Genomic DNA, 72,089 nt, shown 5'->3' with positions numbered 1-72,089 from the left:
GCTTCTATTGCAATTCAAATTGGTGCATGTCTGTAACTATATTCTCTGCAAATAAAAATAAAAATACCTGGAAAAACTCAGCAGGTCTGGCAGCAATCTGCGGAGAGGAACACAGTTAACGTTTCGAGTCCGTATGACGAAGTAAAAATAGAAGAGAGGTGAAATATAAGCTGGTTTAAATGGGGGGTGGGACAAGCAGAGCTGGATAGAGGGCCATGATAGGTGGAGATAACCAAAAGATGTCATAGACAAAAGGACAAAGAGGTGTTGAAGGTGGTGATATTATCTAAGGAATGTGCTAATTAAGGGTAGAAAGCAGGGCAAGCAAGGTACAGATAGCCCTAGTGGGGGTGGGGTGAAGGAATTGAAATAGGCTAAAAGGTAGAGATAAAACAATGAATGGAAATACATTTAAAAATAATGGAAATAGGTCGGAAAAGAAAAATCTATATAAATTATTGGAAAAAAAGGGGGAGGGGGTCGGAAAGGTGGTGGGGATGGAGTAGAGAGTTCATGATCTAAAATTGTTGAACTCAATATTCAGTCCAGAAGGCTGTAAAGTGCCTAGTCGGAAGATGAGGTGCTGTTTCTCCAGTTTGCGTGGAGCTTCACTGGAGCAATGCAGCAGGCCAAGGACAGACATGTGGGCATGAGAGCAGGGTGGAGTGTTGAAATGGCAAGCGACAGGGAGGTCTGGGTCATGCTTGCGGACAGACCAAAGGTGTTCACGGACTCGAAATGTTAACTGTGTTCCTCTCCGCAGATGCTGCCAGACCTGCTGAGTTTTTCCAGGTATTTTTATTTTTATTTTTGTTTTGGATTTCCAGCATCCGCAGTTTTTTCCTTTTATTCTCTGCAAATAATGTAGACACATACCCTGGACCACTAAACCAGCTGATTGCTAATAAAAAATATGACTTGTGGCGTTTGACGCCTGCAACTTGACAGTTTAATAATTTTGCAGATAAGGTATGCAAAATCTCCATTCCAGAGTACTTGTAGTCCCGAGTATCCCCAGTACCTTATGGACTGAGTTGATGCAGAATCAATGCCATTTTATTGCTGTCACCAGAAATCATTTTTAAATAAAAAATATGGGGACTTAGTTTTCTCATCTGGTGTTAAACCCATCTGTGTGAGAGTGTATTAATAAAAAACCTTGGCTCAGCTAATTACATAATTAGTCACAGATCCAGGTGCAGACAGGGGCAAGAACACATGGGGATCTGAAAACCTGCATTAGAGTTGGACATAACTCTAGGTTAGGGCTGACATAAAATCAGCAGGCCTGTGTTGTAGGGTGGCCAAGTTGTACTATTAGTAAAAGAGTTAAAATGCAGACACTTCTTAATTGGAAACATTAAGTTTATTTACAATATACTCAGCAGCTACTACATGTGTGCTTTCAACTCCAACTCTATCCCTACACTCTCAGCTGAGGTAACCCACGCTACACTCCTATCAGTTACTAAAAATCATGTGATCTTTCCTAACAAGTATTATTCTTAAAGGTTCTTAAAGGTGGAGGCAATGGCGTAGTGGTATTGTCTCTGGACCAGTAATCCAGAAACCCAGGGTAGTGCTCTGGGGACGTGGGTTTGAATCCTACCACAGCAGATGGTGGAATTTGAATCCAGTAAATATCTGGAATTAAAAAGTCTAATGATGGCTGTAAAACCATTGCTGATTGTCATAAAAACCCATCTGGTTCACTAATGTCCATTAGGGAAGGAAATCTGCCATCCTTACCAGGTCCGGCTGACCTGTGACTCTTAAATGCCCTCTGAGCAATTGAAATTGGGGATGGGCAATAAATGCTGACTGAATAAATACAACCATAATTACTACTTTCCTCCCCTTTAACTCAGCTATACATATTATATTTACAAGTACATATTTTTCAAGACAACAATATTTACACTGGGTAAGGAATTTACAAGTTCAGTCTATCAGGTGGTTTCCTAGTATATGTGGAATGTCGCTTGTTTGGAACAACTTCAGATTCTTTGTCAGGAACCTCCTTTTCCAGAGTTGCCTGAATATCAGGTGCTTCAGTGGGCACTTGCAGTTCTATATCCTCAAGTCTTATAGGAACATCAGACATGTCTGTATTGCGTTGAATATCGTCAACAGGAAACGCAGACCTGGTCATGGTCGCTAGTGGAACCAAATCTTGATGATTTGCCTCCCTCTTCCTTAAATGGTCCACATGTTTACAGGTGATCCAGTCTTCCACCTCCACATGGTAAGATAGAGATCCAATCGCTGCACTTATTTCACCCATCACTTTGGTCCTTCTCTGAACTTCTTCTCTGAAGCTTTTCACGTATACCGGCTCTCCCACAGTAAATTGCCTCTTGCGACTATGCCAGTCGTGTCTAGTTTTCTGGCTTCCCTGACTCCTTTTCACCTCCCCCTATAAATTCAGCATTATTAAGCTTAATCTCGTCCTGAGACAGCGTTTCAACAATAACTCCGAAGGTGTGACAGCTGTTGTTGGGTGAGGGGTAGTCCTGTAGTGAAAAAGAAAGTGTGTTAGCTTGTTTGGCAAGGACTCGCCAGTTAGCTTTTTCATGCCTATCTTGAATGTTTGAAACACACTTTCAGCCAGCCCATTTGAGGAAGGGTGGTAAGGTGCAGTATTTACATGAGTGATACCATTGAGGCTGATAAACCGGTGAAACTCAACACTCGTAAATGCCATGCCGTTATCGGAAATGACTACTTCTGGTAGTCCATGAATGGCAAAACTCTGACGTAGTTTCTCAATTGTAGCACCTGACATTAGTGACTTCACCTCATATACATCCAACCATTTTGAATGGCCATTGACAATGAACAGAATCATTGTTCCCAGGAGAAGTCCAACATAATCAATGTGTAACCACACCCAGGATCTACCTGGCCACTCCCATGGGTGTAATGGAGCTGTCACTGGCAATTTTTGCAATTGCTGACATTGCCCATAATGACATTGCCCACAATGCTTTACCATACTCTCGATTTTGCCAACCATCCATGGCCACCAAAAGAACTGTGTTCTATGGTCTTCATTCGGGAAATTCCTGCATGGGCACTGTGTAATTCAATTAAAAGTGGCTCCCTTCCCTTTGGAAGAACTATTACTCATACACCCTGCAATAAGATGCCATCCTGACTGGTTATTTCATGTCTTCTGTTGAAGTACGGCTCCATTTCATCAAATACGGGCTCCTGTGACCAATCATATAGCACTTGTTCTCATACTTGAGATAGGACTGGGTCCCGATTTGTCCAGTCACTGATCTGTTGAGCACATACCAACAAGGAATCTAAGAAATTTAACAGTACAACAAGCTCCTATGGAACTGGGACATGCTCATCATTTTCTTGTAAAGGCAAACGACCAAGGGCATCAGTGGTTGCAATTTGATTACCAAACCTATGTAAATGTATTCGTATGCTGCCAGAATTAAGGCGCTATTAGTATTTCTGTATCTTCTTTCTAGTGCAGACTTTAATCTTGGCCTTCTTTTTGACTTCACTATTGGCCACACTTCTCTCAGGTGCAAGCTCAACTTGTCTGAGCTCAATGGCTGAGTCTCCCAAAATTTCATTATCTGTCTGCTTCTTGGAAAATTCTGTGGCTTTTGCTTCCAAACCCTCTTTGGCTTCGTTTAGCTGATTTTTCAGGTGTTCTGTCTCTTTTTTGTATTTGTTTGCTGCCTCCTGGAAAATTGAACATTGTTGTGTCTTCTCTGCCAACTCATTCTTCAGTTTGTTCAGAGAAGTGCTGAACTCTTTCTGTTCTTCACCATAATTTTCCTGGGGTACAAACTTTGACGAGGGAACTTTATAGTGTGTGAAGGCCTTTCAGTAGGTTTTCTTTTTCCCTGCGAAGGTTATTCACCTCACCTCGAACTCTGTCATCAAGCAGGGTCTCTTTGAGTTCCTTCTGCTGTACTTCCAGGTTTTGGCTTAAGACAGCCTGTATTTCTTCAGGTTGTTGAGTCCTTACAGATTCCTTTTCCAAAACAGGAGCACTTCCTGCTTCCTTTTGGAATCTCAGTGGCCAATCAAAGTTGATTTCCCTTAGCCGATTTCACCCTAGAAGGCTTGGTCCTCTGCCTCTCAATATCAACATTGGTAGCTTTGATGATTGGTTTCCATAATGGACAGTTACCTTGCTTGTGCCTTTTACTTGAATGTCTTCACTCATGTATATGTTTTTAACTTGGTAGCTGTTTTTCTAAACTTAATTGATGTTCACAATTATTCAAATGTCTGAAGGTATGTTCCCCAATTACTGTAGTGGAAGCTCCTGTGTCTACTTCCATTTTAACAGGTTTTCCATTTACTCTCATTGTGACAAATATTGGTTCTGTTTTTCCAACTTTCAGATTAAACGATGAGTAAATGTCTGAATTTGTTGTTTCAGGCTCTTCTGCATTATAGATTTCATTGGGCTTCTTCTTTTGTTTATAAGCCAGTTTGAATCTTTCCTTGCACTGCCTCATTATATATCCATTTCTATGACAATAGTAGCATGCAATTTTTTTAAACTGCCAATCGCTAAAAGACTGATTGTTTCCACCTCTATTAAAATTCTTCTTCGATTTTGCTGCTAAGTTACATTTCATTATTCTTCAGCTAGCAGGGTCTGTTTCCCGCTTCACAGCAGTCTCACTTTTTCACGCCTCTTTCGCTTGAGTTTTCCCGCCTGAAGGACGGCGCCATTTTGCGAACCCTATATTGCTTGTGAATCTCTCACTACACTTTCCATAGCCAATGCTATCTCTAGCGCCTTCTTAAAAACCAGATTTACTTCGAACAATAATCTTTTCTGAATAGTGCCCTCTTTCACATCACACACTAAACGATCTCTGAGCATGTCGTTCAGAGTCATACCGAACTCGCAATGTTCCATTAGCTGTTTCAAATTTGCCACGTAGCATGCAATTGTCTCACCCGGGGCTCTGTTTTGCAAATTAAACCTAAACCTCTGTATAGTGACCGAGGGCTTTGGTTGAAAGTGACCCTTCATGAGGTCCACCAATTCATCAAAATCCTTCTAATCTGGGGCACTGGGTGCCATTAAACTTTGAATCAAACCATAGGTTTTGCTCCCCCAAGTACTCAAGAGGATTGCTCACCTCTTCTCTTCCCCGTAATCTTGTTCGCTTGAAAAAAAGAACATGAGGTATTCTATATACTGAGACTGATTGTCTATGACTAGTTCAAAAGGATAAATTCTCCCAAATTGTGGCATTTTGAGAGAGGATAACTTCTTCAAATCTAACGGAACTTGCTACTTACTGTCATTAGGCGAAGTACAGTGCAGTTTTCTTTTTAACTTTATTTCTTCTGTTCAATCTTGTTTTATCCTTCATCACCAGTTTGTTGTAGGGTGACCGAGTTGTACTGTTAGTAATAGAGTTGAACTGCAGACACTTCTTACGTGGAAACATTAAGTTTATTTGCAATATACTCAGCAGCTACTATGCATGTGCTTTCAACTCTAACTCTATGTCTACACTGTCTGCTGAGGTAACCCGTGCTACTCTCCTGAAGGTACATTACACACTAAATAAAATCATAATTACTACAGCCTGATAGCCTGATGAAAGTGCTGGACATGTGTCTGCCCAAGACCTCTAGCTCTGGCGTGTCAACATTTGCAGTGCAGGATGTAAATGCATTGGAAGCTGTTCAGAGAAGGTTTACCAGGTTAATACCTGGAATGGGTAGATTGTCTTATGAGGAAAGGTTGGACAGGCTAGGCGTGTATCCACTGGAGTTTAGAACAGTAAGAGGCAACTTGATTGAAACATAAGATCCTGAGGGGTCTTGACAGGGTGGATGTGGAGAGGATATTTCCTCTTGTGGGAGAATCTAGAACTAGGGGCCACTGTTTAAAAATAAGGGGTCGCCCATTTAAAACAAAGGTGAGGTGAAATTTTTTCACTCAGAGGGTCGTGAGTCTTTGGAACTGTCTTCCTGAAAAGGTGGTGGAAGTGGAGCCTTTGAATATTTTTAAGTCAGAGGTGGATAGATTCTTGGTAAGCAAGGGGTGACAAGTTATTGGGGGTAGGTAGGATGCAGATTTCAGGTTACTATCAGATTAGCCATGATCTTATTAAATAGTGGAGCAGGCTCAAGGGGCTGAACAGCTTACACCTGCTCCTTGTTCGTATGTTCGTATGTAATGCCAGGAGTGGTCTGCACCGCTAAGAGCACATCTCAGGTACCATGACCCACCTACCATCCCATTTGTTTCTCTGCAGCTTACACATTGGTGGATCCCCATTAGGAAACTCACAGATCCCAATACTGTGGCAAGGAAAATAAGTCAGCTGGCATAAAGGCTCATGGGAAACAATGTACCAGGGAAGTGAAAAAAGAAAAACAGGCCATTAGGAAGTTTTATTTTGTGGTCCTTTTAATTTACTTACTTGTGTTACTCATTTCCTGGCAACCCTAGATGCCCAGTTAAAATGGGGCGTCATTTTCTTTGGAAAGTGAAGAAAAAGATACAAGTGATCTCAAGATCATTTAAATATTCTAACAAATCTACCACCTGCTTCAAAGGAGAGTTTTTAAGGCCTCTAGGGCCTGCTACCCATATTTGGTCATTGAACTGCCCTGGAAACAGATGCCATTTGGACACCATGAGGAAAAATACTGACCCCACAATACCCTTCTAGTTTTTGTGGCATTTTACCCTTTAGGATATATTTTCCTGCACTTTTTTTAAAGTAGTTTGATCACTGATTCTTTCTTTGTAAATTTTTATAATGGCCCAGTTGGCCATCTTGACTCCTTTTGAACAGCAGGCCATGGATCTGGAGAGGCACCATGTGCCCAGGTCCACTGGTGGCGGTGAGGCTGAGGTGCCATGGGGAGGTATGTTTGCCCAGCACTGAGGTCACCATGCGTGTCCCAACAGCCATGGCACTGCTGAATGCTCAGTGATTGAAGTTAGCAACATGGGTTGACCATTGATGATGGAAGGATGAGCGCATAATGATCCGGGGGACAGGGATGCACATTGACATTGTCTGCACTGTAACTAATCAAATGTCCTTGTTCTTCCTTTCAGCATCACCGGAGCAGGGCCGGGAGGAGGAGGCAGAGGGGCCACCTCTGACACCTGGGGGCACAGAATATATCGACTCACCAGCGTCACACCATCTCAGCCAGGCAGGCACCAGTGCAGATACTAGCACCTCAGTGGGAATTAGATCGTCGGCTAGTGTCCTGGGGCACGGCAGTGAGGGCACTTTACACTCGTTTGAGGTGCGGGCAGAGACAGAGAGTGCCCAGGGCGCCAGTAGTCGGATGAATGCTGTGGACCAGGTACATGCTCAGTCAGCGGCTGATGATGGGCCTCTGGAGTCGTCCATGAGGCAGCAAATGCTGGAAGTCCAGCAGGGTGTGCGGGAGGATCTGGCGGAGATACATGAGGCAATGCGTGGCACGGTGCCTGTGCTGGAGGAGTCCACGCAGAGCATCACCGATGCAATGACCCTCATAGCCGAGCGCCATGCTTCCTCCATGGAGAGAGTGGTGACTCTTATGGAGAGACTCCTCCAGGAAAACAATCAGGGCTTCCTGGGGATGCGCTCGGACCTGCAAGCCCTCACAGCGGCATGGACCTCAGCTGGTCAGTGCCTGTGTGGGAGATGGTTTGGGCACCAAGTATCCCAGCTCGATGCCCATCCATCTACGGTGAGCAGGGAGGTCGAAGCAACCTCACGTCGGCGCAGCAGCTGCCTGTCGTCTCTGCAGGGTCCTCTCAGGGCGCTCCGGATGAGGGCAGCAGCTCCTCTGCCCCTCTGCCAGTGACCGTGGCATCCAATGAGGCTGCGGCGACTGGGGGGATGCCAGCTGTGGAACTGGCCTCTCCGTCCCAGGCGGGGCCATCAAATGCTCCACGGGCCAGAGAATGGCCGCCAAGGTCATCGAGGCCAACAGGACAGCATAGTGAGCAGGCTGTCTCAGATGCCAGTGCCATTGAGCTGTATTTACAAGGGCCTTAGTTAATGTTCCTATCCAGGCAGATTTAGCACTCAGGTATCGAGTATGGAGCCTGAGGCACAAGCTTTTGTTGGTGGTCCATCTATGGCATGCTAGCTGAAGGTTCTTTCGATTAAAGCCTCCCGGGTGTCCCTGCCTCCCTGGACTATGCCTGGGTCAGCATCTACCCCCTCAGCATTTCCCAGTGCGTGCTCATCCTCGGACTCACTGCTGGACTCACCGTGTGCAGCTGCAGCAACTGCGTCTACATCTTCTTCTTCCACTCCGTCCCCCCTTTCCAGCGCAAGATTGTGGAGAGTGCAGCATTCAACCACTATCAGCGACTCACAATCTGGGCGCCCCTTGAACAGTCCAGGCAACGGAAGCACATCTTAAGAAGACCAATGGTTCTCTCCACCTTGTGATGCCGTGGCTCCTATTGTACCGCTGCTCAGCCTCTGTTCTTGGATGGCAGAGAGGTGACATAAGCCACCTTCTGAGGGGTTAGCCCTTGTCACCCAGCAGCCATCCATCCAGCTGGGTTGGAGCACTGAAGAGCCTCAGCACCTGGGAGTGTCTGAGGGTGTAGGCGTCGTGGGAGCTGCCTAGGTACCTTGCACAGACTTGCAGAATCAGCATCAGAATCACACACTATCTGCACGTTCATGGAGTGGAAGCCCTTCTTTTGACAAAGGCACCAGGCTCATCTGCTGGTGCCTTGATGGCCAGATGTGTACAGTCTATTTCACCCTGGATGCGGGGGAAGCCAGCAATGGCCACGAAGCTTCTGTCTCGCTCTGTCTGGCTGGCCTCGTCCCAATGGAAGTGGATGAAGGTCAATGCACGCCTGAACAGTGCGTCTGTCACCTGCTTGACACAAGTGTGGACAGCTGATTGGGAGACACCGCAAAGATCGCCCACTGACCCCTGGAAAGAGCCAGAGGCATAGAAGTTGAGGACAGCTGTGACCTTTAGCACCACTGGCATGGGGTATCCGCCCACATAGTTGGCGCAGATCTCAGGGCCAATCATCTGACAGATAGAGGTGACTGCCTCCCTTGAGAGATGGAACCTCCATCGGCACTGCACCTCAGACATATTGAGGTAGCTGCTTCGCCGCCTGTAAACCCTGGCAGCAGGGTAGTGGCGTCTTCTGCGGCCCCTTCCGCCTTGAACTTCCTGTTGGCCCTGCACCCCTTGTACCTGCACCTCTCCTCCCAAAGGTGGCTCCCCTGGAGGCTGAATGTGGACTCCTGGCCTCCTCCCCCTTCTGGCCCTCCCTCCCTCCTCAGAGGAGGTGCCTCCAGTGGAGAGCACAACTCCCACTCCCAGGCTAAGGGAAGGCTTCCTGAAACCTGCAAGCCCCAAATATAATCTTTACTGTAGAGTCCTGGCCTGAAGGCCTTTACTCCTGTCCAAGCAGCTGGTATGAGTTTTGAAGTATTCCTGCTCACACAGGCAAGTATCAGTGACTTTCACAATTAAATATCTAACAGATACCATTCGCGACCCCACTCACCCCTCTTATCCTGCCCGTGTATGAGGTTTATACAAATGTCTCCTACCCGCCTGCCCGTTGCGCCCGTGCAACGTCCTGAAGATCGCACGGGCCCTAAAAAGTAGCAGACAATTGCTGCCTCAAAGGCCTTAACTACATGATTAATAAATGGCGGGCACTCATCCAAGAACATCGCACGCCCGCCCACCCAAATATCGCAATGGCGCGCGGTGATGTCGGGACACTCGCCTGACATCACCGTGCATCATTTTACGTGTTGGCATGCGGGGCCTGCCCCCACACACCAACGGGAAAATTCTGGCCATTGATTTAAGGTATTGGAATGCTCTGACTGAAAAAATGGTGGAAGCAGATTCAATTGTAACTTTCAAAAGGGAGATGGATATGCTTAAAAAGGAAAAATGGCAGGTTTATAGGGAAAGAGCAGGGAGTGGAACTAATTGGATACTCTTTCAAAGACATTGTGGCAAAGGCACAATTGTCCAATGTCCTCCTGCTGTGCTGTATGGCCTATGATTCATCCAGCATGAGGAGCAAACACATTTCAGTTTTGACTCAGGATAAAATATGAAAAGCCTGTTTTACTGGCCTGGCCATAGAGTTTCCAGTGGATTTTGTCATGGAGAAACTGCTGATGAACAGAATAATGTGGAGAGAAAAAACATGGCAATACACGAGAGAGCGTGTGAAGCTGGGGTCAGTTACTGTGTAGAAGGATATCTAGAAAAAGTTTCACAACATGGAAAACGCATTAAGCTATGCAGAGAAAAATAAGCATTTGTAATGGATCAATCATGGAAATGAAGGGAAGTACTATTAACAATAAATCAACATAACAAAGTGAAATTATCCTGTTTTGATATGGAGATGAAGAACATGAAATGCATTTTGGCTGCGCTGAACCTGACAAAGTCTAAACGCAGGGACCACAGCAAATTGGAGGTTAACTCCCGTGATTTCCCTCTGGGTGCCTGAAATTAGCCTCTAACAAAGAAGCTGAGGAAAGTGATAACATTTGACTGCATCTAAGAATATGATGTGGGTAGTTAACTGTCCCTGCAGTTTGCCATGGGCCAGATGGCACACTTTAGTCACAGCCTTCTGCTGAGCTTAAATCTCAATCTACTCTGATCCACCATCATACCCTGGTAGCTTTAGATTCAATACCTGGGTTAGTTTCCTCTGCATGTTGCCTATCTCCTGGCCTCTATGAGCTCTTGGGCTGATCTTGTATCCTGCACTGAGATAGAAGACAACCCATGTCTGTCACTGCAATGGTAATATATGAAATTTTGCCCTTGCTTCAGTTGACTGAAGTTCTGACTTTCCACTTATTTCCTCCTTGTCTCATGCAATTCTACTGATCAACCTTTAGCACAATTGGCTGTCCTTTATGAACATTTTTTCCCACTAATTTTTGTGAACAGACTTAAAGATGGGAGCATAACGCCATGTGCCTATACAAACTAACAAAATGTTCATCCTGCCAGACTTGCTCCCAGTGTGCATCTACTCCTACATTAAAATTCATGTTCGAAGGTAAGTATGTCTGTTTGTTTTTACAGTAAATGGTGATTCATTGCTTTCTTATTATACACTTCCTGCAACTAAGCTTATTAGCAGATCATATATCTTATAATTTAATACATTGATTTTGTTCATCTTCAGGGAAGGCACTGCAACAGCTTTAATCTGATTAAAAAGTTTCATTTTTATGATAAGCACACAAATATAGTTTTTACATCAACAATGTATGACAACTAGTTGCAAGTTCGCAATGCCAAATAACATCATTTATTTATCCATACTATTATTTCTGAATTTTTTTTTATAAGTTAAAATTGTTGATTGTCTTTGAAAAAATAACACTGTAATGTTTAAACAATCACACCACCTTCCCAGGAATGACTACCTGACCCAGGACTGTTTTGAAATGAACCAATTTGGACTCATTTGCAAGACATGGATTTAGCTCAATCTGCACCTATATGAACCTGGGTGTTTTCTGCCCCCGGGAAATAGTATGGGGCAGAAGAATATGCACTGGCTTTAGTGAAATAGGAGTAAATCTGGTGCTGCAAGATTTTGAGGGTGAAATTTCTGGGTGAAAGCCATTTCTGCCAATGTTAAACACATTTTCCTTTTGCTGAAAACTTCATGCTTGGGTGGGAGGGGCCAATTCCTCCACACCAATTCAGCCCAAATTCTACAAAACTGATATTGGTCTCATTTATGAGTAAGTAAACGAACAGAACCAGCTTGTGAACAGAGCTGTTGGGTGAAAGTGATCCATGTAGAAGTGTTAACCATCTAGAATCAGGATTATAACATGGTTCCAGCTCAGAAGGAGGCCATTTGGCCCATTGAGTCTATGCTGGTTCTCAGTAAGAGCAAATCAGCTCGTACCACTCCTCAGTCCTTCCAGGAACCTTTTTTTGACAAACCCTGCAATTTTTTTCTCTTCAGGTGCTTATGCAATTCCATTTTGAATGCCATGATTAAATCTGTTACATTTCCTTCCAATTCTTGCTGCCTTTTGGGACTTATCTACAACCTCGCTCCTTCAATGAACTGGAAGAGACAGTCAATGCCTCAGCCTTGTTGCTGTGCAACGTGTACCCAGGTGCTGGGTCATGGAGTGCAAAGTGAAGGAGGTTTTTTTTTATTCATTCTTGGGACGTGGGCTTCGCTGGCTGGGCCAGCATTTATTGCCCATACCTAGTTGCCCTTGAGAAGGTGGTGGTGAGCTACCTTCTTGAACCGCTGCAGTCCATGTGGTGTAGGTACATCCACAGTGCTGTTAGGAAGGGAGTTCCAGGATTTTGACCCAGTGACAGTGAAGGAATAACGATATATTTCCAAGTCAGGATGGTGTGTGACTTGGAGGGGAGCTACCAGGTAATGGTGTTCCCATCTCTCTGCTGCCCTTGTCCTTCTAGATGGTAGTGGTCATGGGTTTGGAAGGCATTGTCTAAGGAGCCTTGAAGATGACAGTGGGGCTGCATATAAGTAAGGATTTATTAGAATGTTTCTAAAAGGTAGTAAGGGTCATAAGAAACATTTATATATAAGTGTGCTCCAAGCCTGCCTTGCACATATTTCTTTGTACTTTGCCTGTGGTCTATTGGATCCTTCATTGTGCATTGCCCAGTCAGCAGCCTCTTCCACATCCTCATCATCAGAGAAGGCATTGCACTAAATGATATCCTCATTTTTCAACACCTCCCCTGCCCCCTGGTCTGGTTACAGCAGACCACCAGGATACATGAGGCCTTCGCTGGGGTATATGGAAGGGCTCCAATGGATTGATCAGGGCACCTGAATAGCATATTCAGAAGCCCAGTGGCCTTCTCAATGGTCGATGAGGTTGTTCTGTGGCTAGTGTTGCATATCTCCTCTGCATCTGTATGTGAGTTCCCCACAGGTGTAAGTAGCCATGTCTTCAGTCAATTGTCCTTGTCACCCAGTATCCATCCCTGAAAATATGCATAAGACCAGAAAAGCTCTGGTACCTGGGACTACTAAAGTACAAAGATTTTGTGGCCTCTTGCCAGAAACTGTGCACACAGCTGAGGGATTGATCGATCTGCATTAGTCACAGACCAGTTATACATTGATGGACTGGAAGCCTTTCCTGTTTATGAAGGCTGCTGGCTGTTCTATAGGAACCTTGATGGCAATCGATGACACCTTGAAACCAGGGGAATCCAGCGATGGCAACTAACCCAGTGACCCTCTCTGTTTGACTGTTTGGATCACTTTAGTGGTGTACATAGTCACTTGCCTTCTTGAAAAGGGAATTTGCCAACTCCTTGATGTACTGATGCATTGTAGACTACAAGATCCCACACATAACTCCAGTAGGTCCTTGGAAAGATCCATAGGCACATAAGTTAAGAGCCACGATGATGTTCAGTGCCACAGGTGTTGATTCCCACCCACCCACATAGTTCTCAGCTCATCCTGCAGTATGGCACATAGATTACTGACGGCCTCTTTGGAGAGTCACGGTCTTTGCTGATACTGTTGCTCAGATATCTGGAGGTAATTGAGTTACAGCCAGTATATCCTCCCTGAGGGTAGCCTCCTCTTTGCACATCAACACAAATCATGTGCCCTCTGCTCCCTTCTCTGGCATAGTCACCATGAAACTGATATTCAGGCATTCATAATGAGGCCATCTGGCAGACAGATGTCTGGCCATCTGCTCAGCCTACTTTGTTGATACAGTTGTGAGATTGAATCTCATTTTGAATGCCTGGCTGAGCTCCAATACTCACTAACGGATTTAGACCTGTAGACAATCTTTACACAGCTGCAAAAAAGTACTGCTAACTGTTTTATTGACAGTCTTATGAGCTAGTAATACATTTATTTTTCTTTGAAGTGGTTTGATTGCCTATTTGCTTATTTGAACAAGATTAAGTGTCGGTAAGTGCATTAAAGCTTTTTTGAATGGGAGCATGATTATTTGTATTTGATTGAGAGTTTATGAGCTTGTAAGAGGGACAATTTTTTTAAAGGGAATTTTGAATGGCAGAATGTTATTTTTTGTTTCATGAGCATTTCAGGACTTGGCAGTGTTATTATATGGCTCATTGGTTGTGCATCTAGTGGATACTGGAAGAGTGTTTCAAAGTCTCAGCATGTGTCATTAAATCAATGTGGAACTCACACCACAGGTTCCCCTATGTATATTCATATCTGATTTGCCATACGGCAGAATGCAAAAATGGATTTTATCCACTGGATAAAGCATTCTAATGGATCTGAACGCTTTCACAGTGCTGGTCAATTTAATGGTCTGCTGCTGGGTGCTCTCCTCCAGGCAATTAAACTGCCCCCTGAAATTAAAGGCTGATTAGAAAATACCAGTCAGCCTCCTTTACTGCTCGTAATGAGCCTAATTGATTGCCCACATCTAAAGGATGGACAGTCTTGTCAGTCTCTGAACATTCCTGCCAGAAAATGACTGGGACAGGGAAACCAGCATCCTGCAAGCATCTATATTTTCAGAGCCTGTCCCTTACTGTTTCTGAACAGGACACAGCCTGAAAATCCTGCCCCAGGAGTCAACACATAATCCAGGCTGTTACCTCACTTAAAAGTCCTAGTGCAAAGAGCAACTGTCTTCACCACACTCCTGTACTGCAGTGAGACCTGGACTGTGTATCAGCGATGTATAAGAGTACTAGAGAAATTCCATCAGCAATGCCTCTGCTGCATCCTCCAGATTCAATAGAGGGCCATTGAACAAATGCTATTGTCCTTCTTGAAGCCAACTCCACAAGAATTCAAGCAAAACTCCCACAAAATCAACTTCGATAGACTGGACACTGTATGCGGATGGCTGAAAAGCATTTCCCCCACTAGGTCCTGTTTTTCTCAACTCTCACATGGCCAGCGTTCAAGGAGAGGACAAAGAAAATGATTCAAAACATTCTGAACCTCTCCTTGAAACACAGCAGCATTGACATTAATGACTGAGAGGGGCTTGCTTCTAATCGTTCAAAATGACAACAACTTGTCCATTAGACTGCTCCATGCTTTGAATGATAATGTCTTAACAGTAAGGCAAAGCAGCAGCAGAGAAGCAAATCCTGCATTCAAGATTCCACTCCCTCATGGGACATCCTGCCCTATGTGCTTTGTTACGGACAGGAGGGGGTCAGCTCAAACAGCATTGTTTTCCTCTTACTGCCTGCCCATAAACAGAAGGTGTTTTGAATTAGTTTGTTTTAAAGAGAAGAAGTGATGTATTTTTTCCTAACCCCTTGGGTTTTGTGTGAATCAATTTTACTTTCAATTTTACTAATAATCCACAGCAAACTTGAGTTAGGATTAACTCAGAAAATTAGTTTATTTCACACATTCAAAATTTGTGAAAGGAATGTCCACAATGTCCCACTCCGCATTCACACAGCAAAGGGGGATAGCGAAAAGGAGGTTTACAGTACAAAGACCACAGAAAAACGGAATACTGGTTCATGTGAGTTCCAGAGTCCCAAAGTCAGAATCCAATAAAGAATTCTTTCACGTAGGTGTTTCGAGTTCGTCTGGCTGGAGACCAGTGGTGTAAGATTCACTTTTCAGGTAGACTTGATGTCTCAAGATGAAGTAGGAACGCAGAGTTTAAATCGGTTCAGTAGATGATGGTATGATATCTTCCAGCAGAGTCAGGTTAGTTGGGCTGGTTTCCCTGTCTGGACAGAGCAGGCTTCTTTGTGGCTTGTCAGTCAGATAGGAAAACAGTGAAACTGGGTGTGCAGCTCAGAAAGGTAATATTACACAGTTTAAAAGGCCAGAGTCTAAGGTCATGTGACCCTCCTTCTCTGCAATGTCTTCAAAAAGAGATTTTTATCCAACATCTGGAATTGACTTTGGGCAGAATTTTCCCAAATCCGCACTAAGTGCAGTAGCAGGTGGGCAAAATGGCATCCTACCAGCCGACGGCGATGGCAGGTTTTCACGCTGTATTGTCCCAAACTCTCCACATTATTTATGCATTCTCGAGAAACACGCCATTTTCATGGCGGGTAGGCTCTCATTTACCCTCCTGCCATCACCCCGCCATTGCATCATGCCGGCCACCATGTTTAAAAGGCAGCAGCCAGCACACCGCTCATCGCCACCAGCTCATCACCACTGCCTGGGAGACATGGCCAGCAAAGGAAAAAAGACCGCAGCCCCCTGGTTTAATGACGGGTCCCTCGAGCAACTGCTGGATGCCGTGGAGTCTCGCTGGAATGTCCTGTACCCCGGCTCTGGCTGGAGGATGGGCAGCAACGTGATCAATCTGACTTGGGAGGCGGATGCAGTGATGGTCAGCGCCAATGCCCTTCAGAAGAGGGCAGACAGCAACCCAGTGCCGCAAGAAGATAAATGAGCTTCTCCGTTCCGCCAGGGTAAGTCACTCTTTTCATCACTCTCAACTCACCACACTCACAAACCCATAAACCCATCACACATCCACAGGGCCCTCACTCACTGCCAGTTCAAGGGACATCACCATTCACTCTCTCACACTCACTGTCATTGTCCTCAGCCGGTCCAAGGGACCACTCACCAATCGCACAGGCCAAGCACATTTATCATCTGGCTCGGCAGGGGTCCTGCTTACACTTTCTCCATCTCTATCCATGTGGGACAAGTTGGCACACAAGAGAGAGAGGTCTCAGACCGGTGGTGGAATGCCAGAATTCAACATCCTCACGGACTTTGAAAACAAAGCCATCCAGCTGACTGGTGAGGATCTGGACCGGTCCTGTGCTGACGGTGAGGTCGGCGCTGCTCTACCAAGTGAGGATCCAGCAGTGCGACATCCATCAGACAACCATGCTGTGAGTGATGTGTCCTGTTTCACAGGCCACTGCCATGCACTAATTATCTCCCCTTGCTTTCGCAGGCACATCTGCCAAGCAGCCAAGAGGCTCATTGACTCAGGGCCTCCAATCAAGCCCTGAAGAAACCTCCGAAGGGGAACCTGAAGGCACCCTCCTCGAAGTCCTGTCACAGCGCTCACCCACACCCTCCACCAGCGCAGAGACACACACCTCGGTGGGACCTAGCTTTAGAGTAGCCTCGGGATCACAACCTGGTGAGCACATCGCACTGTCTGACCCACAGCAGGTGGCGGCAGGGACTTCCCAGGCCCCGGCACTTGGAGCGCTGCTGGAGGCCAGAAATTTGCAGAGTCCAAGTCAGATGATGAGCCTCTGGACTCGCTCATGTCACAGTTGCTGGAGCTGCAAAGGCAAGCTAGGGAACATCAGGAAGGGATACCTGCTGCACTCCTCAGATTGCAAGGCACGATGGAGGAGTCCGTCAGCCTTCAGGCTGAGGTGATAGTTCCGGCATTGCAATGCACCGATGTCAACACAGGCAGGATGGTGGCTGCCATGGACCCCTTGGTCCAAGAGGTCGCCCCTCCATTGCTGCGTGGGCTCAACTCCATCGTTGACACCATACCTAGCCTACAACAGCGTGTATGCAAAAGGGATGAGGTGCAGCTCGGTCTCACTCCATCTACTCCTTCCCCTCAAGGAGTCAGCCAGGGACCCTCAGGCACTCATAGGGAGGAGCATCAGCAGGTGCACATTCCAGGACCATCCACTCAGGTGACTCCGGGAGTGACTGGCCCATCCAAATCCCCTCTTCCTGTGACCTCAGCAGCTCCAGCTTCACAGGCCAAGGAGGGTACCACTGCCACATAACAGGTCCCCAAAGGCAAGCTGGGGCCCTCCAAGTCTCGGCCCTTAGAGGACGCCTGCCAATGTCATCACAGACAGGGCGTCAAAGTCAGCAGCTGCCTCCACCTCCACTGTGCATGTCCAGGGAGCACCAAGACATAGAGACAGGGCTAGGAAAGGTAAGGAGAATTAATTGCTCAGCCTGTGCACGGGTGTTAATCAATTGTACATACTGTTCACTATTATCAATAGTGATAATCTCTCAAGAATGTCTCCCTGCCTGTGGCTCCTTGTTCTGATGAGCAGTGTTCTTGTCACTCAGATGTGAAACCTTTCTGCACAAGATAAAGGCAGGTGTCTCAGTCCAGGGCCTCTTCCCTGTGCTTTGTGTGGCCTTCAGACCAAAGTGATGGTCCAGCCTCACACTCACTGGAAACATTACTGATGCCTGCACCTCAGCGGTGCTGGTCATTGCTGCCAGAATGTAGTGGGCAGGCACCACAGAGTCCTCTCATTCTCTCGATGTGCTCTCGGCACCTTTAAGAAAGGGCTGGCTCCCATCACACCAGCATCTGCAACCAGCGATGCTGTGCACCAGCTCCTGAAGAGCTCAGGTGCTGCGGACAAAGCATCAGATGCTTCTAAAGTTTCGTGGCTGCGTCTCCATGATACGATCTTGATCACAGAGCGCAAGCGAGCTGCCCTTGGCCAGACAGGAGTCAGACATTCTCAGAGGCTATGTGAAGATTTATGGAGTGTCCTCACTGCATGTTGTCATCATGTTCCACAAATCTGGCAGCTATGCGGGCCTCCCGAGTGCGCCTGTCTCGTCTAGCCAGTGCGAGGGCTTCACCCCCATCATCATCGCCTCCAAGGACCTCCTCACCCTCATCCCCATCAGCGTCCTCCTCATCGAAGGAGATATACAGCTCCCCCATCTCCTCCTCAGCCAGCTCATCTCCCCATTGGAACACCAGGTTGTAAAGGGCGCAGCAGACAATGACAATATGTGACACCCTCTGGGGACTGTGTTGCAGGGCTCCACCAGACCTGTCCAGGCACATGAACCTCATCTTCAGCATCCCGATGGTCTGCTCCACCAAGTTGTGAGCTGCAGCATAAGCCTCATTATAATGTCGCTGTGCTGCAGTCTGAGGCCGCCGTATGGGTTTCATCAGTCACGGCCTCTGCAGGCAGGCCTTGTTCCCGAGGAGCCAACCCTGCAGCTTCTGTGGATTGGTGAGTGGTCCAATGGGCATGCTGAGGACAATGAAGGTATGTGTGAGAGAGTGAATGGTGATGGTAGTTTTCAGGAAAAAAGACAGATACCAAGTTTCTGATTCATTGGTAACATGGCTTTGGAAGTTGCTATGACTTTTTTAAAGATGGAAGATTTATCCCTGACTGGTTTACAAAAAGCAACCAATGCTAAGCTAAGGGAATTGGCAGATAAGTTGAAGTTAGAATTACCCGAACAGGTGAGGGAAACAGACATAGTTGAGGTAATAGTGCAGCATTTGAAATTGGAAGGGATACAAGAGAGACCACATTCTCCAGGGGGTGAATCAATTGAGTTAGCTAGGATTTGGTTGCAAATGAAGCAGCTTGAACATGAAAAAGAGATGGAGAAACTTAAATTTGAACAGGAAACGGCAGAAAGAGAAAGAACATTTTAGCAGCTAGAAACAGTTACAGGGATTACACAATAAATGAGAGATCTTGGTGTACAAGTACACAGGTCCCTGAAGGCAGCAGTTCAAGTAGCCAAGGTTTTAAAGAAGGCATACGGAATGCTCTCCTTCATTGGCAGAGGTATAGAATATAAAAGTAAGGGTATAATGTTGGAATTGTATAAAACACTGGTGAGGCCACAGCTGGCGTATTGTGTGCAGTTCTGGTCACCACACTACAGAAAGGACGTAATAGCTCTGGAGAGAGTGCAGAGGAGATTTACAAGAATGTTGCCAGGGTTAGAAAAGTGTAACTACGAGGAGAGATTGGATAGGTTGGGGTTATTTTCCCTGGAACAAAGAAGGCTGAGAGGTGACTTGATTGAGGTGTACAGAATTATGAGGGGAATAGATAGAGTGGACAGGATAAAATTGTTTCCCTTGGTGGAGAATTCTAGAACCAGGGGACATAAATTCAAGATAAGTGGCAGAAGGTGTAGGGGGGACATGAGGAAGAACTTTTTACGCAGAGGGTAGTGGGTGTCTGGAATTCACTGCCCAAGTTGGTGGTAGAGGCAGAAACTCTAAACTCTTTTAAAAAGTACCTGGATCTGTACCTAAAGTGCTGTAAGCTGCAGGGCTATGGGCCGGGTGCAGGAAGGTGGGACTAGAAAGGGCACCTGGGTGTCCTCGGACTGGCATGGACAAGTTGGGCCAAATGGCCTCCTTCTGTGCTGTAAATTTTCTATGGTTCTATGGTTCTAACTGGAATCTCAGGCAAGAGAGAAGGGATGAGAATGGGAATACCAGCTTAAAAGGCTGGAATTTAAAACAGGCACCAGATGTTGTGGATCATTTTGTAGACGGAAGAATTTATTCCAACCCAGAGTCCAGTGGGGAGATATTTAAATTTTTACATGCCCTTCCAAAGTTTAATAACGTAGCTAAGCAAATGAAGTGGCAAAAAGAAAACTGGACATTGATCCTACAAAGTAGGTTAGTGGGCAGAGCTCATGATGTTTATGCATCACTTTCGGAAGAGGTGCCTATGGATTATGATGCAGTAAAGAAGGTTGTTCTTAACGCATATGAATAGGTCCCTGAAGCATACAAGCAAAAATTTTGAAATGTAAGGAAATAGTCTGGGCAGACTTACATTGAATTTGAGATGGTAAAGCAAACTACTTTGATCGTTGGATAAAGGCACTAAAGGTAGGGGCCACATATGAGACCCTTAGGGAAATAACTCTCCTGCAGGAATTTAAAAATTCACTTCTTCCTGTAATAAGAACTCATGTAGAGAACCAGAAGGTTTCACCAGCCAGACAGGCAGCGGAGATGCCTGATGATTACGATCTTGCCCATAAAACCAAACCCTTTTTCCCATCAACCCACTACAAACCTGAGAAGGATGGAAAGTGGAAGGGTGAAAGGAAGACAAGTAGCCAGGGAAGAGAAGGGACAACTGGAAATGTGCTGAAACCTCCTCCTCAGGCCAGAAAGGAAAGTCCTGAGTGATGTACAAAGGCCTAAGCGTTTCCATTGTAACAAGGGGAGGGGGACAAATTTGGGCAAATTGCTGGAAATCCATGGGGCTTATTGGGGTTCATAAGGATGATTCAGGAAAAAGCCTTGACTGAAAATCCAGCTGATCAAATTATAATATTTACTGCAGCTGTGAGTCCGAGAGTGAACACTGCTGTGGATGCAGGTGAGGTGAGCAGGATATCTGAAAGCTACAGGGAATTCTTGTCAAAAGGGATAGTAACTCCTAATTCCTCAAGTGAAGCAGGTAAGCATATCGTTATGCTTAGGGATACAGGAGCTACCTGAACTCTTTTATTGGGGAAAGGCCTAACTTTTCTGCCAGAGAGTTCACTAAATGCCAAGGGGCAGGATTTTCCCCTCATTGGGCGGGCAAAGCGGGTGGGCCGGGGAGCGGCCGCGAGATGGACCGCCGCCCACGATCGGGCCCCGACTGTGATTTCACGTTGGCTGGCCAATTAACAGCCAGCCAGCGTGAAAGGTGCGCTGAAATGCTCAGTGCTGTCGGGGTGAAGGCGGGAGGAGCGCAAGCGCTGAAGTCTGCACATGCGCAGGGGAGCACACACTGAAAGCCCCCTGAAGGCACAGAGATGCCTCGGGGAGCTGAAGAATTTTAGATAAAAAAAATAAAAATTTTACAAATTATATAAACGTCCCCACATGTGACTCAATCACAGGAAGAGGGACATGTAAAAACTGATGTTAAAAATTAAAAAAAAATTTTTTTATTAACCATTAGAAGCCTCATCCCACCCATGGATGAGGTTTTGTCAAAAATGCAAAAGCCAACTGGCCTATTCGCCTGCCCGCCAACCGAACAGTTGAGCGGGCAGCGAAAAATACAAACTAATTAATTGCTTAAGGACCTTATTAGGCCTCCTAATTGTCGGCAGGCCGGTGCCACCTCTCATGCATGCCCTCCTACCAAAAGATCGCTAGAGTGCGCAATGACGTTGGGACGCTCGCCCGACATCATCATGCACTATTTCATTCCAGTCCGGATCGGGAATGTGCCTGCCCACAGGATAAAAATTTCTGCCCAAAGTTTTTGTGAATGGTATTGGTAGGGAGTATATTCCTGTACCTTTGTATCGGGTGCACCTGGAGTGTGGAATGGAGTAATGTCTGGAATGGTAACAGTAGGAGCTGTACGTAATTTGCCTGTAGACGGGGTTGACTTATTCCTTGGAAATGATTTGGCCGGAGTGAAAGTAGTAGCTTCTCCAGTAGTTATGGAAAGACCAAGTGAAGTCAAGGACTCAGAGCAGTTGCAGGAAAAGATCCCAGGAATTTTTCCTTCTTGTGTAGTGAACCGAGCAATTGCTAAACAAGTTCCATCATCAGAGGTAAAATTGGCACCACAAACAGATATTTGCTATCTGAAACTTTCTTTGGGGATTTGGACAATGCAAAGGAAATGTTCAGTAAGTCGTCTCTGATTGAGGCTCAGCAAGCCGATCCAGAGTTAAGTAAAGTGGCACAATCAGCTCAAATGGAAGTTGAAGCAGAAAGTGTTCTGGAATGCTACTATATTAAAAGTGGGATTCTGATGAGGAAGTGGAGACCTCCTCACAGACCTGCAGATGAAGAGTGGATGGTGGTTCATCAGGTAATGGTACCACCCAAATATTATCAGGAAGTATTAAAGATAGCTCATGAGATTCCTATGGCAAGACATGTAGGGATCCAAAAGACCCAAATACGTATAAGTCTGGCCAAGTTTTCACAAGGAGATGGTGCAGTTTTGTAAACATGTCATATGTGCCAGATGGTGGGGAAACCACAACCTACAATCAAACTGGCGCCCGTAATTCCCATACCAGTTCTAGGAGGACCTTTCAGTAGAATGTTAGTAGACTGCTTGGGACCGTTACCAAAAATGAAAGTGGGACACCAGTATATCCTTACTATTATGGAATGACAACTCGATTTTCAGAGGCCATCCCTTTAAGAACAGCTAAGGTCATGGTAGAGAAGTTAGCCCTTTTTTTTTTACAAGATATGGATTACCGATGGAGATCCAGTCAGATCAAGGTTTCAATTTTATGTCTAAAATCTTTCAAAACATAATGAGTAGCTTCAGTATAAAACAGTTAAAGCACATCATTCACAGACACAGCGAGCTCAAACTCTCAAAACAATGATTAAAGCATAATGTCATGAATATTCCCATGATTGGGACAAAGGACTGGACTTTCTTTTATTTGCTACCTGAGATTCACCAAAGGAATCTACCAGTTTTAGTTCTTTTGAATTAATCTATGGGCATGAGATAAGAGGTCATGGGTTTACTGAAAGAAGCCTGGTTAGTTTTTTTATGCTGGGAATAACAGTATCAAAGGGTAACAATTGGCCAGTTTTGAGGGTGAGTTAGATATCTAAACTGTTGTTACAACCTGTGGAGAAGTGGGGCTAGAATTTACTGTGCACTCTCCCATCACGGTCCATAACAATTAATTTATCAGATGCATTAGCATTGAAATTCGAAGGAACTGGTTAAGGCTTTGTACACTAGTATTCCAGAGAAGAATTTGAGGACAATACTCTTTCTATCTATTCCCTGCCGACTTGTCAGTTCCAATGCAACTAACAGAACAGCTCTGCAGTTTCTAATAAGAATATTTTTGACTTGGGTGAGGATTCTGAAATAATGCAATGGCTGTTTGATGATTGTAATAATTAAAGACCTGAGGTTAGATCTTTCTGGGTATGTGCACAGGGGTACTGAATCCCTGCGAGGAAACAGGAACATGTTCAGATCAGCCCAATTTTCTAATATTTGTCCTGATTTGGCAATCCAGGTAAATATTTCCATTGATTGTCATGAAAATGAGAGAAATAAAGGTTTTGCTTTCAATAATGCATCAGACTGGAAGTTCAGCTCAGTCATTTCACCAGCTGAAGAAATTAAATCACGTGGTGTTCTATTTGAACCATTCATATTTTATCACTGCTGAAACAAATGCAGTGACAGCCCAGCTGCATACTGAATGTGAAAGTTGCATTTTCACAAGTAGTGAGGAGTTTCTGCAAAAGAAACCATATTTAGAATTTCAAAAGCCATTCAGAGGTAACATCAGGAGCGCTTCACATAAATGACTATGGAAACTCGGGACACTTTTCCTCAAGAAATTGTTGCGACTAGGTCTATTGAAAATTTCAAAATTGAGCTTAAGGGTATGAAAGAATATGGAAGCAAAGCGGTTAGATGTCGGTAGTGGCGAAAATTCTAGCATCCATTATAAAAGATTTAATGGCTGAGCACGTGGAAAACAGTGGCAGAATCGGACAGAGTCAGTATGGATTTACGTAAGAGAAATCATGCTTGACAAATCTACTGGAATTTTTCGAGCATGTAACTAGTAGAGTTGATGAGGGGGAGCCAGTGGATGTGGTTTATTTGGACTTTCAGAAGGCTTTTGACAAAGTCCCACATAAGAGATTAGCATGTAAAATTAAAGCGCATGGGATTAGGGGTAGTGTATTGAGATGGTTAGAAAACTGGTTGGCAGACAGGAAACAAAGAGTAGGAATAAACAGGTCTTTTTCCAAATGGCAGGCAGTGACTAGTGGGGTACTGCAGGGATCAGTGCTGGGACCCCAGCTATTCATAATATATATTAATGATTTAGATGAGGAAATTAAATGTAATATCTCCAAATTTGCAGATGACACAAAGCTGGGTGGGAGGGTGAGCTGTGAGGAGGATGCAGAGATGCTTCAGTGTGATTTGGACAAGTTGAGTGAGTGGGAAAATGCATGGCAGGTGCAGTATGTTGTGGATAAATGTGAGGTTATCCATTTTGGTAGCAAAAACAGGAAGGCAGATTATTATTTGAATGGCTATAAATTGAGAGAGGGGAATATGCAACGAGACCTGGGTGTCCTCGTACACTAGTTGCTGAAGGTAACCATGCAGGTGCAGCAGGCAGTAAAGAAGGCAAATGGTTTGTTGGCCGTCATAGCCAGAGGATTCGAGTACAGGAACAGGGATGTCTTGCTGCAATTATACAGGGCCTTAGGGAGACCACACCTGGAATATTGTGTGCAGTTTTGGTCTCTTTATCTGAGGAAGGATGTACTTGCTATAGAGGGAGTGCAGCGAAGGTTTACCCGACTGATTCCTGGGATGGTGGGACTGACATATGAGGAGAGATTGAGTCGATTAGGATTATATTTGATGGAGTTCAGAAGAATGAGGGGGGATCTCATAGAAACCTATAAAATTCTAACAAGTCTAGACAGGGTAGATGCAGGAAGGATGTTCCCGATGGTGGGGGAGTCCAGAACCAGGGGTCACAGCCTGAGGATATGGGGTAGACCATTTAGGCTGAGATGAGGAGAAATTTATTCACCCAGTGAGTGGTGAACCTTTGGAATTCGCTACCACAGAAAGCAGTTGAGAGCAAAACATTGCATGCTTTCAAGAAGGAGTTAGAGATAGCTCTTGGGGCGAAAGGGATCAAAGGATATGGGGAGAAAGTGGGAGCAGGCTATTGAGTTGGATGATCAGCCATGATCATAATGAATGGCGGAGCAGGCTCGAAGGGCTGAATGGCCTACTCCTGCTCCTAGTTTCTATGTTTCTATGTTAAGGTACAGATCAGCCATAATCTAATTAAATGGTGAAATAGGCTCCAGCTGCTGAATGGCATATTCCAGTTCCTGTGTTGCTGTGAAAGATGTTCTTTTCCATTCTTACTTCAACTTTTGATGCGCATCATATAGAATAGTCATTTCTTGGCTGAACTTACAGATGAGAAAACACAAATAGTTAAAAGGCCTACCGTCAGTTCAACATTATGACCAGGATTTTCCGTGCCTGCCAGTGTCGGGCGTGTTTGGTGGTGTGAGTGGACAATATGGTGTGATAGATTTCACAACACGTGAAAGCTGTTTACAATCGTCTGCTCAGCCCGCTGATGGTGGGCCGCATTTCCCGCTATCAGACGTTGGGAACCCCATTGTAATACATCTGCATATCATTATTAGTCCAGTTCGCTGGAATCGTCTCCACCTGCCCCACCTCCTCCTCGTGCTGGATTATTCATCCACATCAGCAGGAAAACACACCGACGTGTTTCACAACAGCACATAAGCAATGTGCACCTGGCAGGCTGCACTTCACTCAGGACTTCAAGGTCTGTTTACCTACCTTGCTTCGGTCAGCACTCACAGTCATCAGCACCAGGCTTCACAGACAGCACCACATCACTTTTAAGGAGGTTCACGGCAGGTCTCTACCTACCAGATCAGCCATATGTGGGTAACTTTTCAATGGCTGCTGGGCTAGGGCTTGCTTGGGGAAGGGGAAGAAGTGGCCTCAGGCAAGGGAAGAGGCTGCAGGATGAGGCCTGTACTGGGGAAGGAGGGTAACCCAGATTTTGTGTGGGGAACATGTTGATCTGTGCAAATGGCCTCAAGATGGTGAGGGCTGATAAGGCAGCCTCCAGAGGGGATGAGGCCAGATGGACATGTGAGGGTGTATGTGAGAATGGGTGATGATGTCCCTTGAGCTGGCAGTGAGTGAAATGCCAGTGAATGTGTGATGGGCTTAAGAGTGTGAATTTAGAGTGATGAGATTGTTGTCCTTGGCTGCACAGATGAGATCATTCATCCTCTACCTGCATTGGATGGCCAACCTCTTCTGTGCAGCATTGGTGCTGATCACCACTGCCACCACCTCCCAAGCCTGGTTGGTCACTTTGCTCTCCACCCTGCGGCCAGAGCAGAGGTAGAGGACATTGCGGCAGGCTTCAACGGCCTTGATGCATCACTAAACCCAGAGGCTGAAGTCTTTTTGCCTTTTCTGGACATCTTCCTTGTAGTGGTCCTGAGTTGGAAGCACTGAGATGTGAGCATGCAATGGACTTTAAATATGGCATCTGGCGTGATAAAGCAATGAAGTGATGGCATGGCGGGTGAATGAGAGCCGGCCCACTATTGAAACAACGTGTTTCCCGGGAATGCATAACTAACGCGGCAGGTTTGGGACGATACGGCATGAAAGCTGCCATTGCGGCCACTACCGCACTGAGTGCAAACCTGGGACAATTCCACCCAATAACAGGTGTTGATAAAGTAAACAGGGAAAAAATATTCTGACCGGTTGGTGATTCAATAAATAGAGGGCATAAGTTTAAGATCATTATCAAAATAATGAAGGGAGAGGTTAGTTTTTTTTTATACAGATGGTTGTTAAAACATAGAATGCCCTGGCAGAAACAATGCTGGGAGCAGAATCAGTAAAGGCTTTTAAAAGATAACTGGTGAAATATTTGAGAAAGAAAAACATGAAAAAGATTTTGGGGAAATGGCAGAGGAGTGGGACTAAGCGGTCAGCTTTTTCAGGGAGCGACAACAGATGCGATAGTTAAGTGGCCTCCTTCTGTGCTGTAAAGTTCTACAGGCTGGAATTTATGGCCCACCTCCACCAAGCGTGTTTTTGGTGGGTGGGGCATTTAGAATATGTTGGATGGCTAGCCCACAACCTCCCCGCCTACCCCCAACCCAGTCCCCATAATATGGGGGTGAGGAGGCAGTCCCCATAATACGGAGCGGAGGGGAGAGGAGGGAAGGAACTCACCATTTTGCCCACCCTTAGGCATAATGAGGGCCTTAAGTCAATAATTATTGCCCTCTTAAGACTCTAAATCTGCCTCTACTGCCATCATACATTGGGCGGTGGCAGGCTGAGAAGAGTGGGAGGCCGTCTTTCAAACAAATTTTGGTTAAAAAGCAGGGAGGAAGCGGGGATACATGTGTGCATTGGAGGCACTCCCCCAAGATGTTACCTCCTCTCTTTATGACTCCCCACCTGGCCTCCAAAACCTCAAACCCCCACCTCCCTCACCGCCAACTACCCCCCATCCACCACCCCCACCCCTCCAGGGTGCCAGATCCCTCCCCGCCTAAAAAACCCAGGACTTCTACCTGGCTCCAATAGTTCAGTGCTCATCCTCAATCTTTGTGGCGCTGCTTTGCAGTTCCAGCTGCGCCCATGACTGAGCTCTTGCACTTGTTGGGACGGCCTGAACTGCCAACCATTCTGACTGGCCGGCAGTTCTCGGCAGCAGGAGTTCCTCCCACGGATGGGCAGAAGTCCGACCCTCAGCTTCCTTAGGCCGACCCTGGCATGTTACTGCTGTGGGGTGGCCTTTGTTAAAGTCGGTCAGTTTGGAACCGACTTTTATCGTGGTATGAGCAATATGCGCCCCCACCACCCCCACTCCCCCCAAACCCCCCTCCACCCCCAACCCCAAAGTGCCTGTGAAATCCAGCCCTATGGGTTCTGTATAATTTGACTTTCCTTTAAAGGATAATTTGTCATTTCAGGGATTTTAAATTCGAGTTAGGTGAGATTAGAAAACTGAGTTCATTTATTTGCAGAACAGCAATTTAATTCCTGCATTAAAGAGAAGGTAGAAGTTCTTTTTATTTTTCCATCCACTATCCATCACTCAGTTTGAACTGGTTAAATTGAGTAGGATATTAATTTCAGATTATGTCACTTCAATTCCCCTCTATGATTACTTTAAAATACTATATGGCTGAATTTTTGTTTTGAATAGGAGCTCTTCAAGTGAACATGGGCCATGCTTGGAGTTCCCACACATTGATTTTTGTGTGCTTCGATTCCCCTCATAGTGAGTTCCTGAATTCAGTTAAAACATCAGTAAGAGATGCTCAGGAGAAGCCCGGCAGCTCCTCACTGACAGAGGGGTAAAATTAGATAGGCAAGTCACTGCAGGTCATTCATTTGCAAGCCTTTTAACGGATAACCTACTTCCGTCCTCTCTTTCATCCATGATGTTAACATGAAAGAGCAAAGGAGAATTTATCGGCTAGATTTTACAAGCCCTCTAGGGATGAGCTGGGAGGCAGGTGCATGTAAAATGTGTGCCTGTTGGCTTCCTGCTGCCTTGGCATTGTACCAGCAGTGGGGAGGGTGGAATACGGCCCATCCGTCCGGAAGCCAATTGAGCCACTTAAGTGGCCAATTATAAGGGCCTCTTCCCACGACTGCTGGCATACCAATGACGGCTGGGCCCTCCACTATGTTGGGAGACCACCTGATGAACCCTGGCTGCCTCCCTGTGGGCTTGGTGAGAGAAGACCTCATCCTCGAGCAACCTGTTGCCCATGGAGTGGTTCTGCCAGCAGCAATTGTTTCCTCCATGGCAACCATCCCCCTGCCCTTACCAACTGCCTCTCTGTGATTGGGGGCTGCCTGACTTATCCTGTCATCCCCAGGCCCCACTTATCAGGTTGGGAGGATAGCGTGCTCTTGGCATGGAATGTTGTCATACCATGGCGTGCTCATCTTCCAGGCACAGTCCCAGCAGTGTCAGCTGCTCCCAATGGTGCTGCTGAGACTGCCGGCCCTCTGATTAGCCGACAGCTTCTGGAGGCGGGTGACTGTCCTTTTAAGGACAGCAGCCCTGACAACAACTAATTTGTTGACTGATATCTGAAAAATGAGGCTGGGCCCCACAAATGGTCGAGGAAGTGTTGCCCCCGGCTTTCCCCACATTGGTCAGGATCACCGCTGTGACAATAAAATTCAGCCCTACGTTTTATACTCATGTGATTTTTCACAAAAAATAATGAAACATGAAACTATATCCCAAAAAGGAGAAATATAGCGGCCATGGAATTAATTTGCACCAATATTTGGGGGCCGCGATTCATGGTGTGCCAGGAGACCCTCAAGGACCATCCTCAGGAAGGAGCGAGAACAGACAGCTAGGAAGGTTGAATCCCAGAGTCCGACCCAAGAAATCTAATGACCTCATATGAGTGGTCAACCTCAGTGAATGCATCTTCAAATGTCATCTCCCACCAACTACAATAACCGTCTCACACGCTGCTCACGTATCCCATCATTCACCCAGCATCAGTCCCTGGCACTCGGGACTCCCGCCGAACATCCAGATCCTCCACTTCACCCTCACACACCTAGTAATGCTGCCAGCCCCACGCTCATCTCTCACTGCTCCACTTAACTCCAGCTATACAGCTCTGGCAGACACATCATGAAGTGAACAAGGATGCTTGCATCTCCTGAGCCCTGCAGAGCATATGGCTATTAGCATTGTGGGGTTGGCTGCTCCAGGGCCCACAGCATCCGTTGTCGCTGAGAACATTGAGGATGATGGCACCTTTCTACCTTATTCCCATTCTCCATTTCCAACACCCCCCCACATTCTGCTATTTTGTATGGTGAGCAAGCTGTTGATGGTGTGACCATTGGGCCTCTTGATTCCCACCCCAAACCCCTTCTCCAACCAGCACCTTCTCCTTCTGAGTTCCCGCTTTCAGAAATCCAAGAAGTGCCTCTTGCCCAGGCAAAGCATCCCAAGGGAAAGAACAACAGCAGTGACAATGAGGTCCTTCACTGGATCTGTCACTCGCAGCCACCAGCTCAGGCACTGGACATACTTTGGAGAAAAAGTATCGAGTCAGGATTAGAACATAATTCGTCACTCAGAATAAGTGAGCTGCAAGCAGGCCAGGGCAAAAGGATGGTTCATTTGCCAGTTCACCAGAGGGCAACATATGAACATACAAACATACTAAATAGGTGCAGAAGTAGGCCATTCAGCTCCTCAAGCCTACTCTGTCATTCAATAAGATCATGGCTGATCTGTTTGTGTTTCGAGTTCCACATTCCCATCTACCCCTGAAAACCATCGAGTCCTTTGCTTAACAAGAGTCTATCTAACTCTGCCTTCAAAACACTCGGTGACCCCGCTTCCATTGCTTCCTGAGGCAGAGTTCCAAAGTCGCAAAACACTCTGAGCGAAAAAACTTTCCTCATCTCTGTCCTATAAGGGCGACCCCTAATTTTAAAACAGTGCCTCTTGGTTCTAGACTCACTCACCAGAGGAAACATCCATTCTATGTCCACCTTGTTCATACCATTCAAGATCTTACATACTTCAATCAATTCACCTCTCACTCTTCTCAAATCTAGAGGAAACAAGCCCATCCTTTCCAACCTATCCTCATGAGACAACCCGCTCATTCCAGCAATCAATTTAGTAAACCATGGAGCCCGCTGTGATGTCCTCTATCCAAAATTTAGCCAGAGGAGGATCAGCAACATCACTAACCCAGCTTGGGAGGCGGTGGCAGCGGCGGCCAATAGAGGGCAGCCAGCCAGTGCTGAGCTCCTCCGTCTGCCAAGGTAAGTCATTCCTCTCATCACTCTCAACTTACACACTCAAAAGCCCATCACACATCCACAGGGCCCTCACTCATTGCCAGTTCAAAGGGACATCAACATTCACTCTTTCACACAGGCCTTCATCTTGTTCATGGGAACAACTCACCACCCACACATGCCAGGCATATTTATCATCTGGCCCAGCAAGTGTTCTGCTTATACACTCTCCACCTCTATTCATGCAGGACAAGCTGGCACACAACAAGAGGGACAGGTCGCAGACTGATGGAGCAATGCCTGAAATCAAGGTCCTCACGGACTTTGAAAATAGAACCATCCAGTTGGCCGGCGAGGATCTGGACCATTCCTGTGCTGACGGTGAGGTCAGCTCTGCTCAACCTAGTGAGGATCCAGCAATGCAGCATCCATCAGACAACCATGCTGTGAGCGATATGTCCTGTTCCTCGGTCTCCTGCTATGCATTAGTCATCTCTCCTTGCTTTCGCAGGCACATCTGGGGAACAGCTGACGGAGTTCACGACCCAAGGCCTCCAATCAAGCCCTGAAGAAACCTCTGAAGAGGAATCTGAAGGCACCCTCCCTGAAGCCCTGTCACAGTGCTCATAAGACCATAAGACATAGGAGCAGAAATTAGGCCATTCGGCCCATCGAGTCTGCTCCGCCATTCAATCACGGCTGATAAGTTTCTCAACCCCATTCTCCCGCCCCATTCTCCCGCCTTCTCCCCGTAACCTTTGATCCCCTTACCAATCAATAACCTATCTATCTCGGTCTTAAATACACTCAATGGCCTGGCCTCCACAGCCTTCTGTGGCAACGAATTCGCTCACCCACACCCTCCACCAACACAGACACACACCTCGGTGCGTCCTAGCTTTAGAATAGCCTCGGGATCACAATCTGGTGAGCACATCGCACTGTCTGATCAAAAGCAGTCAGCGGCAGGGACTTCCCAGGTTTCTGGCACCCGGAGAAATGCTGGAGGCCAGAAATCTGCTGAGTCCGATCAGATGATGAGCCTCTGGACTCAGTCATGTCTCAGTTGCTTCAGCTGCAAAGGCAAGCTCAGGAACATCAGATGTCCATTGCACTCCTCAGATTGAAAGGATGTCCACTGCACTTCTCAGATTGCAAGGCATGATGGTGGAGTCCGTCCACCTTCAGGCTGAGCTGATAGCCCTGGCATGCCAATGCACTGAGGTCAATACTGGTAGGATGGCAGCCGCCATGGAGGCCTTGATCCAGGACATTGGTCCTGCACTGCTGTGCGGGCTCAACTCCATTGCTAATGCCATAGTTGGCCTCCAACAATGTGTACATGAGAGGGATGCTGGGCAGTTCGGTCTCACTCCAGCTACCTCAACAAGTCTCAAGGAGTCAGCTAGGGGCCCTCGGGCACCCATAGGGAGGAGGAACAGCAGGTGCACGTCCTGGGGCCATCCACCCAGGTGACTCCGGGAGTGACCAGCCCATCCGAATCCCTTCTTCCTGTGACCTTTGCAGCTCCAGCTCCACAGCTCAAGGAGGTACCACTGCCACAGAGCAGGACCCTGAAAGCAGGCTGGAGCCCTCCAGGACTCGGCCCTACAGAGGATGCCTGTCAAGGTCATCACAGACAGGGCGTAGCAGTCAGCAGGCTGCCTCCACTGCCGCTGTGCATGCCGGGGGAGCACCAAGACGTAGTTGCAAGGTTAGGAAGGTTAAAAAGATGTAACTCTTTCGAGTTATCAACAGTCACAGATTGTAACTCTTTCGAGTACATTCACAGTTCTTGGTTTCCGGGAGTGGGACATGAACCCACAACCTTCTGATTCAAAGGCGAGGGTGCTATGAACTGAGCCACACTCTGGGAATGGGTGTTAATCACTTGTACATAATGTTCACTATTGTAAGTAAACTCCAAGAATATCTCCCTGCCTATGGCTCCTTGTTCTGAAGAGCAGTGTTCATGTCACTCAGATGTGAAACCTTGACTCCTGCACAAGATGAAGTCAGATGTCTCAGTCCAGGGCCTCTTCTCTGTGCTTTGTGCTGCCTTCAGGTCAAAGTGATGGTCCGGCCTCACACCCCCTGGACTCGTTACTGATGCTTGCACCTCAATGGTGCTTGTCATTGCTGCCAGGATGTCGTGCATAGGCGCCATAGAGTTCCGTCATTCTCTGGTGTGCTCTCAGCACCCTTGAGATAGGGCTGGCCTCCACCTCATCAGCATCTGTGACTGGTGCCGTTGTGTTCCTGAAGGGGTCAGGTACTGAAGGCTGACAACACACCAGGAGCATTTAAAATGTCATGGCTGCATCTCCATGATATGACCCTGATCACAGAGCACAAGCGAGCTGCCCTTGGCCAGACTGAAGTCAGACATTCACAGAGGCAATGTGAAGAACTTTGGAGTGTCCTCACTGCATGTCGTCATCATCCTCCTGGAATCAAGCAACTATTAGGACCTCCACTGTATCTCCATCACAGCAGCCTTATCACAGAGGCTATGTGCACTGCCATTAGCAATGTGAGGATCTATGGTGTCTCCTCACTGCACGTCATCAACATCCTCCACAAATCTAGTACCTATGAGGGCCTGCCAAGCAAGCCTGCCTCGCCTGGCCAGTGTGATTGCCTTTTCGCTGTCATCGCTGTCTTCGAGGACTTCCTCACCCTCATCACCATTGATGTCCTCCTCATTCAGCTCCTCCATCTCCTCCTCAGCCAGCTCCATGTCCCATTGCAGCATTAGGTTGCAAAGGGCACAGCAGGTGACGACAATGCATGACATCCCCTGCAAACTATATTTCAGGGCTCCACCAGACTGTCCAGGCACCAGGACCTCATTTTCAGCATCCCGATGGTTTGATCCACCAAGTTTCGAGTTACAGCTTGAGCCTCGTTATACCTTCGCTCTGCTGCAGCCTGAGGCCACCGCACGGGTGTCATCAGCCATATCCTCTGCAGGTAGCCCTTGTCCCCGAGGAGCCTACCCTGCAGCCTCTGTGGACCCTGGAAGACGTCAGTGATCTGTGACTGACTGAGAATGTAGGAGTCTTGCAGGACCTGAAAGATGCGTTTATGATGATCGCACACCAGCTGCACATATTCAGCAAATGGAAGCCATTGCAGTTGACATAGTTGACCGCTTGTTGCCACGGAGACCTGAGTGCAGTTGATTGCACCCTGCACCTGTGGGAAACCCAAGATTTGGGCAAATCCCAGTGTTCATGTATCTTGGCTTCCCTGGTCTCGGGCAAAATGCACAAAGTTGTGTGCCTTCACAAAGATGGCATCCATGACCTCATGGATGCCTTTGTGTGCGGAAGCTTGCAATATCCCACAGAGGTCACCTGTGGAGCCCTGAAAGGAGTCACTGGCATAAAAATTGAGCTCCATGGTCACTTTGAAGCCACAGGCAGTAGATGCCCTCCATGTCCCTGTGGTGCCAAATCCAGCAGCAGGTAGCAGATGTGACCGACTAATTCCCTGGACATGCACAGTCTTCAGCAACAGTGGTTCTCAGTTATCTGCAGGAATGAAAGGTGGCGTCTGTAGTCCTTCAGCCTAGCTAGGTGCTGAACAGCAATGACTTACTGTGGTTCTTTAGCAACTTGTGCAGGAGTACCAGCCACCCCTTCTTCATGAAGGTGCTGCTCCTCCCTCTGCAGCCAGTCACCTCCGTCACTCTCTTCTCCTTCGCCTTTGCTCTCTGTAAGCCATGAGGCGTTCAGCTAGGTCACCAGGCTCCATGCTCCTGGTGTACTCCTCCTGCCGGATGAAAGAGAGAAATGCGTGGGTTAGCTTGGGTGTTCTAAGAAACCCTCTTGGTTAAGTCTGAAAGCCCCTTAATGCATCCCAGAGAGTGCTGGCCACCACTTGGATGGCCAGAGATTAGTGGGCTGTATGACTGCCCGAGGCTCCACCCATCTCTGCCCCACTCCACCTGACCAATTGGAGGCAGCTTCGTCCACTGGACTGACTGCTGTGCTCTCAGTTCAGGCAGAGGCATTGCAAGAGAACGTAAGAAATAGGAGCAGGAGTAGGCCATTCGGCCCCTCAACCCTGCCCCACCATTCAATAAGATCATGGCTGATTTGCCCCAGGCTTCAACTCCTCTTTCATGCCAGCTCCTCATAGTCCTCAACTCCCTGATATTTCAAAAATCTACCTACCTCTTCTTTAAACACTTTTAGTGATCTAGCCTCCACAACTCTCTGGGGTAGTGAATTCCATACATTCATTACCCCCTGAGAGAAGAAATTCCCTCTCATCTCATTTTTAAATGAGTGTCCCCTTATTCTGTAATTATGTCCCATAGTTCAAGATTCCACCACTAGTGGAAACATCTCAATATCTACCCTGTCAAGCCCCCCTCAGAATCTTGTACGTTTCAATAAGATCACCCCTCATTCTTCTAAACTCCAATGAATAAAGGCCTAACCTGTTTAGCCGTTCTTGATAAGTCAACACTTTCATCCCAGGGATCAGCCTAGTAAATATCTTTTGAACTGCCTCCAATGCTAATATACCCATTCTTAAATACGGGGAGCAAAACCGTATACCTGGATAGAGTGGACGTGGGGAAGATGTTTCCATTAGTAGGAGAGACTAGGATCCGAGGGCACACCTTCAGAGTAAAGGGAAGACTTTTTAGAACAGAGATGAGGAGAAACTTCTTTAGCCAGAGTGTGGTGAATCTATGGAATTCATTGCCACAGAAGGCTGTGGAGGCCAGGTCATTGAGTGTATTTAAGACCGAGATAGATAGGTTCTTGATTGGTAAGGGGATCAAAGGTTACGAGGAGAAGGTGGGAGAATGGGGTTGAGAAACTTATCAGCCATGATTGAATGGCGGAGCAGACTTGAATGTCCTAATTTCTGCTCCTATGTCTTATGGTCTTACAGTACTTCAGGTGTGGCCTCACCAACACCCTGTACAGTAGTAACAAGACTTCCCTGTTTTTAAACTCCAACCCTCTAGCAATACAGGCCAAAATTCCATTTGTCTTCTTAATTACTTGCTGCACCTGCCGGCTAACTTTTGTGTTTCATGCACAAGAACACCCAGATCCCTCTGTGCTGCACTTTTTTGGAGTCTCTCTCCATTTAGATAATAATCTGCCTTTTGATTTTCCTGCCAAAGTGCATGACCTCACACTTTCCTACATTAAACTCCTGCCAAATTTTTTCCCACTCACTCAGCCTATCCATATCCCCTTGCAGATTCCTTATGTCCTCATCACAACATGCCTTCCCACTTAGATAAAAGCAAAAAACTGCAGATGCTGGGAATCCAAAACAAATATAAAAATACCTGGAAAAACTCAGCAGGTCTGGCAGCATCTGCGGAGAGGAACACAGTTAATGTTTCGAGTCCGTATAACTCTTCAACAGAACTAAGTAAAAATTGAAAAGAGGTGAAATATAAGCTTATATTATAACTTTTGTGCACTATCACTAATCTCCCTGAGACAGCACTTAGTCTCAGGGAGCAGTGCACTCTTTCGCGCGCATGCACAAAAGAGCACACTTTGACAGCTGGGGATTCCCTCCCCCTCCCTGCACAGGAAGCGCAGAGCCTTGATTGGCCCGCCCACTCAAAATGGCGGTGGGCCCTGTTTCGGTGGCGGGGGTCGGCTGTCCACCTGCCGCCGAGCCAGTGGGGCCCGCACACCTACCAAGGGCAAAATTCTGCGCTTTTGTATCATCAGCAAATTTGGATACATTACACTCTGCCCCCTTCTACAAGTCATTGATATAGACAGTAAATAATTGAGACTCTAGGGCTGATCCTTGTGGCACTCCACTAGTTATGTCTTACCAACTTTGAAAAGACCCATCAATCCCGCCTCCCTGTCTTCTGTGTGTTAACAAATCCTTAATCAATGCTAATACATTACCCCCAATACCGTGAGCTCCTATCTTGTACAATAACCTTTTGTCTGGCACTTTATTGAATGCCTTCTACCGGTTCGCCTTTATCGGCTCTGCTTGTTATATCCTCAAAGAACTCTAGCAAATCTGTCAAACATGATTTTGCTTTCACAAAACCATGTTGACTCTGTTTGATTGTGTTAAGCTTTTCTAAATCTCCTGCTATTTCTTCCTTAGTAATGAACTCTAACATTTTCCCAATGACAGACGTTAGGCTAACTGGCCTATAGTTTCCTGATTTTTGTCTCCCTCCCTTCTTGAACAGGGACATCACATTTGCCATTTTCCAATCCGCTGGGTCCCTCCTGGAATCCAGTGAGTTATGGAATACTTCAACCAATGCCTCCACTATCTCTGTAGCCACTTCCTTTAAAACCCTTGGATACAGGCCATCAGGCCCTGGTGACTTGTCCGCCTTTAGTCCCATTAGTTTGTCAAATACTTTGTCCCTCATGATAGAGACTGTTACAAGGTCTTTCCTCCCATTAGCTCCTTGCTTATCTGATATCTTTGGGATGTTTATACTGTCCACTACCATGAAGACCGATGCAAAACATTGATTTAAATTATCTGCCATTTCCCTGTTCCCTGTTATCAATTCTCCAGTTGCATCCTACAAGGGTCCCACGTTCACTTTAGCCACTCTCTTTCTTTTTATATACCCATAGAAGCTCTTGCTGTTTGTTTTTATATTTCTTGCCAATTTATTTTCATAATCAATTTTATCCCTCTTTATTAGCTTTTTAGTCATCCGCTGCTGGTCCCTAAAAAATTCCCAATCCTCTGGTTTACCGCTAGTTTTTGCTACTTTTTTTGCAGCTTTAGTTTTTGATTGGATACTCTCCTTGACCCCACCACATTTTTGTGGATGTCTTTGCTGCCTGTTCAGTACAGTGGGTTTAAATGTGAAATGCTGGGTAGGATTAAAATATCCCCACCATACTGATTGTCAGTCATTAATTCTATAAAATAGGGCATTAAATACATAAGAATTATAAGCAAGAGTAGGCTATTTGGCTCCTTGAGCCTGGCCTGCCATTCAATAGGATCATGGCTGATCTGATCAAAAATCTGTCTAACTTAGCCTTTAATGATCCATTTGCTTATTTATTGACTGAGCACTTCTTGTACAGAACATGAGAACTCTGAATATGGTCAGTTTTTTTTTCCCCTGAATAATGTCTGTGCTTTTTCACAGAGGATTTAAGTTGTCTCAATAACTGTCTTGCTGGCTCCCACTTGAAATCTCGCTGAATTGCCAATCACAATAGGATGGTGCATACTATACCTTGTTACAAGTTTCTTAATTTATCTAAAGCTTGTTGCAGTCAATGGTGCTGTGATAGGCTTCAAATCCAGTTTATATATTTGTGTGGCCTTGTCAATCACAAAGACCGGAAAAATTGGATGCAAAGGTTTCAGTAGGAAGTTTCGCAATGACCTTGTATGAGTCACCCAGCACACATATATAGAGATAAGACAGCTGTCATTAATAACAATTTGGCCCCAGTTTGAGAATCAGCAAGGGACCTAGATATAAAAAGAAAATCCAAATCCTTCATATTGCCAAAAAAGCTATCAGTAATCTCAAGGCTTCAAAGGCCTGGGCAGTGATGCTTTCACTGTGCCTTGTAATCCCATTGTTTTATCTCCAAACTGCAATTGCTCAATCTAAATTTTTGTGCTGACAGCTAGTACACTTATCATTTTGGTTCTTCATACACTGATACTACTTTGTAGTTTAAATTGGTGAAGTGGCTAGGGAATTGATCTCACTTTAGTTGGCTAACGATAAGTAAATCTATATTTTCTAAAGATGTGATACAAATTGGCCATAATTTGACATGCAAAATAACTGGATTATGTGCAAGGAGGGTTTATTAGAAATAAAAGTCTTTATTCCAACTGCCTGAACATGATCCACAACAAAGGACTTGTATTGATTCTCAATGGCAGTAACAGTGAAAAGCTTCTCAAAACTATAAAATGCTCATTAGATTTACAAGCCAGTTGCCTTGGTGATAAAACCAGCAGTAAAGGAAATGTGGTATCTGATCCAGCTGAGCTTTATATTCAATATACACATCAAATCACAATTATCAACTTTCTCCATAAATTAGCAACATTGCAGCATAAAAATAATTCTTTTAAAAAAATCAAAGGATGTTATTCAGCTGAGGATTGCAACCTCAGCAATAAATTAAATAAATGCATTAGGCTTCAAGATACTGAACTTTAAGTGAACGTTTGCAGAGAACCTCCAAAGTACAACATTTCTTATCAGTTTATACATAGAGAATGAGATATTTATGCTTAGCACTATTTTTCGTGTGTTTGCAGGTATTTCCCTCAGCAAGTACTAAGAATCTATAGCTTCCTTGTTTTAAAGAGGCTACACTAACTGATGAACCAAATATTTGTAAAGCATGAAAATCGCAATGCAGAGCTACTGAAAGCTACTTCTCTGACTGCACCACCTTGACCCAAGAAGGTGCTTTGGCAGCATGGCAACTATACCACTCTTCAATCCATTGTGTGTGACACAATATTCCAATAACTTCTCCAAATAGCAAATGATACACAGGTACCTACTGCTGCTGTATTTCTTGTGATTGTTAAGAAGCTGATGGGACAGTCATAGGGAAAGGAATGATGGCAGTGATTATAACCAACTATGTCATAGTTGAAACTGTATCCGATTTCTTGGTAGTTTGGCTAATATTTCTAGGCATTACTAATTTGAAATGTGTTCAGCTAACTATGTTTTGGCTTTCAATAAGACAAGTGAAGTGATGCACTACTGGCAGTTGAAGTACAAGTACAATTATGAGGCTTATGTCATAATAATATTGTGGCTCGTCACAGTTTTGTCACAATCCAGTATTTTTGTAATATTGATTAAAGGTACCAACCATTAACCCCATGGACTTAAAGGAAAATGTGTCATATAATGATAATTATAGCATGCAGTAACAAAACATATAGCATGCTGGAATGCAGTGTTCACATACTAAGTGCAGTTATAACTGATGATATTCACAGAACCTATATATTTTAAGATATGTAATTCAGGACAATTTAAGCTTAATATAGAGGCTTAAACATCTTGGGCAGAATCGTCCCAGGTTTGCACTAAATTTGGTAGCAGGTGTGAAAAATGTCATTTAACCCGTCAGCGCAATGGTGGGTTTTTGTGCCATATCGTTCTATTCCTAGTGTGTCTCGCCTCATTAATAATGCATTCATGGGAAAACACGCCAGGCAGGGTAGCCTCTGATTCACTGCCCTGCCGTCAACTCATGCCTTCAGTAGTCTGGGCGCCATATTTAAAAGGCGCCCCTGCACAGAGGTAGCACCCTCTTAAGGCATCGGAAGCTGCTAGAAAGTCATGGCGGCCAAAAGGAGGAAACATGCTGCCCCTAAGTTTGGTGAAATCTCCCTTGGGTGCCTACTGGACGCCGTGGAGGCCCGCTGTGAAGTCATCTACCCCACTCTGGGCGAAGACCAGCAAACAAGGTCACCAATCCAGCATGAGAGGTGGTGGCAGCGATCGTCAGTGCCAACACTCTTTAAAAGAGGACAGTCACCCAGTGCCGAAAGAGGATGAATGATCTCCTCCATTCCACCAGGATAAGTCACTCCTCTCATCACTCTCAACTCACACACTCACAAACCCATCACACATCCACAGGGATTTCACTCACTGCCAGTTCAAGGGACATCGCCACTCAATCTCTCACACACACCTTCATTGTCCTCATCCTGACCATGGCACCACTCACCATCCACACATGCCAGGCATCCTTCTCATCTGGCCTGGCAGGTATCCTATTTACTTTCTCTGCAGGACAAACTGACACACAACAAAAGGGAGAGATCACAGACTGGTGGAGGAATACCTGACATCAAAGTCCTCACAGACTTGAAAATAGAGTCATCCAGCTAGCCGGCGATGATCTGGGCTGTTCATGTGCTGACGGATCCAACAGTGCAACATCCATCAGAGAACCATGCTATGAGTCAGCTCCCCTGTTCCGCAGTCCCCTGCCATGCACTAAGTTTCTCTCCTTGTTTTTGCAGGCACATCTGGGAAGCAGCCGAGGGGGGCCACAAGTCAGGTCATTAACTCAAGCCCCGAAAACACCTCAGAAGAAGAATCTGATGACACCCCAATTGAAGATCCATCACTGCACTCACCCACACCCTCCACCAGCGCAGAGACACGCACTTCAATGGGACCTAGCTCTAGGGTAACTCGGAGTCACAATCTGGTGAGCACATTGCACTGTCTGATCCACAGCAGGTGGAGGCAGGGACTTCCCAGGTTTCAGGCACTCAGAGGACTGCAGAAGGCAAGAATGCTGCTGAGTCCAAGTCAGATGAGGAGTCTATGGACTCAGTCATACTTCAGTTGCTGGAGCTGCAAAAGCAAGCTTGGAAACATCAGGAGGGGATGTCTGCTGCACTCCTGAGATTGAAAGGCATGATGGAGGAGACCATCTACCTTCAGGCGGAGCTGATAGCGCCGGCATGCCAGTGCACCAAGGTCAAAACTGGTAGGATGGGAGCCGCCATGGAGACCTTGGTCCAGTATGTCGCTCCTGCACTGCTGCACGGGCTGAACTCCATCGCCGACGCCATAGTGGGCCTCCAACAACAGATACGCAAGAGGGGTGCAGGGCAGCTGGATCTCACTCCAGCTACCTCATCTCCTTAAGGAGTCAGCCAGGTGCCCCTGGGCACCCATAGGTTGGAGGATCTGCAGGTACACACCACGGGGCCATCCACCCAGGTGACTCCGGCAGTGTCCAGGCCATCTGAATCCCCTCGTTCAGCGACCTCAGCAGCTCCAGCTCCACAGGCCAAGGAGGGTGCCACTGCCACACAGCAGGGCTCCAAAAGCAGGCTGGGGCCCTCTGGGTCCCCCAGAGGACACCTGCCAAGGTCATCACAGACAGAGCATAGCAGTCAGCAGGCTGTCTACAACTCCGCTGTGGATATTGGAGGAGAATCAAGGCATAGCGACAGGGTTATGAAGGTTGAGAAGATGTAACTCTTATGGAGTCAAACAATTCAGCTAAATTTTAAAAAATCAAAGAAGATGTAACTCTTTTGAGTCAACCAAGTAAGCTCAATTAACAAAATTAGGGACAAAGTAAAAAGCAGCCCCTTAAAGGGAAACTGCAAAAACAAAGACAAAATTTAAAGGAAGCTTGCAAGCGTTAAACCAAAATGTGATTAACAGGGTCAATAAAACACCCCAGTCCCCACAGTGCCCACCGAGCATGGAAGGCCTCGACAGGCTGGCAGACACTGCGTGCTCCCTTTCCAGGGACACCCGACCGCAAACATAACCGCAGAAGAGGAGCAGGCAGTTGGGTCGAATGACCCGCTGCCTGAACCTGTTAATGGCCAACTTGGCCAGGCCCAGGAGCAGGTTCACATGGAAGTCTCCTGCATGGGACTGAAGTGCAAACAAAACAACAGTAAAAAGTTTTTTAAATAACTGAAAAGGGAGTGCAGCCCACAACACCCTATATAGACATGGTCCACAGACTCCACAAGGTCGCAAAAGATGCAGGTATCTTGGAAGCCCTTGAACCAACACATCCTGCAGTTGTATGGGACTGCTGCATGCAACACTTTCCACCCCACCTCCCTAATGGAAAATGGGAGGACAGCCCCATAGAGGGCGCCCCACTGAGGCCCTCCACTGCCGGACAGCAACAAGTCCCGCTTGTGTGTCCGCGCGGTGGGCAAGGGCAAGGAAGCGAAGGGTGTGCAGCAGCAGCCCATACAGGAAACATCTCTGCACTGTGCTAAAGGCCATGGAGGGCATTTCCACGAGGTGAGTCAGGTTGCAGGGCACCGGCTCCCAAGGGAGGGTTCAGGGCTTTGGGCCAATGTGGAATTCCGTACGAAGAGGGGTCCACTTGGACGGAAGACCACCACGCACCTGTGCCACCTCGAGACCCAATATGACGTCAGGGCCGAGCACAACCATCCTAAGGTCTTGGATGGCATTGGCTGTGAGCCGGACGTCCACGGACACGTGATGCACCAACTCCTGTGGAATCATCCAGCCCACTCTTCCGCCACCCAGTACTTCCCCGATCCTGTCCACCCTGGCAGTCACAACCCTCCTCCTCTCCAGCCACTGAAAAGGGTCAGAGGGGTGGATTCCTGAGCAGTGGTTCTCTGACGATAGCCACTACTCCTGACAGCAGAGAGCAGCATCGTGAGGCGACCATGTTCCAGGCTTTGATCAGGTCCTGGTGAAAGATGGGCAACACCTACAAGGATCCACGAAGGCCCCTCCGGTCTATAAACAGGAGCTACACGTCATAATTCAGGCCTTGCACCTGGCTGAAGAAATACGTCGCCAGGGCACACCATCTCAGAGGGGGCTCGACTTAAAGGTATCGCTGCAGGGTCTGAAAGTGGCACACCAGCGCCTGACCGCCCTCTCTAAGCAGAAGACTCAGAACCTCAGCAGCGACCCAGTGCAGCCTTTTGTCCCAGAAGAAGCTGACGAGCATTCTCTGGATTTTTGTGACAAAGTCCGGGGGAGAGGTCAAAGTGACCAGCCGGTACCACAACATGGCGGCAATCAGCTGGTTTATGACCAGAACTCGACCCCGGTAAGACAGCACTCGGAGCAGCCCTGTCCAGCGCCGCAGGGGAGCGGTGACTTTTGTCTCCAGTTCCTGCCAGTTGGCCGGCCAGGATTCCTCAGCAGGGCTGAGATGGACCCCCAGGTAGAGGAGGCTGGTCCTGCTCCAGGTGAAAGGCCTGAGCTCCTCGGTTAGGGGATCCATCTGCCACTGACCAACCAGGAGTCCAGCACACTTGTCCCAGTTGATCCTGGCAGAGGACACAGCCGAGTAGACCTCCTGGCGCTCTGTGGGTCAGCCAATAGGTCAGCGAATATGAGCACATCATCGGCGTAAGCTGAAAGGACCACTCTGATGCCTGGCCTGCACAGAACCAACCCCGACAACCTCGTCTGCAAGAGGCGCAGGAAAGGCTCCACGCTGATAGAATACAATTGGCCAGACCTGACGTACTCCTCTCCCAAAGTGAAGGGGCGCCGTCAGGGACCCGTTAACCTTAACTAGACACTCTGCAGCAGTGCACAGAAGTCAGATCCAGGCAACGAAATGCGTCCTGAACCCGAATGCTCGCAGAGTCCCGAATAAATATTCATGATCCACCCTGTCGAACGCCTTCTCCTGGTCAAGGGACAGGAAGGCACTCAACAGACCAGTCCTCTGGGAAAAGTGGATAATGTCCCGGATCAGGTGGGTGTTACCAAAGGTGGTGTGGCCCAGGACTGTGTAGGACTGGTCAGGGTGGATCATGTGGTCTAACACGGTGCCAAGGTGGGAAGACATTGCTCTGGCAAAGATTTTGTAATCGGTGCTGAGGAGGGAGACCGGCGCCAGTTTTTAAGAAGGTGGAGATCGCTCTTCTTTGGCAGCAGGGTAATCACGGCCCTGTGCCACGAGAGGGGCATCTCCCCGGTCATGATACTCTCTCCCAGGACCCCAACATAGTCGCTTCCCAGGATGTCCCAGAACGCCCTGAAGAAATCCCGTCCAGCCCTGGGGACTTGCCCCTGGAGAGGCTGTCGAGGGCGCCAGTCAGCTCCCCCAGACTTACAGGGGAGTCAAGCTTTCCAGGTCGAGCACCTCCTTCTCAAACTCCTCGACCCTGGATTTCCGCCTCTTTGTCGACCCCTTCGCGTACTCCTGACAGAAGACGCAGACATGAGGCTTGCCCATGTCCCGCCATAGCCTCAAGGAGGGGAAGCCTCCCCTTTTCCTTCTCCAGCCAGCCCAAAAAGGACAGAACGAGTCCAGGAACCACTTGTCCCCCAGCAGCAGGTTGTTAAAGTGCCAGTACGTGGACACCGTCCGAGTGCAGAATGGAACGTGTTCTGCCCACACCAGGTGGTGACCCATGCACAGCACCTGCTGCACAGAAGCTGACAGAACGCAAGACATGAACGCCTTGGAAACGTAAAGGCGGTCGAGTCTGGATGCTCCAACTCCAGGTGACATGAAGGTGAAAACGCTGGAGTCAGGATGGGGATGTCACTAGATGTCCACCTGACCAGATCCCTCAACCTACTCACACCTGGTGTGCGGTGCTGGGCACCGTGACAGTCCCTGACTCCGAGGGTACAGTTGAATTCCTCCCCCCACCCCCGAGGACAATGCACACGCCCGTGTCGATGGAGCCGAGATGAGTGGACACTTCCTCAAAGAAACTCGCTTGCTGCTTCATGCCCAGGGGGGCGTACACATTCACAAAGTGAAGTGCCGCGCCCTTCAGGCGCACAGTAAGGTGCAGCAACCGGCCTGGCACCAGCTACTTGACCCCCAAGGTCTCTGGCTGAAAATGTGGGGCCAACAAAATAGCCACTTCACCAGAATTGGAGGCTAGGTGACTCCTGTAGACCCCCCCTCGCCACTCCAGGAGCCACGTAGATTTGTCTCCCGGAACGGTGTGGGTTTCCTGCAGGAAGCACATCGCATACTTCCCGTCCCTGAGGACCAAGAAGTTCTGGAACCTGTGCCGTGTGTCCCTGCTGCCGTTGATGTTGAAGTTGGCTCTGGTAATCTTCATTGTCAGAAGTATGTGCTACCTAATGCAAAGTGTAAGAAGGAGAGGACGTGTGGACCCTCCTCTTAGCATCCAGGTCCAGTCCAGGGGCTTTTAGGGCCTCCCGGGCAGACCAGAACACAAGAGGAAAAGAATGCCACTGGTCCAGGGCCAACTGGACCCTGTCTCGGCGACCGCGATTACTCACTAAAAAATCCTGAGCTCCCGTAAAGGGCTGAGGGGAGAATCGGTCAGGGACATCAGGGGATCCACCACCTCACCCGACAATGACTCTAAGTCGTCCCCGGTGCTCTCCACCGAAACTCCGTCCTCCTCCAGGAAGCCTCCAGCTTCTACCCATCCCCCCGTATTGAGTACGGGGGCTGGTTTGGAGCTGCCAGTCGGCTCCACCCCCACCTCGATCCCACCCCCAGGATAAAGGGCAGAGGGGTCCTCTCTGGTCTCCCCTTTGGGATGTGGGCCAAAGGGCAGTGGCGGCTCAGAGCCCCAATCCCCGCCCAGGAACCAGGTCGCCTGGCGAGTCTGGGAAAAAGCTCCGGATCTCGTACAAAGGCGCCCGGCGCAGAAGGTTAGGAGGGGGTAGGGAGGCCCTGCTCGCCACCACCACCCGATGACCCAGCGGTCGGGGCCATGAAGGGACTGCCACAGTCCCCTGGCAGGCCAGATGGCATCTCAGGGGTACAAAGTGGGTCGGGGTGGGCCACCAGTGCAAGGGCGATACCCTCACCAACCCCCAAAGGGCCCTGCTTAGGGGACTACAGCAAGGGGCTGGGGATTTAGGCTTCCCCCAGAGGGCACAGCGAGGACTTACGGGGCAGAGATGCCACAGCCACATCACTGAGGGAGGGGACACATCCGACCTCGCGAGTAGTGAGGTCCTCCCCCTCCGAGGGGTGGCATCTCTTCTGGGATAGGCTGGGGGCTGGGGAGACCTGTATCTGTGAGGCGCCCGTTGCCTCACCTCGCTCCTCCGGACGCTCCGCCCTCTGGGGTTTGGGCAGGTCCACCCCCTTTAATAGGACCACTGGCTCAGGGTGACGCACCCCAACGCAGCCGGATCCAGGAACCTGCACGGAGATGACGCCGGGCCCAGCACATGGCGCTGGGGTGCACACGGGCCCAGGAGCACGCGCGGGGATGACGCCGGGCCCAGCACATGGCGCTGAGGTGCACACGGGCCCAGGAGCACGCGCGGGGATGACGCCGGGCCCAGCACATGGCGCTGAGGTGCACACGGGCCCGGGAACCCGCGCGGGGATGAGGCCGGGCCCAGCACATGGCGCTGAGGTGCACACAGGCCCAGGAACCTGCGCGGGGATGAGGCCGGGCCCAGCACATGGCGCTGAGGTGCACATGGGTCCGGGAACCTGTGCGGGGATGACGCCGGGCCTAGCACATGGCGCTGAGGTGCACACGGGCCCGGGAGCCTGCGCGGGGATGACGCCGGGCCCAGCACATGGCGCTGAGGTGCACACGGGCCCGGGAGCCTGCACGGGGATGACGCCGGGCCTAGCACATGGCGCTGAGGTGCACACGGGCCAGGGAGCATGCGCAGAGATGACGCCGGGCCCAGCACATGGCGCTGAGGTGCACACGGTCCCGGGAACCTGCGCGGGGATGACGCCGGGCCCAGCGCATGACGCTGAGGCACACACGGGCCCGGGAGCCTGCGCGGACACGTCGCCAGGACTGGATGACGTTTTTACCCCCGAGACGGTGTTTTCAGGAATGTGGGGATCAGGGTGGGTTTTGGGTGTCTAGGGGGGCTGCTTCCAGGTGGCCGGTCTTCCTCTGTGCCTTCTAGCAGTGCAGGGCCTCTCCCCCCACCTTGCCGGCAGCCAAGATGGCGGTGGCTGTTAGTGGTACCTCCCCTTGCAGGGAGGGAGATGGAGTGGTGGCGGGGGAGTGGAGTGACCGTACCAGCCGCGGCCACCTGGATGGTGCAGGTAGCCTTGGGGGTGGGGCAGTTCTTATGGACATGCCCCACCTCCTTGCAGGCTTGGCACCACACACCATCCACAATACAGAAGACCCTGTTAGTGGCCCCCCCATATTCCACATTAAAGCCCCCATCCACGCACTTCTCCCAGGCCAGGCAGATGAGAACCTGGTGCCGGAAGGAGTACACATGTCGGAGGGCCGCATCCTTGAGGCCGAGCGGGATTGGCGAAACCCCCGACCTAACCTCCCCCAGTTGATGAAGGTGGGGGGTGGAGTAGGAGGTCACTGGGGACAAAGAGCGGAACATTGGAAATTATGATCCTCTGGGCGCTGGCCTCTGGCCTCCAAGGGGTCCATGGCCAGAAACGTCCCACCCAGAGTGAGCCCCTTTTCTAGGGCCAGGTGCACCGCCCGATTTGACCTCAAGAAAATAACGGCTCCGGATGACAAAAAACATAGAGGAGAGGAGGGAGAGGGGTAAACGACAGGGAGACGAAGGAGGGAAAGGGTAAAGGGTGAGCGGGTGTCACTCAGTGGAGTGGAGCGTGGGTGGGGGCCTCAATGTTCTTCCTGTAGAGGGAGGGCAATGTCTTCATCAGGCAAACAGACCTTGCCTCCTGGCCTCCCTATCCTGCAGCAGCAGTTGTGGGCAGGCATCACAGAGCCCCGTTATTCTCTCTGTGTGCTCTCAGCACCTTTGAGGTGGGACTGGCCCCCATCTCTTCAGTATCTGTGACCAGTGAAGCTGTGCTCCCAAAGGGGTCAGGTGCTGAAGGCTGACAAAGAATCAGATGCATTGTAGGTTTCACGGCTGCATCTCCATGATAGGACCCTAATCACAAAGCGGAAGCGAGCTGCCCTCAGCCAAACAGAAGTCAGACATTCATAGAGGCACAATGAAGATCTGTGGAGTGTCCTCACTGCATGTCATCATCATCCTCCTGAAATATAGCGACTATTAGGGCCTCTGCCGCATCTCCATGACATGAGCTCCTGGATATATTTATGCACGCTCTGCCATCAGCCACACAGGAGCCAAATACTCACAGATGCAAGGTGAGGATATCAGGACTGTCCTCACTGCATCTCGTCATCATCCTCCTGGAATCTTACAGTTATGAGGGCGTCCCAAGCGTGCCTGTCTCATCAAGCCAGTGCGATGGCCTCATCGCTGGTATCCTCACCTTTGAGGACCTCCTCACCATCATCCCCTTTGACGTCCTCATCATCAGAGGAGACGTGCAGCTCTTCCATCTCCTCCTCAGCCAGCTTCTCCCTCCATTGCAGCACCAGGTTGTGGAGCGCACAGCAAGCGATGATGATGCGCAACACCCTCGGTGGACTGTATTGCAGTGCTCCACCGGACCTGTTGAGCCACCAAAATCTCATTTTCAAAATGCCTATAGTTTGCTCCACCAAGACAGGGTTGTGGCATGAGCCTCATTGTATTGCCACTCTGCTGCAGTCTGAGGCAGCTGCATGGGCGTCATCAGCCACATCCTCTATGGGTAGCCCTTTTCCCTGAGGAGCCAAACTTGCAGCTCCTCTAGACCCTGGAAGATGTCAGAAATCTGAGACCTTCTAAGTATGTAGGAGTCATGGATGCTCGCAGGGAATCTTGCGTGGACCTGTAGAATGTGTTTGTGGTGGTTGTACACCAGCTAAAAATTCAGCAAGTGAAAGCCCTTGACACAGTTGACTGCTTATTGCCACGGAGATGTAAGTGCCACCTGAGTGCAGTCAATGGCACCGTGCACCTGTAGGAAACCTGCATAAATTCCAGCGCTCTTGCTTTCTTGCTTGCCTGATCCCGGGCAAATGCACAAAATTCTGTGCCTTCGCAAAGATGGCATCCGTGACTTCCTGGATACACATATGCATGGAGGCTTGCGAGATCCTACACAGCTCCATAAGACCATAAGATGAAGGAGCAGAAGCAGGCCATTCGGCCCATCGAGTCTGCTCTGCCATTCAGTGAGATCATGGCTGATCTGATAATCTTCAGCTCCACTTTCCTGCCTTTGCCCCATAACCCTTGATTCCCTTATTGATTAAAAATCTGTTTATTTCAGCCTTGAATATATTTAATGACCCAGCCTCTACAGCTCTCTGCAGTAAAGAATTCCACAGATTGACTACACTCTGAGAGAAGAAATTCCTCCTCATCTCTCTTTTAAATGGATGCCCGCTTACTCTGAGATTATGCCCTCTGCTCCTAGACTCTCCCACAAGGGGAAACAACCTCTCAGCATCTACCCTGTCAAGCCTCCTAAGAATCTTATATGTTTCAATAAGGTCGTCTCTCATTCTTCTAAACTCCAATGAGTACAGTCTCATCCTATTCAACCTCTCCTCATAAGAAAACCCCTCCATCCCCGGGGTCAACCTAGTGAACCTTCTCTGGACTGCCTCCAATGCCAGTATATCTTTCTTTAGATAAGGGGACCAAAATTGTTCACAGTATTCTATGTATGGTCTAACTAGTGCCTTGTATGGTTTTAGTAAGACTTCCCTATTTTTATACTCCATTCCCTTTGAAATAAAGGCTAACATTCCATTTGCCTTCCCTATTACCTGTTGAACTTGTTAACTTTTTGGGATTCATGCACAAGGATTCCCAAATCCCTCTCTGCTGCAGCCTTCTGCAGTCTTTCTCCATTTAAATAATTTTCAGCTCCGCTATTCTTCCAGCCAAAGTGCATAACCTCACATTTTCCCACATTATATTCCAACTGCCAAGCTTTTGCCCACTCACTTAACCAGTCTATATCCCTCTACAGATTCCTTGTGTCATCCTCACTACTTGCCTTCCCACCTATTTTTGTGTCATCCACAAACTTGGCGATAGAACATTCACTTCCCACATCTAAGTCATTAATATATATTGTAAATAATTGAAGCCCTAGCACTGATCCATTTGGCACGCCACTAGTTACAGGTTGCCATCCCAAAACTGCCCCCCTTTTCCGAACTCCCTGTCTTCTGTTAGCTAGCCAATCCTCTATCCATGCTAATATACTACCCACAACACCATGGACTCTTAACTTATTAAGTAGCCTTATGTGTGGTACCTTATCAAAAACCTTTTGGAAATCCAAATATATTACACCTACTGATTTTCCTTTATCTATCCTGTTTGTTACCTCCTCAAAGAATTCTAATAAATTTGTTCGGCATAATTTCCCCTTCATGAAGCCATGCTGACTCTGCTTGATTAGGCTTTGTGTATTTCTAAATGCTCTGCAATTACATCCTTTATAATAGACTCCAACATTTTCCCAATGGCAGATTGTTAATCTAACTGGCCTATAGTTACCTGTTTTTTGTCTCCCTTCCTTTTTGATTGAGGGTGTTACATTGGCCATTCTCCAATCCTCTGGGACTTTTTTCAGAATCTAAGGATTCTTGGAAGATTATTAGTAGTGCATCCACTATCTCTGTAGCTACTTCCTTTAATATCCTAGGATGCAACCCATCAGGTCCAGGGGACATATCAGCCTTTAGCCCCATTAGTTTCCCTAGTACTTTTTCTCTAGTGATAGTTATTGTATTTATTTCCCTTGCCCCATTTAGCTCTTGATTATTTAGTATTTTTGGTATGCTATTAGTATCGTTTAGCATGAAGACTGAAGCAAAGTATTTATTCAACTCTTCTGCCATTTCCTGGTCCCCATTATTATTTCCATTCTCTAAGGGGCCTATGTTCACTTTGGCCTAACTCTTCCATTTTATATATATTTAAAGAAGCTCTTACAGTCCATTTTTATATTACTTGCTAGTTTACCCTCAAAGTTTATTTTCTCCCTCTTTATTTTTTTGGTCACCTTTTGTTGGTTTTTAAAACTTTCTCAATCCTCTGGCTTACCATTAATCTTTGCCACATTGTATGTTTTTTCTTTCAATTTGATACTGTCCTTAACTTCCTTGGTTAACCATGGTTGGTTTATCCTCTCCCTTGAATCCTTCTTCCTCACTGGGATATAATTTTGTTGAGAGTCATGAACTGTTTTCTTAAACGTCTGTCATTGTTCATCAACCATCTTTCCCAGTCCACTCCAGCCAACTCTTCCCTCATTCTATTGTAATTACCTTTATTTAAGTTTAGCACAGTTGTTTCTGACGCAAGTTTTTCAATCTCAAACTGAATGCTAAATTCAACCATGTTATGGTCACTGTTTCCTAGGGGATCCTTTACTGTGAGATCATTTATTAAACCTGCCTCATTACACATTACCAGATCTAAAATAGCCTGATCCATGGCTGGATTCACAACATATTGTTCTAAGAAACTACCCCGAATACATCCTATGAATTCTTGCTCATGTCTACCTTTGCCAATTTGATTTTCCCAATCTACATGAAAATTAAAGTCACCCATGATTAATGTATTGCATTTTTTACATGCCTTCATTATCTCCTGATTTATTCTCTGTCCTACAGTATAGCTACTGTCAGGAGGCCGAGAGACTACTCCTACCAGTGTCTTCTTCCCCTTGTTATTTCTTACCTCTACCCATATAAAATGGGCTGAAATTGAAGCCTGGATCCCCCAAAAAGGAATCTTAACTATTTCTCAAAAGTGTATATTTTTGACTCAGCTCTCTGCCAAGAGGGGCATTGATGGTAATTGTTATATCTGATTGTTATTATCTGTAAATAGCTAGGAACTACTTAGCCAGGAACTAATGTGATATGTGCAAGTGTTCCAAGGGGCCACATTTCACAGCCAGTTCAATCTGGTCCTGCTATTGTACCAGACAGCATAGCAAAATTAAACATAAAGAGTTTCTGCTCTTTCCATGTATAAAGTGTGATTATCAACAACATCTGGGAACCAAAAGACAAGAACACATAACAATAATAAAACAAACTCTTCATTGTGGGAGACATACGCCCACTGATTCTGAATCATTCCACCTTGCTTTCAGGCCTTGCTGTGATGTACACAGCCCAGATATGTCACTAGTAACATAGATGCTTACTAATGGTAAGGAAAGGAGGGGAGTTTCCTCAAAATTCCATTTGGTGGAGGACGTACATCTCACCATTTACGTAGAAATGCCATTCCCCATGGATTTTTCAGCCAGCTGTTTTTTTTAAACTTTCTTGAGTTAAAATGCTGTGGAGGTTCCACCAATCACAGGCCATGATTCCCAATGGGAAACCAGTGTAATCCCAAGAGAAACAGTAGGGCCTATGCTGATTGAGGGATTGTCTCTAATATTTAGTAAGGATGAAAGGCAAAAACCTCTGTCCACCTTTTACAAGGAAAAGCAGGAAGTGGCAGGGCTGGAAAGCACTATTTGACCTGATCCTGAAGTAACTACCAGGATCGTGATCTGAGGAATTTCAGAGTTCATGTTCAGATGTCATAAATAGATAAATACTTATCATATTTATTATTTATGTTCTGTTTGGAATTAGATATAATGTCCTGGAATTCTCTGCAATAGCATAATTGGCCATTATTTCAACTGTTGCATGCCCTGATCCTTCAAGGTGAACTTGTTTGCTGGAGACTGATGGCAGTGCTTGACTTATTTGTAAAAAGATTTGTCTGTCAAACTGAAGATTGTGTGGCCATATATGTTGATTTTTCTTTTGTGCAATTAAGAGACTTCTCAGGCGACTGTTCAATTGTCTAGTGAGCCTCATGTTACCGACAGTCAATGAGCACCACTGCACCTCGTGGCTCCATATTCAGGTCAGTATTTTTCAAGTATCATACCTTTATGATGGCTATTTCCAGTGGTCCCTAGTTGGTTAGGCTGTAAACGCACCACATTTTCCTTGTATGCAGCCAGCCTAGGCCAAGAATGTCTTTTTCTCTACAATTACCTGTATAGCAGGTGGCACATTTTCAATGTACAATAAGCATGTGCATTCTGCCATATTGGATACATAGGCACCCATGTGCATGAAAACGAGTGCAATGCCATTAAATACCTTTGGTGATATTCTTGGGCTAATGCTTTTTGCAAATAGAAAGGATGTGAGGTGGAAGCCCCTGTACCTTCAGGCTCTGCAAATTAATGCACTTCATAACATGTGGCACCTGCCAATACCTACCATCCTATGATGTTCAGGTGCCTGCCAAGTTTCCTATTAACAGGATGCCTGATTATGTGACAAATTCACAGAGGAAAGAAAGAGCAGTAATGAAGGTTGCAAACCTGGTGAGGCAGATTGGCACATATACGAGCTTCTTAAATGAGCTTAATGGAGTATCAGCTTTAAAATGTCTGCTTCCATGTTTATAGCAGCTAGCCTCAGTTCAGTCTCTCTTTCTAAGTGACTACACTTAGGCTTAACTAATCATACACAGTGAGCAATCAACAGACACATATAATGAACAACTAAACACCACAATCAGGTAACTAGCATGTGTTAGGGCCCTTTTAAGATATCTGTGTGTGGAAGGTTTCAATTGCAAGTTATAGCTTGGTTGTGGACAATTGGAATGCATGGTAAACAATTTTCTTTAACTTACTCTTTCATGGAGGGTGGGCGTTGCTGGCTTGGCTAATATTTATTGCCCATCCCTAATTGCCGTTGAGAAGGTGGTGGTGAACCACCTTCTTGAACCGCTGCAGGCCAGGAAGTGTAGGTCCACCCACAGTGCTGTTAGGAAGGGAGTTCCAGGATTTTGACCCAGTGACAGTGAAGGAACGGCAATATATTTCCAAGTCAGGACGGTGTGTGAATTGGAGGGGAACTTGAAGGTGGTAGTGTTCCCATACAACTGCTGCCCTTGTCCGTCATGGTGGTAGAGATATAAGGGTTTTGAATCAAAAACTGTAAAGTTGTATGCAGATTTTCATAAGATAACAACCTGCACAGGCGATAATTTGTGGCATATAAGCTTGGGCTTTTGCGATATAGCACTGAAGGTCAGCCATACATTGGCAATTTTCTTGATGTTTACCATCTTCTTCCACATTGGCTACTAATTCTGGTAGTTACCGTACTAAGGACAGACTATCACTGCCATGTGTACTACACTTTGGGAGGTTCCCCTGGGGTAACAAAGATAACACCAATCCTCCCCACTTTCTGGGGTGAGTGCAACTCTAACAACATTCAAGAAACTTGACACCAGCCAGGACAAAGCAGCCTTCCCATCCACCACCTTAAACTTCACTCCCTCCACCACTGGTTCATCATGGTCACAGTAGGTATCATAGACAAGAACTGATACAGTAACTCCTTCATCAGTAACTTCCAAACCCGGAACCTCTACCATCTAGGGAACAAGGGCAGTTGGTGCATGGAAGCACTATCCACCTGCAAGTTTCCCACCGTGTCATACACCATCTTGACTTGGAACTACGTTACTGTTCCTTCACTGTCGCTGGATCAAAATCCTGGAACCTCTTCCTGAATAATACTGTGTCTTTACCTGTACCACATGGACTGCAGCAGTTCAAGAAGGTGGCTTACCAGCACCTTCTCACTGGCAATTAGGGATGGGCAATAAATGCTGGCCTTGTGAGCGCTGCATGCCAACTCTTTCCTACATCGGGACTGAAAGTGATTCCACTTACTTAATATCCAGCTGGTGCATGACCAGATCACTATACCAGCTGCATTTGAGACACCAATGAATGGCTATTGGGTGATCAGGCTATCTGACCATATGGCTAATGACTCCAGTGTGCAATACATGCAAACACACACATCATGCATGTAATGAAAGTCATGCTGCCACACAAAATGCAGACCAGTGGCATATTGAAACATCACTTCTGCCACCTCAACTACTTTGAAAGAGCCCTGCAATACTTGGCAGAGTGGGTGTCAACATTCGTAATGGTTGATTATATGCTGCACAACCTCTCCATCATGAGACAGCCCTTGCCATGAACAGTGAACAGCATAGGAGAAGGAGCATGAAGAGTGGGAGGAGGAATAGAGGACGCAACCCAGGCAGCCCCTTTTGAGTTGGGCTGTTCATAAAGAAGTCATCTCAAGTGTTACTGATAAAATACATTTTGTCAAAGATTTTCATCTTGCACTCATTGGGACAATCACAAGAAAATGAACATCAGCACTCTCTTCTCATACAGTAGAAAGTTATTGTTTCCCCTGACATTGGTATTCTTCCGATTGTCCTGATGAGTGCAAGATGAAAAGCTTTGACAAAATGACTTTTTTCATCAATATTCAAGTTCGGTACTACCAAACGACTATTTGAAGTCATCTCAGTATGGTATCAGTAACCACAACTCCACTTCCCCATTCACCACCCTAATTCCCACATCTTACCATCAGACACTGCATCCTAGCTTCTGGTGGAGTTGGTCATCACTCCCAAACTAGAGAGGACGTGCTCCTCTTTGCTGCTTGACATTGACCGCAAGGCCTGTCAAAGCACCAAACATTTTGTTGTGAATACTCATCAACCTTCTTCTGTAGGCAATCCCATTGAAGTCCTCATCTGTGTCTTATACAGCAGGACTTGCCCTCCAGCAAGCTAGAACTTGAGCTATTCTTACCCCCTGTCCTGGCTGCAGGCCACTCAAGCCTGATATCTCATCATGTACAGACCTTGTCTCAATGCTATTCTCTAAGCTACACATTGGGGATGGAGCCTTCTGTTTTGGACTCTAAGTTTGATGGTTGGAGCAGAAGTCAGTGTGATTTCTGTTGTACAGTGCTCACCATGTGCACTAGTCAGCTCATTACCAATGCACCTGTGTGGAACATTATGTATCTTGTGGTGGGGGTGGGCAGGGAGTTGCCATCCCCACTGTTACCTCATGGGACCGAAGGTCCAGGCATCACACTTAAAGGGAACCCAGGGAGCCATTCACTCACTGCAGGCCAGGAGCTTCGGACTGGCTGTTCTTAATGTCCCAGAGAAGACAGCATGTGCAGCCCCAGTTCAGTGAAGCTTCCTTGGAGACTCTCCTCTAGGCCATCCAGGAAAGGCAGGGGTGTTGTTTCCTCGGGCGGCAACAGGAGGGCCTCCCATCTGATCACGGTGACTTGGTCTGAGGTTGCAGTGGAGCCCACCAATGAACCGCCCTGCAGTGTCGGAAGAGGGGAATGATCTGGTACGCACTCGTAAGGACATCAGGCAGCGTCAGTGTGCGAGTTCACAGGGATGTCAGACAGCAGTTTAGGTTGCAGCACTCACCAGCAGATGGGACATCTGCACTGAATGTGCACCAGCCACTTCATTCTCAATCTTCTATCAATTGCAGGACATCCTGCTTCATAATCACTTACTGGGGAGATCTCAGCAGCTGCCATGGGCATGCATGTTCCTGAACTGCTCATGTAACCACTGGGATGACAATCAATCCTTCTGTCATTCTGCAGGACAAGAAGGTCCACAATAAGCAGGAGTGATCCAAGACTGGAGGCGGAATTCCGGACATTAGAGTGCTAACCCTGCCTGAGGAGCAGGCCCCTGAGCTAGCTGGGGAGGAGCAAGACTGAAGGCAAGATAGGACTACCTCAGGAGGCTAGTGAGGATGCTTCCAGTCTGCAATTGTTAGCTCCGCCCACAGAGTGGGTTATGATCCCAGCTGATGTTAATACTGCACAGGTCAGATCCTGGAGTGAAACCTGGCTTGATAGAAGCTAACTTTTATTTTAGAAACCGTGAAGTGAAGTTACTGAACACATTCACAGGAGTCTTCTTGTGTACTTTTAACACAAACAGTTATTAAACAAGAAAAATTAACTATACTTCACTAGACAAAAAGGTTGGAAATATCTCAATACAAACCCCAGTAAATGATTCAAGTCGCACTATTGCTTCACCCCAACAAACCTTTACAGTTGGGGTAAACTGTACAAATTCGTAAATATAGCACAATTTACAAAATCTATTTTATACACTAATATTTAGGGTAAGTACGTGGTGCATGTGAACTAATTAATAGGCGAACTGTGGTTGGACACACCACATCCCAAGATGACTGACAGAGGCCACCGAGGCAGATTCCATAGATTTCTCATCAACCCTCCGCCCCAGATGCTTGTTATACCATGGGCCAGTCAGTCTCACTGAAACTCTGTCCTTCTCATGAGGTCTTACAATCTCACACTCCAAGGACTTGCCTTGGAATTCTCTCCCAAATGTCACTTCTACTCAGGTGCCTTCAACATGGATCCATCTCCAGGGTTTCAATCTCTCCTCGAGATGTTCTTTTCCCCTGGAACTCAGCACACACTCAAGCTTCACCTTCCAAGCACACTTACAGATATTCAGCTGTGCCAAGCAGAACACCACTGCTCCAAAGGTCCACAGAAAGGAATCACCAACATTCAGCTGTCTCCTCAGACCTTCTGGCCTTTCTCAAGCCCACTTTGCTCCCTGCAGCTTTCTCTTTAACTCGGAGCCAATTACTCTGCTCCTTTCTCTCAACTTTGTTCAACAGAATCTATTTCTCATCTCTGTCCTTGTCCTTTACCTAGGACTGTCTTCTGGGACATTTTTCTGCCTACTCCCTGGTTTGGGATCTTCTTCTTTGTCTGGAACCTCTGCCCTGTGCCCCTCCTTATGTCCTGCTTCTTGGGACACCTTCTCTTGAATGGTGCTCCTCTTCAGGTCATCTAACATCAGGTTTTGTGCTTTTTCATTTTTATGCTTGTTTCCTTTCTGCACATGTGCACATGTCTGGTTTCCTGATCTGCAAAAATGAAAAAAAATTAACTGCACTTATGCACAGGGCCGTTTCCCAGCCTGAAGAAGCGACAGACTGCACATGTGCAGCCATTCTCTGGTCAGTGCATGCACAGAAGACCTAATGATGTAAAAAAAACACGAACTACAAATGTGCGGCCATTCCACAGCTGGTGCATGCACAGAAACTCCAAAGCCCACTGGGAACTGTAGTCCCCACCCTCTGAACGTTGATTTAAACAGAAGGTAAGGTTCTTTTCCTTGGGGGTTCATCACAAGTGATACATTGCTTTACTTAAGGAGTCTGCTTAGTCAATCACTAAACCTCTCTTTTCTATTTTCCAGGTAACAGCAAGAAAAGGGGGAGGCCAAGAAGGGAAACCAGTCAGCTAACCAGAATCCTCATAGGATGCACCATCATGGCATTCACCTGCACCCTCCGACAGCATAGACACATTTACCTCGATGGGTGCACATTCTAGAGTAAGCTCGGGGTCACAATCTGGTGCGCACATCACTGACACAGGTCCACAGTTGACAAAGGAAGTGATAGTCGAAATCTCTGACTCTCAGAAGACTGCTAGAGACCAGGCCCCTACTTATCTTCATACAGATGACCAGCCTCTGGACTTGGCCATAAAGAGACCTGATGGAGATGCAGAGGCAGGCAGGGGAACATCAGGCTGAGGTGCCAGAGGCCACACACAGACTGGACCCAAAGCTGGAGGAGTCCATCCATGTTCTGTTTGCTGTCATAGCTCCAGCATGCAAGCACTTGGCTACCTCAATGCAAAAAGTGGTGGCCATCTTGCAGACCTAGAACGCACAGTGGCTGCCGGATATTTGCTCAGACCTGCACTGCATCGCTCTAGGCATTGGTGTAATGCAGCAATGGCTAGGTGGGAGGCGGGCGAGGCACCTCAGCCTCCCTCAAGGTACCCCTTCTCCTTGATGATTCAGGGAGGTGCCATTGGACACACACAGGGAGGAGAGGCACCAGCCCGGCACCCCAGGTCTTCATCCCAAAACACTCCAAGGGTGCCCTGCCACTGCACCTCCCCTCTGCCAGTGGCCCCATCACCTCCAAAAGGTAAGGCCGAGGAGGTTGCACTTGCACCTGTGCAGGAGACCCTTAGCAGGTCAGGGCCTTATAGGCCTCAGGCCAGCAGAGGACAACCACCAAAGTCATCACAGTCAGCAGGGAATAGCAGTCGATAGGGCTGCATTCACCTCAGCTGCGGATGTCAGGGCTGCACCTAGATATAGTAATCAAAAAAGAAAGATAAGGAAACATTGAGGGTACAATGGTGGCACAGGTGTATAACCTCTGTAAATATCAATCACAATTGTAAGTATATCTATATAATTGTACCGTGTTTATGCTTGTTGTATTCTCATCATGCTGCTAGTTGCTGAAATGATCGTGTGCATTTAAGGCATCGCGCTTCATTGCTGAGCACCCATGGATGATGTGGGCCCATTCAATCACTATTCATTGGCCCGCATCATCTGCTGTGGAATTATATGGATCCTAAACTGTGCATGAGGTATTGTTGGGCATTGCTGTCGAAGTTGAGGTTTTGGTATGAAGCTGACCACCCAGCAGATACTGGTGACCTGTTTAGGGTCCCTTTGAGAATGCTTTTTGAGCAGCCTCTGCACCCGCTGCCTCTTGCTGCTCTGGCCATTGCTTTTCCTGGCACTGGGCCACCCTGCACCAGTTCCTCCTCAGTTGCTTCATGGCTAGCAAAAGGACAAGGTTGCCTTCAGCCATCATCATTGGTCTATGACTGGCACCCAACACCCCCACCCCCACCCCACACACACACCCCTGCGTTGTGAAGCCTAAACTGGAGGACCATAGATGAGTGTTCCTCTTGTTCAGACATCTATTTGCATGGATACATGCTGCCTGAACCAGGGTCATGAAAGCCATGTCCGCGCACCCTCCCTCAAACATTATTGAGCTTCCCTCCAAAACCTCAAGACACATTCAGTAGACCCTGTCCTAGCCATCTTAACCCAGTCCCTTATCTGCCATTATTATCTACCCTCATACCTCGAGTTTCTAACCCGACACATGGGGGCCATCTCCCACTCGGGCTCCATGGAGCTCCACTTTCCCCTCCCACTCCAGCTGTCCCTACCTTCAGCTCAAGCTTCACTGCTGCTCAGATCTTGCTGAAGTGATGCCTCAATGAGACTCCATGAGTTATGGAGAAATGCAGCTGCCTTGGTAGATTGACTATAATAGAGATGAAAATGCACTGGGGCATGGTTCTCCATCCAGTTGGCTAATGATTATTAGCGTGTCCCTTTAGTTGGCCCGCAAAGCACACCAGTAACTCCATCCACTGCTGAAGACCCTCCTCACACTTCATTTCCTGGCTATCACTGTGGGACTGCATCACGACATTGCAAGTTAAACAATAGTGTTCATCTCCTACCAACTAAGGTCCAGCGCCTTCTACCCTTCCCCGTCACTTACTAAGTTCCCACTACCTCCCTTCATCAACACCACATTATCTTTCATCTCCCCCACGTTCGCCTTGCACCTCTCCACGTATTATAGGCCCTATAATACTTTATGTCTTTATCTCTGCTCTCCCCACTGAGCCCTTAACCATCCAATTGCAGATGCCATTCAGAGCCCGACCTCCCCAATCCTCGAGGCCAACCTTAACCTGACTTTTTAACAACCGCCCCCATGAAACCCTACAGTACCCAACCATGATACCACCACTGCCACCGTAACAGATCCAACTCTCCCCTGTCATCATCACCATATCTTCAGCCTCCCAGTACTTTAATCTCAACCCTGAGAACCCAAATCTCAATATCCACGGCCCCACTCTTTAGACACTTTCCTCTGCCACCATCACTACTCAGACAACCCTTCCCCCAACCAAAAGCATGACCAACACCTACTTGAACAGATCAGCCTGCCTCTCTTGGTCCCGGATATTGTGCACTATCCCTCCCCAGACAGCCTGAACTAACCCTTCCACCTTTTCCCAGCCACTTCTCCATCCTTCCCTACTAAGCCTGCCTCCCTTTCTCCCTCCTTTGGCCATCCTCCACTGCCACTATCCGATCTGAAGCATAGGTTGATGCTCCCCAAATGGTCAATGCAGCAGAAATTCACCGTTAATCATGGAAGAAGCCTACCTCGCCAGGTAACATTCACGCCACATAAATGTCAAGCAATGACCATCACCAACAAGAGAGAATTCAACTATTGCCCCTTGATGTTCAATGGCATTACCATCACTGAATCCCTCACTATCAACATCCTGGGGGTTGCCATTGAGCAGAAACTGAACTGGACTAGCTAAATAAATACTGTGACTACAAGAGCAGGTCAAAGGCTAGGAATCCTGTCACGATTAACTCAACTTCTGATTCCCCAAAGCCTGTGCACCATCTGAAAGACATAAGTCAGGAGTGTGATGGAATACTCCCCACTTGCCTGGATGAGTGCAGCTCCCACAACACTCAAGAAGCTTGACACCGTCCAGGACAAAGCAGACCGCTTGATTGGCACCACATCCACAAACATTTACTCCCTCCACCACCGACGCACAGTAGCAGCAGTGTTTACCATCTACAAGATGCACTGCAGGAATTCACCAAGGCTCCTTTGACAGCATCTTCCAAACCCACGACTACTATCATCTAGATGGACAAGGGCAGCAGATAGATGGGAACTCAACCACCTGGAAGTTTCCCTCCAAGTCACTCGCCATCCTAATTTGGAAATATATCGCTGTTCCTTCACTGCCACTGGGTCAAAATCCTGGAACTCCCTTCCTAACAGCACTGTGGGTGTACCTACACCACATGGACTGCAGTGGTTCAAGAAGGCAGCTCCCCACCATCTTCTCATGGGCAACTAGGGATGGGCAATAAATGCTGGCCCAGCCAGCGAAGCCCACATCCCATGAATGAATAAAATAAAAGATGCATGCCTCTTATACACAGTTGTAAATGTGAAATTCTAATTTCTCGCTGGCAGGGAACTTAATTTGGAGGTGAACTTAATTCTGGTGAGGTGGCCTTTTAATTAGCATTCATGACATGCTAATGCATGTAAGAGGGCTTCATTGTTCGTCGGGAAGCTCCGTCTGACTTTAACCTGCCTTTAAAACTCTGAGAATAGAATTCCTACAGTTCATCCCGCCATCGGGAAACCATCTTTGGCCTCACGCCAAATTAAGTCCCGCTGCTCGCCATTCTTTCTGCTGCTGCAGGACCGGAAGATTCTGCCTTGTGTCAGTATTTGAGTTGGTGGCTGCGAGTGTGAAATGGATCAATGGTCTGTTTTCATAATCAGTGTCTTCTTATTGTCCCTCCTCTGTCTGTTGCATTTCTTGGGTAGCTGAAGGGAGAAAGGCATAGGGTAAGGTTTTGGTGCAGAAAGAGGGAGGCAAGTAAGAGGTGTATGCTTTCATCATCTGAATAGTGCTCATTAATCAGAAGAGAATGTGGGATGAGGGGATGGTGGAACGAGAGAGTGTTTGGTATGAGGTTACCATCATGTTTCATTGTTACAGCCCCTCTGCTGGCTATTATTTCTGCAATGAATGTCCCAATAGTGGAGAAGACCTTCTCCTCCATGGGTGTCAGGACATGCAGGCTTGCCTGTTGCCCTGTGTTAGCTTCTGCTACCTCCAGTTCTGCACCACTTTGTCCTGAACAGGAAGGGGAGTGTGTGTTGTACAACCTGTCTGGGTGATGTGGCTGTCTTGGTTGAATAGCTGACAGCATGTACAAGCTGTGAGATGTGGGTGTTTGGCTTGTACCAGCGCTAAGTATTTGAGGGTGTGATGAAGCACATGTACTAATGATCCTCACTATTAGAGAATGTTGGTCGGTAGTGATGGGGGTGTGGCAGTTGATAGGATATGGCTTTTGGAGGCACACCTTGACCACAATAAGGTAATTGAAAGTCAAACGGTACAGCATCTAAATTCTCCAGGCTTGATTCCTGGCATTGACCTCCAGGATTATCTGCTTCCACTGCCTTCTTAGTGAGTGTCTGTCTGGAGGGCTTTTTGGCCCCCTGCAGGATATCTTTCCAACTTCACCCACCAGGTCTCCAGTGCAGCGTTTGAAAACTTTGGAGCCGGCTGTCTCCCATATTGTGCTATTATTGATTGTTTTAAGAGGTGAGAGTCAGTTCCTGCAGGACAATCAAGATCTGTTCCAGCCACAATGCACCTTGAAGAGCTGCAAGCTAGCTTTAAGCAGTGTAGGCTGATTTTACTTGTTGCTCGCTACTCATGGGGCAGAATATTTCACTCATCGGGCGGGCATGCGCCCAACCTGAATGAGCGTAAACTGACACGCGATGATGTCGGGCGAGCGACCCGATGTCATTGCCCACTCCCGCGATGTTGCGGTCGGCGGGCACGCCCGGGAGTTGGCAGCGCGCCAGCTGACAATTAAGTGGCCTATTAAGGCCACCAAAGTCATAATTAAAAGACATTTTTCACTGCCTGGCTAATCTTACGGTTGCCGGGTAGGCGGATCGGCCAGGCGGCCTTTGGATTTTATGCAAAATCTCATCCACGGGCGGGATGAGGTTTCGACCGGTGATTTTAAAAAAATTAAAAATTTTGAAACTAATTTCTAACATGTCCCTGCTCATGTGACAGAGTCAGGGACACGTTTTTAACATTTTAAAATTCTTAAATTCTTTATTTTTTATTTTAAAAACCTTCAGCTCCCTGAGGCAGTTCTGAGCCTCAGGGAACTTTTACTGCGCGCACCTGCATGCATGCGCAAACTTTCGCACTCACCCTCCTCCCCCACCACCCCGGCTGGGCGCTGCAGCCGTTAGTTGGCCAGCCAGCGTGAAATCGACGTCGGGGCCCGATTGTGGGTGGCGGTCCATTTTGCGGCCTCTCCCACTCACCCCCGCCAAGCCTGCCCGATGACCGTAAATTCCTGGCCATGCTATTTTCCCCCTGCTCAGGTGGTTAGCCAATCAACAGCAAAGTTAGTGTGTGCTGGGCACTGAACTCATGTACAGAGCCATGCTGCATCCTTACAGCTAATGGGAGCAGATGAACCATACATTGAGATCCCCACTCCTGTTTCTGAGGACTATTGAATTTAACCCACAGCATCTTTCCAAACTTTTCGTACAAAGAACACTAGACATTTGTCAATGTTTACTCTGAAGTAACTAACAGTACTATGAGGTAATCTTAACTTCTGATCAGTCCTTTATGATTCTATGTGCACTCAGGCAGCTTTAACCATCTTGCTGTCTCTGCTGCTGCGTACTACCAGAAGCTAAATCCAATCTAAAAATAGTTCCAGTTTGAAATCTCCTAAAAAATGTAAACTTATCTCTGGTTGATTCAGCTGAATGTCTTACCTCATCCATAGGACGTGTTATGTACAACTGGGGAGTGAATTTTGTTTCTCTATTTACTTTGCTGGAAGACCATCAGAAAATCTGGAGAAATGGCAAATATTTACCACTTACATAGAGTGTTCATGTTCTTCCTAGAAGAACCCCACAGATATTCACCTGATTTGTAATGGACAGGGTAACTTAAGCGGGAATGTGCTTGATGGAAAGAAATATTTTGATTTTATAGAAATATATTTTATTTCTACAGAATAATCTGAGGAGAAAATGGGCCATAACTTCCAATGGAGTGGCAATTGAGTCGGATTGCCACTCCACTCAAAAGTATTTACCTGGAAATCCAGGTGATCCTATCTTGCCCAACCTTCTGACTCAGGCCAGGCGAGATCTTTGCAGTGCAGCATACTCCCGGGGCTTACTGTGGAGGGCAGCTCAGTCGCAGGTAAGTAATCCACATACCCTTTTATGTGGTGGGGGGGGGTTGGGCTTTGCATGGGTGCAGGGGAATGGAGTGGGGCCTAGCTGGGGGTGGGGGTTGGGGGTTAGGGGATTCGGGCCAGCTGGGGTGGGGGGAGGGTGGTAGTTGGTGGGTCGGGCTAGGTGAGGGGAGTCAGGCCTGTCCGGAGTGGTAAGGGGATCAGGGCTGGCTGAGGAGGGGGAGGCAGGAGGTCAGGCCTCGCTGGGCTTGGTGGAGTAGGGAGTAGGATTCGGGTCTTGCCAGGATGGGGGTGAGATGGGGAGGGGAGTTGGAGGGTGGAGTTGGGCCTGAGGAGGGGAGTCAGGCCTGGCCTTGGTGGGGAGAGGTCAGGAATCGGGCCTGGCCTTGGGGACATTTGAGGTCAAGACTCCAGCCTTGGTTGGGGTTGGGGTGGGTAGTTCCCATGGTGGGGGCTGGTTTTGGGGGGTGGGTATTCTCCAGCACAGCTTTAGGGTACTCCCCTAGTTACCCTGCCCTGGAGCTAGGAAGTTATGTCCCAATGTGTGATCCATGAAAAACTAGAGTAAGGTCTATATATCTAATTCACATTGACGTTATATTGTTCAACGTGTCTGACATTGGTAGTCTTGCAATGTGTATGATCGTCATGGTTGCGAAAACTGTTATACAAATGCAAGTCTTTCTTTCTTTTTATGGGTAAGTGCATGGCCAGGCCACAAATCAGCCCTGATCTCAATGAATGGCGGAACAGGCCTAATCCTGTTTCTATGTTCTGAAAGATCTAATCCATAGTGATCTAATAATGGGATGTATTAATCTGACTCATGATGATCTAATGATGCTGTATTTATAGGACTGACCCATAATAATCTAGTAATGGTAATAATAATAATGTTTACATAGTAAGATGGTAGCAGTATAGATGTATTGTTACTGATGGTTGAAGTCACTGATGGTTTGGTGGAGGAAGTATTTTTATGATAGTCATTCGGAATTAAATTCATTTGTAAACCGTGCTTCCCCTATTTCAACCAGCCGCCATCGACAACACCACCAAAAATCAAACCTGTTGCCTGAACTTCTTTGAATGCTTCTCATTTTGACTTTCCTTTTCACTTTTACTCACTCCACATGGAAGCAGCTTGCCTAATTGGCCAGTGTACACTGACAAGTAGAACTGAATAATTGGTATCATGTTAGTAAAGAATGGCATGAACATGTACTTGATTACAAAGCATTCCCCTCTCTAAAGGCAAGAACCTCTTTCACAGCTTGTTGCAGCCGAGATGACAGTCTAATTCTGTAAGCTGCTAAAGCTACTCTTCAGAATTCAGGTCACAAAGCTGCCAGATCTATCTAGTGGACCAGAATGCTATAACCCATTTGTTGCTGCCACAGTTTTATGACTGAAGCTTTTCAAATATTTTTGTTTATTTAAATGCTTCACATATTCGTTTTTTAATAAGCTAGTAAATAAGCTAATAAAATATAAATTTTCCTTCATCTTCATATACGTACCATATTTTTCATGAAATGAGTGAGGGAAAACTTTAAAACACAAGACATTTCACATCACAGTATTACGTATTCTCAACTCTATAAATTATTATCCATCTCTTTCCATAAACCATATGATCATTTTTCCTACTATAATATGTATGGTTTTATGAGAAACTGTCTATCCACTTCCAGTAATTCCATATAGTCTATTCATGAATTTAATAATATATAAGCATCATCTAATGACGGCACCCTGTCATCAATTTCTTAATGCAGCTGGATAGTTTTAGAGATATCCTAAATAGAAGAGATTTATATTGTCCATTTTCTGGTTTTGTTTCTTCATTAGACAGAGTGTTGGCACAAACTAGATCTGGAAAATGTCTTAGTAACCTCAATCAATGCCAATTTAAGATTTCTGATGGGGTTGCTAGGTAGTAGGTTAAGATATGATAGCTTCTTTGTCACACCAGGGCCCTTAGACTAGGAGCTCAATTAAGAACTGATGAAAGGTGTTCACTGGTGGATTTGCATGACCGACATGCTGGAGTTTAATCAGCCAAAACTGTGTGGCCTACCAGTAGAATGGCCAATTGATTGAGTAGGAAACAGATATTACATTTCCTATGATAAGGATTAATCTATAGGTTATTTAGAACCTGGTTACATTTAGAAGTTAAGTACTGATAAGATCCAGTTTGATTAAAACTAACCACATGTTTTTGCTGATGGCAAACCATTTGCTTTCTTAATGATGGCTTTGCTGTACAAAAGCCTAATTATAAATTGTACTTTTACACAGCAACATTAATTATCATTCTCCATACTGCTGGCACTGCACTGGTTCACTGTACTCAAAAAAGACATTTTTGCAGCTTTCCTTTCAGGTATTAATAAGGTGAGCCAATATCTAGAGAATGACATGACGTAAAAGGCTAATGGGCTGCTGGGGTTTTTGCACCAGAGGCACATGGAACATAAAAGTAAAGAAGTATTACTGCAATTATACAGAACACCGATACTTTGGAACACAGTGTTCAGTTTTAGGCTCCTCACATTAGTAAGATTGTAGAGGTCTTGGGGAAAGTCCAGCAGTGATTCTTCAGGATGATGCTTGGGACGAAGGGACTAAGTAATGACTAGATACTGGGTAAAGTCCAGTTACATTCCTTGACAATATGAAGGTGAAGGGTGATCTGATTGAGATGGTTGAAATAATTAAGGCAGTAGATAGAATAGACAGACAATGATTCATTCCTTTAGTGGAGGAATCTACAACAAGAGCACATAAGGGGAATGAATTTAGAACATCTTCGGCTGACCGACTTTATCCAAGACACCATTCCAAATCTTGGAGACAGGTTCATTGAAATAATAGGGCTGTAGCAGCAGAACCAGAGCTCCCAACTCTGTGGAATGTTGTTCATGTCGGAGTTAGATTCAGCCTCAAAATAAAGGATAACCTAACATTTTAGAATTACTTCCCGAGATGATAGGCCAAATCTGGGATTGTACTTGATCCCTCAGGAATTCCATTCCTCATTGGTCAGATGTGTCTTAGCCCAGAATGGATTTCACATTTTAGCAGATGGACACTCTGCAGAGCCAATGGGGGTGCTTGAGCCAGAACTACTTGGGGAGCCCTAGAACACCCATAGATTGGCTCCCAAATTGTTGCAGCAACATGAATGAGATGGAAATGAATAGCACCAGTTCCACCTTTGTTTTAACAGGCTAAAATATTGTTGTTGCAGTGATATCCCAGCTATCCTGAGGGTCTTCCCCAAACCAACAAAGTTGAGTATATTACACTCGGTTCCCTCACCTAAGCCATTAATGTAGATAGTAATGGAAAAAACCCAGATACTGATCCTTGTGATAATCCATTAGTTACAGCTTGCCATCTCAAAGTGATCTGTTTATTCCTAATCTCTGTTTTCTCTTTGTTAACCAACCCGCAATCCATGTGAATACAGTATCCTGATCCCATGAGCCCTAATCTTTTGTTACAACATCTTGTGCAGCATTTCACGGATGGTGATGTAGTGGTGCTGCCACTAGATTAGTAATCTAGAGGCCCAGGCTAATGCCCTGGGGATGTGGATTCACATATTACCTTGGCAAATGGTGCAATTTAAATTCAATTAATAAATCTGGAATATAAAAGCTAGTCTCAGTAACAGTGATCATGAAGCTATCATCAATTGTTCTAGAAATGCATCTGTTTCAAAGAAGGAAATCTGCCATCTCTAGGTCTGGCCTACATGTGACTCCAGACCACAGCAATGTGGTTGATTCTTAACTGCCCTCTGAAATGGGATAGCAAACCACTCAGATCAAGGGCAATAAGGGATAGGCAACAAATGCTGGCCTTTCCAGTGATGCACACATCCCATGAGAGGTTAAAGGACCTTATTGAATGCCTTCTGTAAATCCATATGCAACAAATACTGGTTCTTCCTTATCTACCCTACAAGTTACATCCTCAGAAAACTCTAACAGATTTGTCAGACACAATTTTCCTTTCAAAAAACCATCTTGACTCTGTCTTTTAAGCATCATTAAACCAAAGTACTGAGAACTCCACATTCACCACACATGAAACATACCCACCCATTTAAATAATGACAGAAAAGATAGTTAGCATGAGGCAAGGCTTAGTGACCCTTTCCCTTCCAAACATATATAAGGGCGCTGCTGGAGCTTAACCAGCCAAAACTGTCCAGCTTACCAGCAGCTGCTTACGTATTGGCTTACAGGTAGGTGGGTTCTAGGCACTGTCAGGGGCAATCAGTCTGCTACCAGCGTAGATGCTGTGCAGGTGTATGTTTGGTCATTATGTGCTAATATTTTGATCTCATCTTATCTGCCTTAATAATGCTGGACACCAAGAATATGCTAGTGTTTCCTGACCTCACCATCCTGACCCCGATGGAGGAGCAGGCCCTCAAACTCAAAGGCCAGCATGGCGGCCTTCCATTAACGATGGTGAGACAGGAGTGGCGACATGAGAGAGAAAGTGGCTTAATAGATAAGCACAAGAGAGCCTCTGCCAAACATGAGTCACAGTGCTCAGGTGGCCACTACTGGTCGCATGGGGCTCCACGCGAGGAGTAGTCTGAAGGATGTGATGGAATACGCATTGTCCTCTAACTAATCTTCATTCTCATGCAGACAAAGTGGCAGCTCAAGAGACAGCTGGAAGACAGCCATCCATCTCTAAGGAAGAGGAGGGAGACTCAAAGGATGCACCATCACATTATTCCCCTGCACCCTCCACTAATGCAGAGACTCTCACATTGGTGGGTATCTGCTCATGAGTAGATTTGGGAATCACAATCTGTTGAGCACTGAAATTTTGGTCTGAGAGTCACAGATTATCCAAAAGGGGATCAAAGTCATAGGTGATTTTAAAACAGTTTATTAAGAAGCAACAGTTTAGATATGATCATCGACCAGGATTTTACAGCTGTTCCTGCCCAGTGGGATGTTACGGTCCTGCTGAACTGAATAGAGATTTAAATGACTCCCCACATCTGCCAGAGACAACATGCCGTGGCAACCGGGCTGTAAAATCCTGGCCATAAGCTAAATAGGCAGAAAGACATAAATAACAGGTGAGAATGCTTTATTTGTCCCGGATTGGACAAACGGATGGGGGAAGCAGGGGGAAGCTGATCTTCATGGCTGATGGTGGCAGTCTCCTCAGAACAGTTTACTAGCCTCAGATCAGACTAACACACAGATGAAGTTGATACCCATTACTGGAAGTGGCAGTCTCCCCTATTCAGTCTTCTCGAGCTAACAAATGTGTTAGGCCAAAACCTACATGAATCATTCTGAAAATTTTTCTACTGTCCGAAGTCTTCTTAGGTTAATCAAGGTGTTAGACTGAAGCCAGCATTGGTCCACTTGTTCAATTGTCCATTAGCAAAGGACAGATATTTAAAGTAATCCCTCCTATTTCCATCAGACATCTATGAAGTCACCTTGTGACTCATCTCTTGCCAGGACCCCCTGCTTAACTTTTACTCTTATAGTTGGTTTACACAATGGGTCATGAGACACCCCCTCCCCCCTCCACCCACCCCCTCCAACCCTAATCAATTTTCAGAAGTTCTGGTTTCAGAGCCTGTGCTCAAGACATGTCCTTGGCAGAGATAATGGCCTACACTGTCCTGTGTTTGTCAACCCAGAAATTTTTCTTCATAAGAGAGAGAGAGAGAGTTCAAGAAAGGAAGGACTACTGAGAAAGAAATTTCTTCAGATTTTATGGAGTTATTAGATAACAAATTCTTACACCACAGCTTAGACATGCCCAAGCAGCTATCAGAGGCTGTGACAGCCAAGGCCACTGACACTCAGCAGACTGTGGGAGGCCAGGGCAAGGCTGAGCCTCAGCCTAATGACAGGTTTCTAGCATATGGTCAGCAAGGTAACAGATGCTGGAGGTACAGCATAAGATGAGGGAACATCTGGCAGAGATTCCAGAGGCTATGCACATCCTGACATGGATAATAGAGGAGCCCATCCAGACCGTGAATACCATCATGTCTCTGTTATGTGTGTGCGTAGCTTCTTCCACCATGAGACTGGCGACCTTCATGGAGAACTTATTCCAGCAAGCCACCCAGAAGATGCCAGAGATGCGCTCAGGTCCGCATGACATCGCTAACAGCTTTGTGCAGCAAGGATTAGGACAGAGTAGATAGAAACAGGTTGTTTCCTGTGATTGAGGGGTCTAGTACAAGGGAACATAAATATAAGGTTAAATGTAAGAGATTTAGGAGAAAGAGCAGAAGAATTTTTTTTGTCTAGAAGATTAAGAGAATTTGGAATGCACTGACAACTAGTGATTGAAACACAGATCATGTCACCTTTTAAGAATAGGTTAGATAGCTACATATTACATGATATTACAAAATATTTGCAGCACAGAAACAGGCCACTTAGCCTCACAGATAGTTGCAGGGAAAGGGAATAAAAGATAATGGAAAAGGGTGGGCAAATCGAATTAGGACTACTGATCATGTAGAGGATAAACACTGACACAGACTGGTTGATCCAAAGGGCCTGTTTCCATGTTGTAATTTCAACATTTTCCATGTAATAGTCAGCCTTAACAATAGGAAAAGATGTCTCTTGTTCTGTGTAGTGAAGCCATAAACACATTCTTTTTAAAGGCCCTCATAATTCCACGTAGAGCACACAGAAAGAAGCGTTCTCCAATATCTCTAAAAGCAGTTCCCAGGCTGTCATACTTGTGCCCTCTTTGAATGTGGTGAGCAATTTAGTGTTAATTAGAAGCATGGTCACCATTTTTGTCAATCAGTAAGGTTCAAACTGCTGAAAACCTTTACAGTTGCTGCAAAAAAAACTTTAATCCCAGCATATGTAATTGGGTGCAAATTAGATCCCAAAGGCAAATGACAATGGTTCAACATACTGCACCACCCATAGCCATAATTTTTCTCACATGAATCAAGTTAGCAGTTCTAAAGATCCAAATATGCTATTCACTGCTTGCAGTTGCTATT

Source organism: Cetorhinus maximus, chromosome 4 (genome assembly GCF_964194155.1).
Source record: "Cetorhinus maximus chromosome 4, sCetMax3.hap1.1, whole genome shotgun sequence".
Classification (NCBI taxonomy): Eukaryota; Metazoa; Chordata; class Chondrichthyes; order Lamniformes; family Cetorhinidae; genus Cetorhinus; species Cetorhinus maximus.
The sequence above is the reverse complement of the archived record's forward strand: the minus strand, read 5'-3'. Positions refer to the sequence as shown.